We start from the raw sequence: 60,948 nt of genomic DNA on the forward strand, positions 1-60,948 counted from the left end.
TTTCCTTGATGTTCTTTAAACTTTTTGTCAGTTTAGAATAATGTTTCATTTTGCTCACTGATATTTGCAAACCAAAATTTTTTGTTGGGTTTTGACCTTTGACCCTGGTTCACCCAAGGAGAGATTCTGAATTTTTCTGAAAAATTAGTAAATTTCGAAGTGGTTTAGCAGTATCTGAAGAGGGGATTTCTCAAAATTTGACCACGTGATTTTGACGTCACTTCCTCTGTTAACTTCCACGTGGAACATCTTCACCCTACTCCAAGTGTGAGAGTCACTAATAGTAATAGTACAATAATAGTACATGCTTTTAGTGTCATTTTAGTTGATTTTACAGCCTTTTCGCTGTCAGTGTATCTATAACATATAGACCAATAAAAAATTTTAGGCACAAAAGATGATAGCCATTTTAGAGTATTTCAAGGCCCCTGATTCCGAAAATGCACTTAATTTTTTCGAATTGGCTCTAGTTTTCGAGATATTCGACAATGAAAATATTTTTGAAATCGTTACTCAAAAGTGTCAAAAGCTTTCAATTAGCAAATTACTTATTTTCAGCTCTGTTTACCATTATGATGTCATAATTTCACTTGTCTAGTTCAATTGGTTCATATTGCACGAAAGTTCAAAATGCAAGCAAAGGTTGAAATGAACTGTGTTTAACGTAAGGGAGTCATAAATATTCAATGAAAACAGTTGTGAATCAGTAGTCTCTATTCTGTGAAACACTTTGAATTATGCAATTCAATCTTATAAAGCTGTTATCGATTATTATCTGTCTATGATATTCACTTATTAGAGCGAATTACTTTTCACTTATTCAATCTTCACAAATGATGTTTGTAGTAAAATGTTATAAATTGGCAATGTGAAACTTTGTATTTCAAGAAAAATATATCCAACGAATCAACGCTGATAGAATAAAGTAAAGTCTTGTTCTCGAAAGTTTGCTTTGAATTCTTTTAGAAACTATCATTTAGTTGAAAGCTTTCACTTACCAAGGTCGGTGCGGGAGCTGCAACCACTTGAAGTACAGGCGGTTGTGAAGGGGCCTGATAGAGAGTGGGCTGGTAGACCGGGTTCACTACTGCGGGATAGTAATCTTGAACCACGGGTCTGACTTGTCTTGGGACATTTTCAACCACTCTTTGGTTAGAATTGACTCTTTGGGGTACTCTGTCATCTTCAACCATAAACTGACCAGTCTGACCGGGAAGTGACGAGTAGAAAGCCATTGCAAAGGATTCGAAATTTGTGGACTTCCTGCTCTTTCGTTCGCTTATTTCTGTCTGTGCCGTGTCATGTTGAAACCTTGTGCAATGATCTTCACAACGATCAAGCTTCACATCCAACAAAGAGACTGAAAATATGTTTCAAATAATTAAAACCAAGCTACTCGTGATGTGGTGTTGTATTTCATAATCCTCTTTGTGCCAAACAATGATGCAGCTCAGGTGGCGAATTATTTGTGAAAGCACATACATTCATACAAGTGCCGTATTTCATTTGTTTCTGTTCTTTCAATTAAAATTTTGTAACTTGTTGCAACAACGCACCTGCCAACAGTAGCTTATATATCTACATATCAGCTTCCATGCAGACAGCAAATCAATCCTTTTTTACATTGATTCAACGTCTGCAAACATTGAATCAATGTAAAAATTATTGATTTGTTGTGGGGACTATCATATCAAGCATGACTAGGCCATTATGACCACGACCAGCCAAAATTCTTGTAGCCTAGTAACCAGTGGCGTAGCCAGGAATTTTGAAAGGAGGGGGGTTTGACGGCGTGTTTGCCCAAGACGACACCCAGAGGCGGGGGGTCTGGCGGACGTCCCCAGAAAATTTTGAAAAATTAATTTGAATTTGGTGCATTCTGAGAGCATTTTCAACAAAAATGTGGGTATGAATATTCCTGTAAAATGGTGCTGTCCGGTGGAATAGCAAAAGGATAAGATCATGTTTTCTTCGGCATTTTTCGGAAATAAAGCTAAGTCTCTATGCTTTGTTGCTGCTAATTCCTGGCTGAGATATTTGAATGTTCGGTATTGGCAAAACTCGCTCTTTTAATGCAGTTTCGTTTAAAATTAGGCAAACTTTGTTTTAGAGACATAAAGAGACTGAAAGCACCATTCTCAATATCTTGACGTCACACGCGTGCCAAAGGGGGGGTTGAAACCCCCAACCTCACCCCCCCCCCCCCCTTGGCTACGCCGCTGCTAGTAATTAAAAAACTTTTCTTTCGGGCAAACTTTAACGTTTGCGTTTTGTTGCTTCTAAGGTTGTCAGACTCTTGCTACATGATGGCATGGTCGAAAATAACAATCAAGCATGATGATGGTAGGCTAAACCGAGCTTGGGCTTTCATATAACTTACAAAATTAAAAAAGGAGTTGCAGCTTATTTCAAAAAATATAAGATAATAACTCAAACGTTTTCGACACGTAGCCTACGTGTGTCCTCATCAGAAATTACTTAAATCTGCTATATACATAAAATAAATTGAATTTACTTGTAGACTACTGATTCTTGCATCACTTGTTCAGTTTGTGCTTTTCAGTCCGAAGTGTCGTTACAATTAGGCTACAGTGCATAGTCAGATTTATCTTATAATTTTCATTTTATGTAGGCTACTGTAGGCTAGATTGCAGACTTGGACATGCACATGATAAAGTAATTCCTGATGAGGACACACGTACGTGTCGAAAACGTTTGAGTTATTGTTCCGGACAATCGTTCACCAAATCAAACGTCACATAAAACCGTTATGGTCTACTTAACCTAGCTGGCGTTTTACGTCATGGAAATTGCTAAAAAATGAGCCGAGATTGCAACATACCTCGTAAGACCTGTAAAACATTGCACCTGCAGCATAACATTGCACAACCGTTTGAACACCTGTTGAGAATTGCTTCACAATCTTTATCACTGTTACGTCACGGAAGCTGGTTACGTGCGTTTGAAATATGTCAAGTCAGTTTCGTCATTTAGAATGGTCATTTTGAAAAGTTGGTCGAATACTTAACTGTGTGCTTGGTGCTTACCAACTAGACGAAATTTCCATCTTTATCTCAGTAATTTGTATTGTGGTGACAAGTTTTCTACTGCGTAGTGCATACGCGTTGCACTAATTTTCGACAGCCGGTGGCTATTTTTTGCTGAAATAAAATTCTTAAAAAAGACGTTTCAGAAGAGTAGCCTATTCCTTTTCGAGGTCATCGCATACAGACGAACGGATCCGGGAATTTTATGTTACAACTTTCCCACGAAGATATTATGGTTTACCACTGTGACCATAAAATATAAAGAGGCGTTGTTGTCGGTTGGCAGAGATGGGCAAGATCACCAGTATTGGTGATCTTGAAGATCAAGATCAAGATCACCAAGAATAGGTGATCTTGAAGATCAAGATCAAGATCACCAAACTATGTGATCTTGAAGATCAAGATCAAGATTGTGATCTTGAAGATCAAGATCACTTTTTGTGTACTTGAAAAAAAATGAAGTTTTTGATCAATGATGTAGTAAAAAATAATCACTATAAGCAACCTGGGTAAAGGTATATAGTTGGTATTGCTAACTTTTACTTTTAACTACTCGATCGCTGGCCTAAGAATTGTAATAAGTTAGTGACTGTTGCTATCAGGCCCAGGCGCGGATCTATGGGGGGGGCCCAAGGGGCCCGGGCCCCCCCCCGAAATTTTGTGAAAAATTGTTGAATGGTTTGATATGCTTCTAAACAGCTTATATTAGTCCCACAGCGGGCTTACAACCCCCCTTTTGGCACGCGTGTGACGTCACGATATTGAGAATGATGCTTTCAGTCTCTACTGTAGGCCTATGTCTCTAAACCAAAGTTTGCCTAATTTTAAGCAAAACTGCATTAAAAGAGCGAGTTTTGCCAATACCAAACATTCAAACATCTCAGCCAGGAATTAGCAACAGGAAAACGGTTATAGGCAAATTGTTCGTAAGCAATTGTTCGTAAAGCAATTGTTCGTAAGCAATTGTTCGTAAAACAATTGTTCGTAAACTGTTTTTCGTAAAATGAAATCCGTAAAACAATTCTCCGTAAAGCATTTCTTCGTATACATCAAATTTTAACTGCATGCACGAAAAAATGCTTTAGGAAGAATTGTTTTACGAAGAATTAATTTTACGAACAATTGCTTACGAACAATTTGTCGGACACCCATAGAGATCAATTAGCTTTATTACCGAAAAAATACCGAAGAAAACATGATCTTATCCTTTTGCTATGCCACCGGACAGCACCATTTTACAGGAATATTTATACCCATATTATTGTTGAAAATGCTCTCAGAATGCACCAAATTCAAAGTAATTTTTCAAAATTTTCTGGGGGAGGCCCCGCAGACCCCCCGCCGCTGGGTGTCGCCTTCGGCGAACACGCCGTCAGGCTTCGCCCGCCGGCCGTCAAAACCCCCCAATTCCTGGTTACGCCACTGATTGTTTATATCTGTTTTATCTTTTTCTTACTTTTTAATTCATTTTCAAATTTTCTGGCCCCCCCCAAAATAAAATCTTAGATCTGCGCCTGATCAGGCCTATCAATTTTTGACGTAGTTTGCGTAGAATCGCAACGTCACACCCAAGGCGAGGTTAATTACAGTAGTAAGTTACTGAAAAAGTCGCAAAATTTGAAATTGTTTGTATACTTTTTATTTATAATAAATGAAAATAAATAAACTTTAAACTGCATAATTTTTTACCAAATTTTTGTCTGGTTCATGTGAGAGTTTTTATACGTGTTAGGCTTACTAAGTAGTTTTAGCTTTCACTGTAATATGTCAATGTTTATTGCACCATTTATGCATCTTGCAACCTTGATAGTCTTGATACTGTTGTCTGCTATCAAAAAAGTTCAGAGGTTTGCGGTCAGACAAACCGCTCCATACTCAGACCGTAAACAAGTCTTGGTCTAGTTGATTTGCTGCAATAAACCACTTTGCAGGACCAAAGTCGGCTTGAGTCCACATTTTTTAACACCGCCATTCTAGACTTTTGAAGCATCTAAAATTGGGTCAAAGAAAGCAAACATTTCTTTTAATGCACACATGGAAATTGTGAACAAAGTTAAATCATTTTTTATTATACGTCAACATAAAGTACGGTACACGGAAGTTGACTTCTTTATTATGACCAACACAGAAAACTTTTTCAATTTTGAAATGGCAATACTGACCAGATTAGATGGAAACTTTAAATCGTTTTTTGTTAGACACATATCATATTAACAGTGGCTTAATGTTAGTAGTTACCACTAACTACCTTGTGCAGTACGAGTTCTAAAAAAATGCCTCTATCTACTAAGTAAACTTCAATTTTAAAGTGATCTTGATCTTATTGTTCTTCAAGATCAAGATCACACAAAAAAAAGTGATCTTAGATCAAGATCAAGATCACCAAAAAAAAAGTGATCTTCAAGATCAAGATCAAGATCACGATCTTGATCTTCAAGATCACTTGTGATCTTCAAGATCAAGATCATGCCCATCTCTGTCGGTTGGTACAGCAGAACATAGAAAATATAAAGACGGAGACTGACTAGTGTTTGTACGGAAGCACAGGCAAGAAAATATAAAGACGTTTTGTTGTCAGTTGGGACGGAAGCACATCAAGAAAGAAAAAATAAAAGATGTGTTCTTGTCAGTTGGGACCGAAGAACTTCAAGCTAAAAAGTAAAGACGTTTCTTTGTTGGTTCGTGGCAAGAAAGAAAATTAAAGACTATCGATTTGTGCTTGAAGATTCAACTGGACGAATCCAAGCAAGTTGTGTGGAACTTTCGATAGCCGAGATTGGAAGACTCCAGAAGGGGTTAGACTTCATATAGGCCTACCCCTACAACTACGGTATTGTGCATTTAAATTATTTTTCTATTTTTACGGTCATTGCAGTTAAGTTTTTATAACTACTGTAATAATTTGTGTGTTTGTGTAACTTAATTTTTTTAATTGTTAAATTAAGTCCCAATATTTAATATGTCTACACTCGGTGGCGACAAGGACTCGACCGCCGTCGACTCGATTGGGTTTAAACCTGATGATGTTCTTTGCGGTCGTGCAGGACATTCTGGGGAGGGACCCAGTAATGATGAGGCTAAGTTAATCAGGGAGGCCCGGTATCTTAGAAGGGATATTTTGACTCAAATTGGAGAACTTTCTCTAGCCCTAGGTTCTTTGAGTGATAAGCGGGAATTGTTAATTTTTAGAACTAACTTATCTACTTTGGAAGAGGATTTACGGCATTTCCATGCACTTTTGAGTAAAATTTTCAACTCTGAAAATTTGGCAGAACTTCGTGATAGGGTAGATCCCGAATTTAACTCGTTAAAAAATAACTTCGAACAAAAAGAAAGTGAGTTCTCAGATATGTTGGATGCTGACATACATCCTGAGGATAGCGCCTCAAGTGTAAGCACTAGGATGTCTAGGAGCTCGTCACGGATAGTTGCACAAATTAACCTGCAAATAAGACGAGAGGAGCTCCAGATCCAAGCCGAAGCGAGAGCTGCTGAGGCCGCCGCGAGAGCTGAGGCCATACGAGCTGAGGCAAAAGCTGCTAAGGCCGCCGCGAAAGCTGAGGCCGAAGTGAGAGCTGCTGAGGCCGCCGCAATAGCTGAGACCATACGAGCTGAGGCCGAAGCGAGAGCTGCTGAGTTCGCACTCAAAGACGCTCAGTTGAGGGCTGAACAACTTAAGGAAGTAGCTTTAGGTAAATATCGATCAGAGGTGGGATCCTGGCGTAGCTCTAAGAAGGGCTCTTCAAGCCATTCCAGAAGTGAACATCAATCGCGGTTAACTTTACATAACCTTTTCCAGACGCCTGTTCAATCTGTAAGTGGACCAGTACAATCCACATGTTTTCAAGCTGCTTCAGGATCGAGGTCTCGGGGCCGCGGCTAAGGGTCTTCTGAAGGCTCTAAAGCAAAGGCCTGCGAATTATTGTCGAACTCCTCCCCCAGAGAGTACAGGTCACGGGGCCGCTATCAGAAGTAATGTTTTTCCCCCTTCGCAGTTTTCTGCGCCGCTAGTTTTTGATCGCCCAGCTACACGTAATTTGGGTAGTTGTGAGGATCGTGATCGTGCTGTGCATGTGACTGAGCCCCCTCAACCCCTTAAGGGATATAGCTTGTCTTCTCCCGCTAAATCGAGTTCTCAACAGCAGGATTGCTTTTTTGAATACCAAAACAGTAGGACGTTTTTTGATAAAGCGGCCTTAATTGGTTACGATGGTGATAATATGCCATTTATCTTCTTTAAAAATCGTATTACGGCTTTAATGGCAGCTTCGCCCTTTAAAGGGACTTGTTTGACTTTGTTACAAGCAGCTTGTGTGAGAAAAGCTGCTCAAACGATTGCTAATTTGGTTTCCGACACTCCAGGCTTGTCAGAGGAAGACAGGATAGAAATGTCATTAGCTCGCTTGTCTCAACGTTTTGGAGTTTGTAGAGGTCTTTTCGCCGAACCGGAAATTAGGAAGTAGGCTACCGCTATGGTGACAAATTGACTTCGATCTCTTCTAGTGATTTTAAAGATTTTAAAGTTGAATTGTCGCAGTGCCTGTGTTGTAATATATTGTTTTACGTTATTTCTACGTACTTTGTTTCTGTACTGCTCCTTGTTCTAATGATTACTTCGTTGGCGTGTTTTGTCCTTCTGGCTGTTCTCTATTTTGTGTTGCTTGTTGTTGTGAGCTGCCTACCTTCATTTTTAGTATGTTTTGAGTTGGGATGGCCGCATTTTAAGTTGGTTAAAACTTTATGAATAAAATCATCTTTAGTTTCATGACAATTTAACCAACTTAAAATTTCAACTAGAAATCGCAAAGGATGGAGAGGTTGTTAAAACCTCAGCGATTAGACATTGAGCCTGGCAATGTACAAGCGGCCAGAGAATTTAGACACTGGCGACAAGTCTTTGAGAACTATATTCAGGAGCACTTACAACAGGGACCTGCCGAAAACGAAGCAGGCGAAGCCAACCGATTAAGTCTTAAATTAAAAGCATTGATCAGCATGATTTCGCCCCAAGTTTTTGAATACATTGATGAGTGCGAGACTTATAAAGGAGCCATGCAGCTTTTGGAACAAATTTATATCAAGAAACCAAACGAAATATATGCGCGACATGTGCTGGCATCTACAAAGCAGCACTCAGATCAAACCTTACATAAGTTTCGGCACCATTTAGAAAATTTAGCAAAGAACTGCAATTTTAAAGCTGTGTCTGCAGCAGAACATAAGAATATTATGCTGAGAGACGCATTTATCAATGGAATATTTTCGCGGAATATCAGGCAGCGTCTTTTGGAGAATAAAACTTTGGATTTTGAGTCGGCTTTCAGCCAAGCGTTATAGTTAACTGAAGCAGAAAAAGAAGCCAAAGATTTTGAAGTTTACGACAGCCACAAAACTGATTTCTCAGAAAGGGACGTGTTAGCGTCAGCCTCTAAGAGTGACATAAACGTTAGTGACAACAACGAAAAATCCGACAATCTATTAGCCACTTATACTCAAAATCAATGTTACTTCTGTGGGAGTAAGCGTTCTCATAACCGCAAGAACTGTGTAGCGCGTTCATCAGTTTGTTTTAAGTGCAACAAGAAAGGACATTGGGCAATAGTCTGTCAAAAGAACGGGAACAGCTCTGGCCATCAAGCAAATAACACGGCGGCAGCATCGATTGATATTCAATGTCCAGCGACCAGTACCGGTACGCCCTCTCAAGGTAATGTCTGTTCAGCAAAAACTGTGAACAATGACTTGAAACAGTCAACAATTTTTATAAACATTGCTGGTCATGAACTGTCCGCTCTAATTGACACCGGAAGTTCTAAGAGTTTTATCAACGAACGATCAGTTAAAGACTTAAACCTCAAAGTTTTTCCGGCAAGGCTCGAAGTGACGATGGCTCAAATGTCAGCCAAAAGTCGAGTTCTCGGTAAATGTGTAGTAAACCTAAACATTCTTGATCGCACGTATAACAACGTTGAACTTTATATTCTAAAGAACTCATGCTCTGATATAATTCTTGGTTTAGATTTTCAAAGCAAGCATAAAAAGCGTTTAGTTTTCGAATTGGTTGGTCCTGAAAATGACCTCATCATTTGACATAATATGTCTGGGACATGTGCCGTAGCCGCCGCCCAAGTAGAGTGTCCATCATTATTTTCAAGTGTGAAAGATAATTGCAAACCCGTAGCGACTAAATCTCGGAGGTACAGTCACAATGACTTAAAATTTATCGATTCAAAAGTTAACAAGTGGCTTGCTGAAGGAATCGTTCAGCCGAGTAATTCGCCATGGCGTGCTCAAGTAGTCGTAGTAACAAATCCTGAGTCTGGACGTAAAAGACTTTGCGTCGATTACTCGCAAACAATTAATCTATTTACTGAACTCGACGCTTACCCCATCCCCCGCATCGAGGACATCGTGAACAGTCTTGCACAGTACAATAGTTTTGCGACTTATGATCTTAAATCAGCATACCACCAGATTTCTTTGCTTGACCAAGATAAACCTTATACTGCCTTTCAAGCTGGTGGAAGATTATTTGAATTTAATCGCATGCCGTGGAACTTTACGCGCAAGCTTATGGTCAGCGTGATAAATTGGAAGGACGTTTTGTTTTGGATTTGGCTAAGCGACTCTGTTTGACGCTAAGCAGCGTTATCTTGACTTTTTAGGTGATCAGTATGGTAGCACTGATCATCCAACTTTTCAGAGTTTGTTCGATTTTGTAGTACGAGAGGAAACGCGTAAGTCGACTGATTGTAGCATTATGCTAATGGGCGATTCTGGTGAGTCGCAGCCTTTTAAAAAGTTTGGCAAAGGAAAATTGCCTTCATGTCCGGTTAGGCAGACGTCGGTAAAACCCCATGATAATGTGATGTCAGGGAGTTCGCAGTACTTGACTGCTATTGGCGCACCGCGCGGTGGTGAGGCTAGACGTAGAGACCTACCGGCATATCTTTATTGTTCGTCACGGGATCAAGTTGAACATCATTTTTTGTCTAATTGTAAGGAATTTTTGCTCTTGACACCTAAAGATCGGAGAGATGTTATCGTGAAAGCTGACAAATGCTTGAATTGTTTGCGCCAGCATATGGTTAGGGACTGTGTTCATGCAAACAACTGTCATAATTGTGGGCCTAACAATAGGAAACAATTTTTTCTCTTGCATGATTTTTTTGAAAAGTTGGTCGAATATTTAACTGTGTGCTTGGTGCTTACCAACTAGACGAAATTTCCATCTTTATCTCAGTAATTTGTATTGTGGTGACAAGTTTTCTACTGCGTAGTACATACGCGTTGCACTAATTTTCGACAGCCGGTGGCTATTTTTTGCTGAAATACAATTCTTGAAAAAGACGTTTCAGAAGAGTAGCCTTTCGGGGTTCCCTTCGTCTGTATTCTTTCGGGGTTCCCTTCGTTCCCGTTCGTCTGTATGCGAGTTCCCTTTCGGGGTCATCGCATACAGACGAACGGATCCGGGAATTTTATGTTACAACTTTCCCACGAAGATATTATGGTTTACCGCTGGGACCAGTTATTATGTTATATTTTTTTTGGTGTACGGTAATAGGCTACATTATGTTAAACCCGCTAAGGATACTTTGTTTCTTTTGTCTATGGTTCAACCAGTGATGTACGCGCATACAAAAAATATTGACGCCGTCAGCGCAAACACAAACGTTCGAAAAACCATACGCCGTATGCGTCAACGTAACTTGTAACAAAAGTTGGCGGCCTCAGTGTCAGCGTATACACTAGCGCAAACTCATTTTGTTTGCTAGGTGCCAAACATTCACACGGTATAAGCCACTCGAAACAAACAAGTTTTATTTTGATTTTCCACGAAGAAACACAAGCATCTGAAAGTGTTCATTGTTTGTTTGTTTTTGTTTTATTATCTTTATCCTGCATTGCGGGAAAGCGGACTTGAGCGCTATGCATCGGTGTACGCCTTCCGACGTACACCTGACCCACGCTGCAGCCAACTGCAATGTCTGTTTCCGGTTGTCTACTCTACTTATGACTTAAATTTGGTACTACCCATTACTCGAAATCGATCACTGGGTAGAGGCAATTATCGTAAAGTTTCTTGCCCAGAGAAACAACAGCAAGTGCGGGTGGCTGGAGTCGAACATGCAGGCCCTCGACTGCGAGCCCAACGCGCTAACCACTCGGCCACTGCTGCCGACTCATCTGACATTTTGCTGCGTTTTGGTTTCAATATGTCTTTGCCCATTGAAAACATTCTTTCAACTGCAGCGTTGGAAGGTATTGGCGTGTTGTAGCGAAAAAAGACATTAAAAAGTATGCGTTGACGCTATGCGCTAAAAAACCGCTAAAACTTTACGGCGTAGCCTCAAGCGACAACTATCCAAAAAATTGTGCCCGTAAGCGTTAGCGCAAACAAAAAGTCCACGCCGCATGTTTACGGCGTAGAGTTTGCGGCGTATACGTACATCTCTGAGTTGAACAAAGCAAACTCTCCACCAAAGCTATATTTCAAATTCTCCAGCAACAATAATCTGACAACACCAAAAAGGAAACAAGATCATGTCCTCAAATTAAATACAGTATATGAACTGGTTAGCCTACAATCCTACATAGACTACCGGTATAACCTTTTTCTGTAGTAGGTTATTCAATATTCAGGCCTTCTTTCTATCACGGCAGATTTTTAAGAGAGCTATGATGACACAACAAATTTATAATTTTGCCAAAAGTGGCAGGTGTCACGCAAGCGCGGATTCAGGAGTTTTTTTTTCGGGGGTGGGGGGGGGGGCAGAAAGTTTGAAAATCAATTAAAAAGAAAGAAAACAGATATGAACAATGATACTACGACGTATCTGATATGCTATAAAATAGACATAAAAACAGCCATTTTCATCAATTGCAAATGTTTAAAAAATAAATTTTGCTTGAATAAAAATTGCTAAACATGCAAAGTAAACTTGAAATCTGGTTTCCGATTGGATATTGATATGTTTGCAGGCATATACGTAATTGATTGAAATTATAATGAAGATTAAAAACTATAAAACAGCCATTCAAGGTTTCAGATTGTTTCAACTGATGTTATTTGGTTCAGCATTGATTTCAGCTCGCTGTTATGTCTCTGTAACGCAGTGCAGGTCGTCCTACTGAGCGTTTCCTTGTGGCAAGTTTACTGTACAGAATGTCCTCTTGGAATGCGCCCATCCTTCATTCTAGATACATGCCCCAACCAGCGTATAGACGTTGCTGGCAGAGGAGAATGTGCATGCTCAGGGAGCAAGAACGTTCCAGAACAGTGGTGTTGGGTATTCTGTCCTTCCAGGAAGTACCAAGAATGCGCCTCAAGCAACGAAGGTGAAAGCTTTCAAAGGCGGTTTGCTTGTCTGACAAAAGCAGTGGTGCCACAGCTTGTGTTTTAGCACAAGATTTTGTGTTTTTAATTTTGATCTTGTGCTCTTGTGCTTTCCGATCGATTTTTGGCTAAATCTTGTGCTTTTTGATCAAAGTCAAATTAATCGTTGCTACCATGGTTTGAGTTTGGTAGAGAGTTAAGGGCTGAAACTAAAAGGTTTTGATAACTAGGTTTCTGGTACAGTACGTATAGGCATATTGACCAATTTTACTAATTGATTTATCAAGCCTGACAAGGTTAGCTAAAAACTTGCTCTAAAGAGAGTACGGTATGTGCTCGTCGTCAGACTCAGAGGTTGTGTTGCTCGATACTAGATAACAAGAGCAGCGAAAGCCGAAAAAAGTACCGTACATCAGCATCAAATAATGACAATCATTTACCAAGTCCCAAAACAAAAAAGTGGCATAAACAGCCTTTCAATTGTCAATGTTTGAATGACCCTGATTTTAAAAGTTCGTTACAAGAAGACAAAACTGATCGATATGTAGCCTTTTGTGAGATTTGTGATATTAAATTAAAGACAACGAATCGAAAAAGAACAGTGATGAGTAAGCATGTATCTTCTCAAACTGTTCATTTCAGAGTCATGTTATTCTTCAAATTGGCACAAAATGGGTCGCAAAGGTTCAATTTTGCAATCTTGTGCTTTTTGTATCTAAATCTTGTGCTTTTTTTTCTTAAATTTTGTGTTTTTTCCAAATTTGCTGTGGCAACATTGGACATAAGTGGTCCAGGACGGAAAAACCTAGAACATCACATAACTCAGGCGAAAGAGAAAATTGAAAAAAGAAAACTAATCGGGAAAAAATGATGGTTTGCAAAAATGAGAGAATTGAAAGTAATTGCTTTTAGCGCCAAAAAACTCTCTTTCGCAAACCATCATTTTTTCCCAATTAGTTTTCTTTTTTCAATTTTCTCTTTCTCCTTAGTTGTGTGATGTTCTAGTTCAGGGGTTCTTAAACTTTTTGAGCTGCGCCTCCCTTTGACGTGCCATCCAAACTTGCGCCCCACCAAACTACAAAATTAGCAAACATTAAAGTGTAATGACTACAGGAATTTATATTTAGCCTTCATCAATGTGAGGGATGTAATTGTTTTTCGGAAACCAAAAGTTTAATTCGAGGCTTTGTAGCTGATAATGCACACCTCAGATCAGCTTCAGAATCAATAAGTTTGTTTCGATGTTTTTTTTTTTATGTTCAAAAGTGTAGAAAAGCCACTTTCGCACAGATAAGTGGACGAAAATGAAAGAAGTGTGCGTATCGCCATGCTACCCACTCCCTTGTATATGTGCAAATATTTAACCCAAAAATCAGTTAGTGGCATTGCTTCATAATCGTCTTTTGCAGTGGAGTTACACTTTATTTCCAAGAATTCCTCTTGCAAACCGTCGGGAAGAATGTCCTCGTTAACACGAAAGGGATTTCTTGTCATCTTCCATTCTGGAAGGTCGGTGTCACCCAAGTCTGGGAAATAGCGTTCGAATTCTTGTTTCAAAAGCTGAAGGTGAGCCTCCACTTCAGCCTTAAGCTCACCTTTCAGTTCAAGTTGCTTTTTGTCAAGTGCAGTATCTAGGTTGGGAAATGAAGCTGCATTTCCTATTTGTATTCGGCGGTGCCAAAACCCCAGCTTTGCCACAAATGCTCGAATGGAATCATAGCTATTAATCCGGTTAGTATTTTTGCCCTGCAAGAGCAGATTTAGTTTAGTCACGTTTAGTCACATAGTTTGACATCGCTCTCGCCCCCCTTGTGAACCTTTCGCGCCCCCCATGGGGGGCGCGCCCCCAGTTTAAGAACCGCTGTTCTAGTTGTTACCGTCCAGGAGGAAGGCACTTTAACATGCAGTTATCCAATCCATGGACATCTGTCCAATCCAACCACGAATCAATGAGATGCTACGTTATCTGTCCAATTGTGACCATATCAGCATTCAGCCAGAGAATTACATGAAATTATTACTTTGAACTTTGTTTGGTATTTACAGAAGAAAAAAGAGCTATAGTAGAGGTGGGAATCAAACCCACGTCATTGTAATGACTACCACCGCCCTAAGCCAATGCGCTAAGCCAACCGATGGCAAAGCATTAATTTAATTTAGCTAGAATTTGCGTTTTTCCTTTATTCTTTCTAGACGCAACCTTGAAGACGTCATGAACAGCGTAGCTTCTGATTGGTTCGTGGTTTATTAGAAATCTGCTTGTTAAAGTGCCTACCTTCTGATTGGTTTGTGGTTTATTAGAAATCTGCTTTTTAAAGTGCCTACCCGTCCAGGACTCACTACCGTTAGGGTTGCCAGATTGGGCGTTTTTACGCCCAATTGGGCTACTTTTAATTTCTCCAGGCGCCAAAAATTTGCGTTGGGCGCGCTTTTTTAGCTGGCGCCCAATTGAGGTACTTTAAAAAAATATATATATATAACTTTTTATTTAAAAATTGTATTTGATTGTAAATTTGAGGTTGGAAATTCATTTCAAAAAACTCCAAAGAAACTCCATCCCGTTCCGATACCGAAGTCACCCGCATGCCATCTAGACCATTTTCATATCATTTTCACTACATTTTTCATCATTCATGATCATCAATTTAATATCATGCTCAAATAATAAGTTAATTAATCTAGATTCCTGTACTCATCAGTTATCAATTCCTATTCAAGATCACATCACTGTCGTTGCTGCGAACACTCCATTTTACTTAAAACGATGCACTGTAGGCTACATAGTATTTTGTATATGTAATATGTTTAATAAAACAATGAAAACTATCAATACTACAAAAAAAGTGCTCAATGCTAAGCAAAAAAGCAAAGCAGAGCAAATTAAATCAAATATAGTTATTACTATCTGAAGCCTTTACAAATTGTTTCACCTAACGGATCATCAGAAGGTCTTATTCAAATAGAATAATTATTCAAATAGAATAATTCAAATAGATTCTATTTGAATAAGACCTTCTGATGATCCGTTAGGTGAAACAATTTGTAAAGGCTTCAGATAGTAATAACTATATTTGATTTAATATGTTTAATATGTAAATAATATGTTTAGTATGTAAATAATATGTAATATGTTTAATATGTAATAATATGCCGTATGTTCATTGTTTATTCTTAAATGCTCTTGTTGTTGATTTTTCTTTTTTATGTTGGTTGTAAGGTTCAATCGTCCCCGCATGGTTTCATCAACTGGCACACCTCCAGTAGCTTTAGGTATGTGGAGCCAACTGGTTCTTCCAACTAATTCATCTACTTTAAACTGTTAGGTTTGGTGGCCGTGCTTAATTTACTTTCGTGTACGTAACCTTTAAACTTGCATCGCATGCACGTTTTAAACTTTTGTAGTTTTGCCACCTTTTCCTTTTGTTGGTTTTGTTCCCGTTCACTATTTGTAACTTTATCATTGCTGTTGTTTTCCGACAAAGAAAAATAAATTGAATCGAATTGTATCATGTTTAGGATTTTTACCTGATTCGTAGTTGTTTCATTGAGGAGCAGCGTGTTTGGAGGCCTCGGTCAGGCAGGGTTACCATTTACCAATTTGGCATAAAGATGCCAATTTTAAACATGTGAATGTTTAGGCTTTAATATCTGGCAACAACATCAAGCGTGGAGTACGCCAAGGATGTGTACTCTCTCCATGTCTTTTTAATTTGTGTACAGAAATGGTTTTTCGACGCATTGATGATATAGAAGGGGTAAATGTTGGCGGATTGAACATAACAAATTTACGCTATGCTGATAGGCCTACTGTTCTTTTGGCTGAATCACAAGAAGATCTTCAAGAAATATTGGACAATGTTAACTCAATTGGAAAAGAATTTAATATGAAACTTAATGCTAAAAGGACCGCCCCGAGCGGCACGTCTGGGGGGCGGCACTTTCAGAGAGGACGTTTTTTTTTTTTGATAATGCAAAAGTACACGAAAAATAAAAGCAAACAGAATGGCAACGTTCAAAACACAGGGCCCGATTTAGCCTAAGCGCTGCCCTAGGCAGATACGAAAAGTGCCGCCCCCCAAAAAAATTTAAAAATTTTTTCGATGGTGCGCTACGATTTATATTTTCAATTCTTTACAAAAAAGTTATTTGCACTGTTTATTTGAATACATCAATGAATGTCATTGTATAATGAACTAATTGTTTAAAATCGCTTGCGGCGGGCTTTTGCTCTTGCAAACAAATCAATAATTTCTTCAAAGTCTGTAGAAACAAGTAAAAATGAGTTAATGCTCAAAAATGTGAGATCATTCATGCAATCATTCATGGTTTACATACTTTAAGCATCAATGCAAGTACACAAAATAGCCAGCAACTTTTCCATCAACCTAACACTGACTAAAAACATTTTTTCTAGGCTCCTTTAAATTTACTAACAGTGAAACAAACCGAACAAAGATTAATAAAAATTGCACAAACAAACCCTATAGTCCTCCATACTAAGCGAGACAGAAAAATAAAACAAGCGCTAAGCAGCACATATCGTTGAAAATAACCAATCAAACGTGAAGTACTCTAGGGGCGATGACTTGCCATACATGACTTGCCGCACTGTTTCTAAATGTGTGTGATGTGATAACATATTTATTAATAATATATATCTGTTGTGAATTATTATATTCACGTACAGTATTATCATTTATCAATGTAATATATTCGTATATTTTGCCGCCCCCAATAATTTGCCGCCCTAGGCAACTGCCTACTCTGCCTACTGCTAAATCCGGCCCTGTCAAAACATCTTAAATATCTAAAAACGTTTCAAATTTTCATGAATTTTTCTGCCGTTATGTTTTTAATACGTTACAAAATTCCTACTAGCCTTTATTAAGCAGAGGCGGAAACATACTCTTCAAATTTGGGTAGCCATGTAAAAGGTTACAAATTGATTATTTTAATTCTACAGCAGTTTTTGTGCTTTTGCATTTAGTATATTACTAAATTATAGTGGTCAGTGGCGTAGCCAAAGAGGGGGGTTGGGGGTTTCAACCCCCCCTTTTGAGAAAAACTAAATGGAGAAAACTGAATCACTTTTTGAATTTTACGAAGCAGATCTGCCGTGTATAAACGTCCTTGCTATTATATCTGAACTGCGTATATGTGGTATCGATGTCTTTTCAATTCTTCCCAAACCAGCTTGCCAAAAAGTGCTGTAAGTGCATTGCCATTTTTCCCGCAGTCAACGTTTCCAAACATTAATATTTTACTCCGCATTCTGGCTACTCTTCCAGTTAGCCTACCACTTGCACCAATGAAAGATCTTTTTCTGCTCTTCGAAGACTTAAACTTATTTAAGAAATTCAACCTCTGAAAACCCGATTAAATGGTTTGGCTTTGGTTAATCTGTATAGAAAATTGGTCCCAACTGTTGAGGATGTCATTAACAAGATGTGTGAAAAGGTTCGTCGACTTCCTTTTTCCCTTTAGTTTCATCAGTATCAATGATTTTTTGCATTCTTATTGCTTGTGTTGATGAATTTTTCAGAGCTGTTAGCTGTATTATGAACTTGTGTGTCATATTATGCTTTATAATTCGAATGACCTTTCATAATTCATATAGCAGGGTGTGACCGCTCTACAACTGTTCAGTATCCATGGTATCCAGCTAACTCGTGCAGTCGATGGAAACACCGCAATATCTACAGCTGTGAAAAATTGCACTAACCTTTTATAGCCTATACCCGATTCCAGTGATTCGTTATACAAAACTTGAATATATCAGAAATAAAGTAACTTCTTTGTCTCAAAGCTTTTTGTCTGACACTCATTAAGATGTATGACGTCTATAACGTTACATTTTTTTAAACTTCGGGTTAACTTTAAAACATAAAAGTTAGTGACTTACCGGAATAAGATCGTTTTTTGGATCAACTAAGGAGAAAATTGATAAATAATAAAACTGTAATAATCTCGCAAAAAAAAGCAATCAACCTATGTTTCTAAAAAAAAGTTTGCCTAATTTTAAACGAAACTGCATTAAAAGAGCTAGTTTTTCCAATACCAAACATTCAAATATCTCAGTTAGGAATTAGCAACAAGAAAACATAAAGACTTCAGCTTTATTTTCGAAAAATGCCGAAGAAAACATGATCTTATTCTTTTGCTATGCCACCGGACAGCACCATTTTACAGGAATATTCATACCCATATTTTTGTTGAAAATGCTCTCAGAATGCACCAAATTCAAAGTAATTTTTCAAAATTTTTTGGGGGAGGCCCCCCAAACCCCCCGCCGATAAGTGTCGTCTTCGGCGAGTACGCCGTCGGGCTTCGCCCGCCGGCCGTCAAAACCTCTCCCTTTCACAATTCCTGACTACGCTACTGATAATGGTACGTTCGTCTGACTTTACACCGCAAATTGAAAATAGCACGTTGCGTATTGCAGTGCTGATAAAAAAAAACGCATTTCATTTTCACATGCTTTTTCTTGAAGGGGCGGCAAAATCAGAATCCGCCCTGGGCGGCACATTCCCTAGCTACGCCACTGATTCGAGAGCCTGCATGTTCGACTCCAGCCACCCGCACTTGCTGTTGTTTTTCTGGGCAAGAAACTTTACGATAATTGCCTCTACCCAGTGATCGATTTCGAGTAATGGGGAGTACTAAATTTAAGTCATAAGTAGAGTAGACAACAGGAAACAGACATTACCGTCGGCTGCAGCGTGGGTCAAGTGTACGTCGGAAGGCGTACACCGATGCATAGCGCTCAAGTCCGCTTTCCCGCAATGCAGGATAAAGATATGAATAACAAACAAATAACAAACCCTTTTATACAACTCTGAAACTTGGACAGTGTCACAAAAAATGGAAAAACGGATCGATGCCTTCGAGCTCTGGTCATACAGACAAATGTTAAAAATTTCATGGAAACAAAAGATCACTAACGATGAAGTATTATCCAAATTTAATTCAAGCAAAATTCTATTACAAATATTCAAATGAAGAAAATTAAAGCATTTTGGACACACAATAAGGCAAAACTCGTTACAAAGATCATTAATAGAAGGGAAGATAAACAGTAAAAGAAACAAAGGTAGACCAAGAATGATTTGGACATCAAACATCACTAAATGGACAAAATTAAGTTATGAAAATGCAGTACGAACAGCTCATGGTCGAGAACAATGCCGCATTGTATCCAACCCTCAATACGAGGAAGGAACGTAATGATGATGATCTGGCAACCTAACTACCTAAGTGATCCGCTAGGTAGGCACCAGTGGTGCCACGGATTGTGTTTTAGCACAAGATCTTGGGTTTTTAATTTTGATCTTGTGTTCTTGTGCTTTGCGATCGATTTTTGGCTAAATCTTGTGTTTTTTAATCAAAGTTATTAACCTTTGCTACCATGGTTTGGTAGAGAATTAAGGACTGGGTCTAAAAGGTTTTGGCAACTAGGTTCTGGTACCGTACTTAGGCATATTGACCAATTTTACACATTGAGTTATTAAGCCTGACAAGATTAGCTAAAAATTTGATCTGAAGAGAGTACGATATGTGCTCGTCGCCAGACTCAGAGGTTGTGTTGCTATATAACAAGAGCAGTGAAAAGAGTGTAATCAGCATTCAGCATCAAATAATGACAATCATTCACCAAGTCCCAAAACAAAAAAACTGATATAAACAGCATTTTAATCGTCAATGGCTGAATGATCCTGATTTTAAAAGTTCGATACAAGAAGACAAAACTGATCGATATGTCACCTTTTGTAAGACTTGTGAGTGATATTAAATTAAAGACCACGAATTGAAAGCAGAACAGTGATTTAGTCAGTGATGTACGCGCATACAAAAAACATTGACGCCGTCAGCGTAAACGCAAACGTTCGCAGAAACATACGCCGTATGCGTCAACGCAACTTGTAAAAAAAGTTGGCGGCGTCAACGTCAGCGCATACACTAGCGTAAACTAATTTTGTTTGCTAGGTGCCAAACATTCACACGGTATAAACCACTCGAAACAAACAAGTTTTATTTTGAATTTCCACGAAGAAACACAAGCATCTGAAAGTGTTCATCTGACATTTTGCTGTGTTTTGGTTCTAATATGTCTTTGCCCATTGAAAACATTCTTTCAACTGCAGCGTTGGAAGGTTATGGCGTGTTGTAGAGAAAAAAAGACATTAAAAAGTATGCGTTGACGCTATGCGCTAAAAAACCGCTAAAACTTTACGGCGTAGCCTCAAGCGCAAACTATCCAAAACAATGTGGCCGCAAGCGTTAGCGCAAACAAAAAGTCTACGCCGCAGGAATGCGGCGTAGAATTTGCGGCGTATACGTACATCTCTGGATTTAGTAAGCATCTATCTTCTCTAAACTGTTGATTTCAGAGTCATGTTTTTCTTCAAATTGGCACAAAATTGTTCGCAAAGGTTCAATTTTGCAATCTTGTGCTTTTGTATCCAAACCTTGTACTTTTTTTTTCTTAAATCAAATCTGTGCTTTTTTCAAATTTGCTGTAGCAGCATTGGTAGGCACTTTTCTTTAACATTATTCACTCGACATCAGTTCAGTTTGTTTGTTTCTGACCATGGCTAAAAATGGCCATTTTAGCCATTACAACGAAAAAAAATATATGTCAATCATAGCAGAGGTCTAGAAAAAGGTAGAAGCGACAAAACACGGACTCTATAACGTGCATGATGCCAAATCAGGACAATCAGTTTAATGTAGGCTATGGCATGGCCGCAACACTTTAATAAAGTTTTACAAATTTGGAAAGATGAGAAATAACAGGCTAGTGATTTTTTTAAACAATTTATTTGAGTAAAAAAAAGACAAAAAGATAGTTGCAATGTTGATCAACCTTGGTGGGTTATCAAAACTGTTGATGGTCTTGAGGGGAACACTCTTGATGCGTAAAAAACTCATCACGATAAGAAAAATGGCTAAAAATGGCCGAGAATTTGGAGCCTGGTCAACTTGTAGTGGTAGGTTCTCTCCAGGACATTGGTAAACGTGGGAAGTATCAACTTGGGAGGGTGCATGAGGTAGTTCCACAAATTAGGAAAGGGAAGCCTGTGGTTCGTAGAGCTAAAGTTGCCGTCTGCAACTATGATGAGAGTACGGGGAAAGTGAAAGTAGACTATGTGTTGAGGGATATTTCGTGCCTCGCCCCCGTAAAGAACACCTAAGTGTTAGGGTTTGAGCCTGGTTTTGTCTGCGGTGGCCGACACTTGTCTGAGCCCAGAACAGTCGATTATTATCGCAACCATTGTATATAGCGTCATTTTTTGCGTGTACCTACTACCTATGGTACCAATTTCATGTATCGTCGTGTTTATTCTTATTGCTGTTCATTCTTTGCATGCCCTTTGTATTTACATATTAACTTAAACGTGAGTGATTCAAACAATTTGTGTATCGTGTGTTTTATTCATTGGCTCACAATTGTCGTCAATTCTTTTTTAGTTATGCCATGTCAGACTGTCTTAACTAGGAACCGCTATGTTCCCGACAATTGTTCACCTCGTCGTCGTCGTCTGAGCTTCTGGGGCCGAGGGTCTATCCTTTTACCACCCCAGATTCACGATGTTCCCGGACTACACTGGAAGGCTGCTAGAGAGCAGCCAGTCTTTAGTTTCATCATCCATGACGCGCAGACCTTCCACTCCGTTAGGTGGCTTGAAGATGGTACAGTCATTGATGATGTGGTCTGCGGTCTGTTCCTCGGCACCACATTCACCTAATCAAACGTCATATAAAAACCGTTCAGGTCTACTGAATCTTACGTCATGGAAATTCCTAAAACATGAGCCAAAATTGCACCATCGTTCGTAAGACTTGTGTCAAACCTGTTTAAACCTGTTTAAACCTGTTTCAGTTTGAAACCTGTTTAAACATGAAATATTGCGTCACACAACTGCTGACGTGCCTTTAAGTTATCACAAATTTTTCTGATTCATTCTTGAAGTTGTTTGTTGGAAGTCGGTCGCACATTTAACTGGTTTATTTGGTGCTTGCTAGCTGGACAAATTCTCCGTCTTTTATCCAAGTAATCTGTATCGTAGTGACAGTTTTTAGAGGTGTAAGGCGTTGCATCTAAATTTCGATAGCCGCGGGCTAATTTTACAGGAATACACTTATTGAATAGACGTTTCAAGGAGTGTTTCTTTTTCGGTCACTACATGCAGACAAACGGATCCGGGAACTTTATGTTACAATTTTCCCACGAAGAGATTATGGTTTACCGTTGTGACCAATAGTACACCTGCCTATAGTAGGCCTATACAGCACATCTTGAGTAGTGCAAGAAAATTGTACAGAATAGTTAATGCTTTATCAATATTGAACTTTTCAGAATTTGACAAAATGATGTGTAAATTGAAGAGATCTTAATTTGAAAACTTAAATTTCTCTAGAAAGCGATTATAGGCTATACATTTCGAATGGGTATTTTTTTAAGTTTTAACCCTTATTAGCACAGGGATTTTAGGTAACTTAATCGGCACAGATGTTGACAAATTGTCAATATGGCATTTTCTTGTGTTTTTCGATACAAATGCGCTGGTCTCAAAGTGAATTTGTTATTTTAGATGATTTGATGTTGATAAAACCTCAACAAAACAATCATTAATCCTAATTGGGAGGTCTATCTTCTATCCAGGACATAGTTTTAGATTACTAGCTGTCAGATAAAATGCAAAGAAATCTTAACAAGCGAAGTTTTGCCACGTATATTTCAAACACAAAAACGAAGGAATTTGGAGCACTACAACAAATTGTTCAGCATTCCAAGCAATATTGGTTCTTCTGAAGTTTTCAGTGTGGTGGGCAAACCCGTCGGCTACAAGTGACACATTTAGAACGAGTATGCTTTGCACATCTGTAGCATCTTCCCCGTTTGATAGTTTGAACTGTGCGATTGAAAGTGCTTGAAGTAGCAACATCGATGAACCTCGACTTTTCGGCAAGTAGTTTAGTTTCTTTCGCCAATTTTCTTTTGTTGACATACGTTTGAGCAAGCTGAAAGCTAAGTTGTTTGAGAAAATCTGTTTTTTTGTTACTTTCCCCATTGCCTCTCATTATGAGAAATGTGTTGTTGCTGGCAACATTTATCAAATTGTAATTTATACCCATTGGCCAATGATTTTTTTCCTCAAGCAATTGAATTCTTCACAGTTTTCATCAAGAGTGTCAACTCCACCTTTGTGCTTGTGATAATCCATGATAACTGTAGGTTTCCTGTGAGAGTCAGTGACGGAAACAGAAGAGTGTGAAGAAGACATCATGAGGACATTCCTGTTTCGTTTTGGTATATATGACAATAGCAGAATCTTGTTCAAATGGTCATACAACCCTTTAGTACTTTCCACCTCTCTTCCCCTTGCTGATTTGCGTTGCGATGGAACTTTACGACGATTAGCCATTACTGTTCCTACCAATGTAAGATTTTGAAGCAAAAGATAGCAAACCACACCATAAGATGTAAAATAACTGTTAACGTATACCGTATATCCCGACCACTACCAAAGTAAACAGAACACAGGTTCATCACTATATCATCTGCAAGATGTCTGTGAGAAGCCAAGCCGGATTCTCTTCCGGAATAAAGAATGCCACTTAGAGCAAAACCTGATGTGGATTCACACAGCCAAAAGAACTTTACACCAAATTTCCTTGGTTTCGATGGCATGTACCGTATGTTCTTCCAAGAATTTTGCCTCGATATCCGATCAGTTGTTCATCCACAGTCAATGCTTCCTTAGGGATGTAGACGTTGCGCAGACTACTGTTGAATGCTTCCCACACCTCTCGAATAGCAGCTAACATGTCGTTCCTTTGTCTTTCTGGTCGATTGCGATAGTTATCAAAACGCATGCATCGTATCAGAAATTTGAATCGATTTTGTGCCATAGCTACACTATAAAATGGCCTACTATCAAGAGGATCCCACAATCGACGTAAATCGGTGAAGTTATCTCTGTTCAAGCCAGCACGTATCATAATTGCGAGACCTGCCTTAACTTCTTCGATTGTGAATTTTTTTTGTACAGAATTAGGCAACAGCTTATACATTCGTGCCTCACGTTTCTTGCTTTTCTGTTTGTCTCACGTAGCCTACTATCTGAAGTATAATTTCAGGCCAATAAAATAATTTGAAGGCATCCGCTTCAAGTTCAGGAGCAGCATCAATCCGAGGCTGTTGCATCAATATATTTCTTCTTCTGAGCCTGCCTGGAAAAAGATTTGCATAATAGGTTGCGTTGCCAGCTGTTATTGGTACTTGATCTTCATCTTCTGAGGAACCGTCATTAGATTCTTGATCTGCATCACTACCAGTCTCGTCATTTTCACTTTCTTCCTCAAAGATATCTATATCGGACAGTTCCTCCTCTTCCAAAGGCAGTTCATCAACATCTGGTATGGACTCACATTCACTACTACTTGTAGCCTCAGCATTAGAGTTGCTATCAACATCATCAGAAGTTATTTGCAGGTGTATTTGGGCCTTTTAAAATGAAAATCTTCTCTGTCTGTCCATCAGTAAATTTGACCCTTACTGTAATTGGCCGAAACAACCATTGAATTTCAAATAGTTAGTATTTCATGCCAAGTATCTTGTAAGAGCTAGTTAGAGCTAAGGCAAACGTTTCCGACACAACTTCTTAGACTGTATTTTTCTTCTGAGTTATATCAACTGGCAATCTAACTCCTCCTAGTGACTAGGAGGAGCTCTCCACTAAGACCTAGTCAGACAGCGATTCACTAAATACACGTGCAACTTTCCTGTAAGTCGCCTGTTATCACTTTGTGATAATAGCTAGCTACTGCATAGTGGCTTTAAATTCCAAACTCCTATTGTTTCTGATTGTTGACATTTTGTCAACAGATGTGCCGATTAAGTTAAAACGCAAATAACTCATTGTGGAAACAATTTAACGTTTTGAAGTCGCTACAGCAGTAAGCTACTCAGAAGTTCTCCTTCGTCACTGAATGTTGTTGAGCTAGTGCATAAGGGGCGAGAGCAATCTCACACAAAACAGTCGATGTTGACAAAATGTCAACGCATGTGCTGATAAGGGTTAATAGATTACTGCATCTACAATGATTTGATTTAGAAATCACTAGGATTGTTTGTCGTATCCAGGCTTACACCTGGTGGTTGAAGATTTGGATTAAGTGAACACGAAGGCAATGAAGCCAATCTTCGTGTCCACTTTCAGGCATGCCTTTAAGTGTCCTGCCAAAGACACAGCCGCATGCTATTGAGCGGTGTCGAGGCAATGAAGAACGATTCGCTAAAAAACTCGGCAGGGTCATGTTGCAAATCCAGTGGAAGTTTACTTCTTATATCATTCAACGTGTTTTTAAGTAGTTTTTCTTCTACGTTTCTGTTAACAATAAGATTATGCATTATAAGAAATAAATTTCTGTCCAGTTTTGCAGTACCTTTGTCGTTTTCCAGCCACGATATTGGCACATCCAAATTCCTTTGGTTAAGCTTTTCATCGCTGTTGTTGCAAAGAATATCCGCTGTCATGCAAACGGCCACTCCACAAGTATTGTTGTCTGGTTGCATCAAGATGTGTTTAGTGTCTACGACACAATGGTTAAGCTTTTCATCGCTGTTGTTGCAAAGAATATCCGCTGTCATACAAACGGCCACTCCACAAGTATTGTTGTCTGGTTGCATCAAGATGTGCTTAGTGTCTACGGCACAATCGTCCTTACATAGCCCGTAATCAACCAAGACATTTAATAAACAATCTACGCCGTCACGAAAGAACTTTGAAACATCACTATGGACATGCCATTGTTTAATGAATCATAGCAATGTAACAACTCCTTTTGGATGGAAAAATGTAACAAACGAAAATGACCATTGCACAAGAAAGGCAGAAGAACGACGGGTCGCAGTTTGTCCTCGTTTTCTATCATGGCCGTTTTGAAAATTTTTATTGACTTTACGGGTGTCCCTTGAAGAAGTTTTCTTGTGGAATCGCAGTCTAAAGCCCCTATGGCGTTAATGTTGCTCGGTTCATTGACTTTTAGCAAAATGTAAGCGTCTACCAGACGTTTGCTTAGCCAACCAACGGCCGATGGATTTGTATAGTGCTTTTCCAATTCGCTCTTGATTTTCCTACAGGGGTTATTACACGCCGTAAGTAAATCTAGCCAAGACAATTCGTGGTTTTTGTCTATTACGAAAGCGGTATCACATAAACAGTTACGATTTATTGCCAAATCGTGCCACACCTTTGTTGAAAATTCCTTCATGTACCCGAAATCTTTTTTTATAGCAGTCCAAAAGTTATTTATCCGTTTGTCATCACCAAAAGTGGGCAAAGTTACTTTCAAAAGTAACTGAGTTACAGTTACAGTTACTTGGCCAAAATAGTAACTGAGTTACCGTTACAGTTACCGATTTTAAAAAGTAACTAGTTACCGTTACTAGTTACAGTTACTAGTTACTTTCAGTTACTCACAAATCTAAACCTAAAATTCTGCACCTGGCCAACTCTGCATGCAGTCCAGTTTAACCGCAATGTTTGATATATTGTGTTAGAGCCACCCATGCTATAACATAACAGCACAAGTACAAAACCAACAAGGTTTTATTTAAAAAAAATACTCAGTGGCTTAGGCTATATGTTTATTTTCTTTGAGAAATACGAGCATTGCAAAGTGCTCGTCACTCAGGCCTGCCCTTTTGGGCTTTAAAATGTCCTTTCCCAATCGTCGTTGTCGTGTGAGCCTCTGGGGCCGAGAGTCTATTCTTTTACCGCCCCAGATTCACGATGTTCCCGGACTACACTGGAAGGCTACTAGAGAGCAGCCGGTCTTTGATTTCATCATTCATGACACGCAGACCTTCCACTTCGTTAGGTGGCTTGAAGATGTTACAGTCATTGATGATGTCCGCCCCGATAGTTCAATTGGTTAGCGCTTCACTTCTGGAACGAAGAAGCTTCAAGATCAAGCTGCACTAGTTCGACTCTCAGGGCATGCTCTTGAGCAGCGCACGTTAAGGACTGCTCTTCATTTAGCGGCATCTAATAGATGGAATAATTTCCCGGCAACAAGGCTTCAACAATTAGAAACTTCACTCTGTCAATCTCGGTGACCGGGCCTGCGTCAGTGATTTAAAGCCTTTAGTCTGCAAGTATGCGAAACTGCCAGGATTAAGTTCTGAAGAAGCTTTCCCAGTCCGAGGATGTTATACATCCAATTTTTTGAGTATCTATTGCAAAGCTTACCTTCACTTTTTATATTTCTCAAAACAGACTAGGCAGGAGCAAAGTTATACGCTCCGTAAAATAGTTCATCTTCAGTTAAGTCATCTACCAACATTCTGCCAACTTCGCTAGGATGTTTACATTGTAATTGTTCCATAAATAAGTTACGTTGTTCTCCTGCGACCGGCCTTCGTTTAACGCAATGCGATTCATGGCTACGCTTCCCCTTCACACTTACGACTATTTCAACTTTATTAACGTACGAAAATATACGAATGGTCCCAATTACTGAGCATTCACAACAACGCGAGTGCTTGCAATACATGTTAGCATGGCCATTGTAAAATTTTGTATCGCCGCTACTTAGAGATTCAACTGCTGCTAGAAGCTTAATTGAAGGCGTCCCTATAAACGTTAAAATCTCTATTTATTTTTAAATACGTAAGACATTTACCCCATTTTTAAACCATTCTGCTCGCGTTTCCTTCGTCTGCCCCACCACGAGCTTGCCACCCCTGGAAAGGAAATTTAATTCTGAACACGATTTAAAAATAAAATTCCGAAAATATTTCGGGAAAATATTTTTATAGACGCTTAATTGAAGGCCTCCTATAAACGTTAAAATCTCTATTTATTTTTAAATACGTAAGACATTTACCCCATTTTTAAACCATTCTGCTCGCGTTTCCTTCGTCTGCCCCATCACGAGCTTGCCACCCCTGGAAAGGAAATTTAATTCTGAACACGATTCAAAATAAAATTCCGAAAAATATTTCGGGAAAATATTTTTATAGACGCCTAATTGAAGGCGTCTATAAACGTTAAAATCTCTATTTATTTTTAAATACGTACGACATTTACCCCATTTTTAAACCATTTTGCTCGCGTTTCCTTCGTCTGCCCCACCACGAGCTTGCCACCCCTGGAAAGGAAATTTAATTTTGAACACGATTCAAAAATAAAATTCCGAAAATATTTCGGGAAAATAGTTTTATAGTCGTTTTAGTGATGCTTATTTTTCTTGCCATATCACATATCGCAGTCTTAATAGATACGATTTTATGTCTGACTTTTCGCAATTGCAGTTGCTTTATCTTTGACAAGTTCAAAAGTGAGAAAAACTAACTGGTAAAGGTGATCAGGTACTATGACACTTCCTCAAATGGGCGATCAACCTAACACAGAAAGCAATCATTAAGAAAATAAATCAATAGTTTTTTTTCAAGTCTAAACCTTAAACCATTTGACCAGGTTAACACTCACAATAGTATTTCAAAAATTTTCTGATGAATTGATGAATGAATTGATGATGAAATTGATGAATCCTATAGGAAGAAAACCGGTTCCACAACATAAATTATACTAAGAAAATTTTTGAAATACTATTGTGAGTGTTAACCTGGTCAAATGGTTTAAGGTTTAGACTTGAAAAAAAACTATTGATTTATTTTCTTTGACAAGTTGAGTTTTTTATTTAAATTTCTGTGTTCACTGTTCATTTGGCTATGGAAAAAATATAAGATTTGCTTTGATGTGGTAAGGAGAAGTGATTTTATCAGCTTCCGAATGTTGCTGCTTTCATCGCATTGTTAACCGCGCAATTTTTTACGGATCATTTTTTTAGGAGGATCACGCAAAATTATTCTGCCAGAATGACGGTGGTGAACTCATTTGCTGAATTCTGAAAAGCGGTTTTTGTTTCATTTTTAGTGCAGAATAGCAATCTTCTTGCCTGTGCCATTTCAGTTTTTGAGTTTAAACAAACATTAGCCTGTTTTATTTGAAATTCGTGCTTCGGGTTATTTTACCAAAAATTTGTGTTTAGGGGAATCACTATATAAATTATGCAGTAATGGCACATAGTGCTTAGAAGATAGGCCAAATTATTCTACAAAAAATATAATTGGACAACAGTGATTTTATAAATGAGAGTAAAGAAACATCATATACGGTACACAAATTGCACATGAAAAGACCAAATATATAATGTTGCAATTATTTTCTTCAGTAGACTTATTTTACTTGGTTGAACCATAGAGATTCTCTAATTGCTTTGATTCTCTTAAATTGCTTTGTTGAACCATAGAGATTCTCTATGGTTCAACAAAGCAAACTTTCTACCAAAGCTTTATTATTTTACTTGATTAAATGATTATCATACTTTTATATTCAACTTTTCATTGGAGCTAAGAATGTCAACGACACAAGAATCTGTAGATGGAGCGGTGCTCATTCAAAATCTCTGTTTTTTGTTGAGCAGAAGTCATGATAAAGGTTAGTAATCAAGCCATGCAAAAATGATATATTGAAAGAAAGGTATAATATGATTTGTTGAAAGAAAGGTATGCACAGAAGTTGATTTCTTTCTGAAGCATATAAGGGATATTCTATTGAATTTTAATAATTTGAACCTGTATTGGACTCACTGTCTGCAGTCGCAGGACAACTGACTGCGGCCGACCTGTCGCAAGGACTATTTACCTCAAGACTATTTGCTGCAGGAACACAATGAAATTATTTGATACAATAGTTTCCAGTATTAAAACTCAATTTTGTGATGTAGTAATGAAATGATAAATGTATGAAATATACCCTATACAGGAATGAAATAATGCTTCAAATATTTGAAAGCTTTTCTAACAACAACTCAGAAATTATTTGGACGTCAAAGATTCGGAGGTCACTAATATTTTTAATCAATATATGTTAAATAGTTTTCTTCAATAGTACCATACTAGATGTCTTTGCGACAGGTTGGCTGTTGTCAGTTGTCCTGCGACAAGTTGGCGTGACAAGATGATGGGTACCATACTGACTGCAAGCCTTAAAGCAGCCGGCGGCCATCGTGGCCATGGCCGCTAAGTAGAGCTTGAATGACCGCCGGTGCTACCTCCTCAGTCGGCCAAGTTTGGCCGCCGGTTTCTTCTAGCCCAGGGGTGTGTAACCTTAATTACAGGAGGGCCAGATATGAATAACTGGGTGAAACCGCGGGCCGCACGTTTATTTAACATATGATTTTTAGTAGTTGCAGGCACAAAAGAGTATTTTTTTTGTTATTCATATTATTCTTATATTAGGGGTTATCTCCTTCCAGAAATAATAAGTTAGGACGCATACATTTCTGAAGAAAACTGCTATTCAAATTTATTGTCACACCGTCTTTAAACGAGCTCAGTGAGAAGTTTGCAGCTGGCTTCTTTTCCCGACTGCTTTTTCCAAATTTACTTTAATGAAAGTGATCGCAATTCGAAGTCCATTTTCCAAGTGTTCGTCTGTCAGAACCGATCAATAGGGAGATTTCATGACGCCCGTTTTAGAAAAAAATGTTCGCACAAATACGTTGAGCCAAAAAGTGCCATTTTTGAAGCCATGGATTTTTCAAATGTGGAAAGTCATCTTAGTTGAAATGCTTTCGGTAAAAATCGCCAAGATTCATTTCTAAATACTTTGCTTTCAAATCCGTTTTCTCTTGAAGATCAATCAGTTCAAGTTATATCTTCTGGTGCTTTGTTAATGTCTGTGTTGAATGGTGAAGCGAATATACCAAACAAATGTTCATGAGATTTGAAGTCCTTGAAACGAGCCAAAAATTCATACAACAATTTTTCAAGTTGGTCAGCAAATTCAGTTTTCTTCTCAGGATGCATTCCATAGTCTCTTAAAGTTGGAAAGTGGAAAAAATTTCCTGTCTGTACGTGAGCTTTCCAAAGTGGTAGCCACTTTAACAAGTCGAAATTCTGCCACTGAAATTGATTAGAATGAAACCGCCAACCAATCACAAGCTACGGTTTAAGTGACGTAAAAAATGGCGAAAAGAAGATAATAGAAAGCAAATTAAGTGATGGATTTTTTGTCAGCTGGTTGGCTTAGGGGTTAGGGTTAGGGCTAGAAAGTAGTCATTTCATTGACGCGGGTTCAATTCCCACTACTGCTATTGCTCTTTTTCCTCTGTAAGTACCAAATAAAGTTCAAAACAAGCATTAACTCTCTGGATGAGTGCGAGAAGGATCACAATTGGACGGTAGCCTCTTATAACATGTTCTGATTGGTTGGCGGTTGCATTCTAATCAATTTCAGTGGCAGAATTTCGACTTGTTAAAGTGGCTACCTTCCAAAGTCGTACTTTGTTCATAATGCCTTTTATGTGACCATACATTTTTATGTTCCAAATAATTAAATACAATGGATTAGCGGTGGCCGATGGGAGACTTCTAAAATGGTTAACAGAAGGTGCGAAATCTGCAATAATCCACTCCACAATGAATTGTTCACACGTACCAGACTAAACTAAATTATAAACACGTTTCGCGGGCAGCACACAATTCAGAATTGGCACATCTTCGCGGGCCGCATTTGGCCCGCGGGCCGCACGTTGCACACCCCTGTTTTAGCCAATTATTTAATTTTGCAATAGAATGATCGTGGATTAACTGTCGAAAATATGGGAGCAAATCTTTTTGGCGCAGACAGTTAGGGGCCGGTCAAATAGGCGCGCACACTGTGGCGTCTGGATATTTAGGTGCAGAGCACCGTGGCGCCCGTTCATTTAGGTGCTATTCCTAGTAAAGTCTGCAGATTGTATCAGCTTTAGCAAAACCTAGTCGGGGTTTTGACAGAAAACTAAGTTACTCTTCACTCAAGCCTACCATCCGCTTGAATATAGGCTACAATATATTTTTTACTGATGCTTAGTGTAGTTATTATTTGACTTTACTAAAAGTGAACTCAGTCATGTTCGGAAACTTGAATAATTTATTGATAAAGCTTTCACCGACGCAAACCTGAACTAACAACAAATAATTGCCGAACACGTGCATTAAAAAAACAATATATTTTTCTGTTCAATATATCATTTTGTCTGAAGAGCATTGCCAGATAAAGCAGCTTCACTCACTGAAGCCATGACTAACAACAAATAAATGCACGCGCATTAACAAAACAACATATTTTTCTGTTCAATGTAACATTTTGTGTGAAAAGCAATGCCCTACCTGCCAAGCTGATACAATCTGCAGACTTTACTAGGAATATCACCTAAATGAACGGGCGCCACAGTGCTCTGCACCTAAATATCCAGACGCCACAGTGTGCGCGCCTATTTGACCGGCCACAGTGTGCGCGCCTATTTGACCGGCGCCTAACTGTCTGCGCCTAAAAGACGTGGACCCGTAAATATGTAGTATCGAAGAGTGACGCAAAATTAGGTCAGCCCGTTATAATCACCACTGTTGTATTGTGCGGCAACATTTACTATTGTATGGAGTATATCCAGCTGCGATCCTCAGCTGTACGTTTTGTTTGTAATTCCCGACGTTTATTGTTACAGCCAAGTGTTAATCCGAAGTGCTAATTTACATCGGCTGATAATATTGTCATTTTTATGTCGCTTCAATGTTGTCGGACATTGAATCGTTGTTAAAAAGGAGAACTAGGCTAGTTGACATCCGAGGGGAAAACACCTGTCTTCATAGTTAAGAAATTTTCCCCGTGTGGGTTAGTGACTTTACAGTTACACCCTCAATGGTGACATCATAACGGTATAAACGGTCAGGTTTTATGAAAGGCGATATCCAGTTAAAACAATTTACTGAGCAGCGAGCAGTTAAAACAATTCAGTGTCGTTAGATGGTCCCGCAATACCGGATTACAATCCCGATAAAGCAGTTATTGCGTGGTACAACGATTCTATTGCAGGACGTCGCTCAGACTTCAACAACGCTAAGTGATCATTTTAGCATTGTTGCAAGTTTAATTCTATTTCCGTGTGCTATCGTTATTTGTATTTTGGCCTTCAAGCATGCAGATTTGGCCGCTGAGAAGGAGCTCTCGGTAGGCCACGATGGCTGCCGGAAAAAAACATGAGTTTTAAGGCCTGTGACTGTATCCGCCAGATAGTACTGCTCCCAAGTCTGTGGAACTGGCTTTCCATTAGGCTACTGTCAATAACATTGTTTTTAATGTTGTATTTTGGATTGAAGTTACAAGTGCTGTGGTTGTGATCAAAAAGAGAGACATTTTTCAATATTCAAATGAAGCTTTTGAGTGTTAGATTATTTTGAGAATCTATACAAATCTTGTCGAAAATGTGATTGTGTTTTTAACATTTAAGACTGATCCATAAATTTTAGCATCATCTGCATATAAGAGGATTGGGGGCTTGTAGGTTTTAAGCCACCCGCGATTTCATTTTTTCTCCTTTTTTTTTTAAACGTGACGGTACGGTAACGTATATGTCTCTTGCTTGACGTTGCCGACTGTCGGAACGTAATCTCTTACTCTCGTTTTTAAAACAAAAAGCATCATTTTTATTCTAACAACACTGTAAGTTGGTTTATGCCGCTCTTCCATTTATTATGTACAATTTCTAAGAACTGCTGTGTTTTAATGTTATGTTTGTAAGTTGGTAGAAGCTGTCAGTTGTCTCCACTGTAAATAGTTTTCAAATCAAGCAGCACCATTTTAACTGACCACAGTGTAAGTCAGTTTCCGTCGCCCTTCGATTTATCACAATTTAAACTTTAAAGTAATGCTGTGTTTTAAACTTTTGTTTGGAATCGGTACTCCGTAGAAGCTGTCACCACTGTGAATAGATTTCAATTCAAACAGCACCATTTATACTGACCACACTGTAGTGTAAAGTAAGTCGGTTTACGCCGCCTTACTAAGCGGGAGATTCGCCATGTTTAAGGAAAATTGCGGGCGCTGGGCGGTTTGGCGCATGTGTGGCTTGTAACACGTTTTTCAAAAAGTTAAAAGTATATTTAAAGTAATTTACGTTCTTCTGGTGACTATTTACTAGGTTACCTCCTGATGTTAAAGATGATAACTAGCTTTTTGTATTTCCGACGTTTTGTCAGTCAGCATGACTGACTTTATCAAGGTGGCTAAAACAAGTTAAAAAAAATTTTCTATATTTTTAACTGCCTTTATTTTGTTAAAGATCATCTTTAAAATTAAATTTCATCCAGATTTGTTGTGATGTTTAAACTGCTAGGGCTATGTAAATTAAATAAGAAGTCGCTTTCATTCAAATGAGCATTGCATGTTAAGACTTGTGATATTATTGCTATTTATAGATGCCGTTTCACAGCTAACCCAATATTCAATACGTATGTTATCGTCATGTGGAAGGAATTCTGTTCCAAGCATCGATGAATCCACACTGGTTGAGAAACTGAAGTTGCAATGTATGTTTTCATAGGATTTTTAGTCCTCTTTCTTTTGCTTGTTATATGTTTTTTTACTGTTTTTGCTAATTTACTATCACAGTAGCCTAGTTTTCAATAATCATTTTGAAGAACTGTGAAATAAACAAAAAACTGCAAAAGTAGATTAGCTTTACCTTAGGTGGACAAAAGAAGCAGTATAATGACTCACTGAAGAGTAATCTTAAAAAGTGCGATATCATTTGTTTTTCATATGTTTATCCTGCATTGCGGGAAAGCCGACTTTAGCGCTATGCATCGGTGTACGCCTTCCGACGTACACCTGACCCACGCTGCAGCCGACGGCAATGTCTGTTTTCGGTTGTCTACTCTAATGACTTAAATTTGGTACTCCCCATTACTCGAAATCGATCACTGGGTAGAGGCAATTATCGTAAAGTTTCTTGCCCAGAGTGACCATTATTATATGATCCGGTTGAATGTCTGAATTCCTCAGGATTGAGCGTTGTATGGCATGCTATGTCGATTCCAATGTTTTGAGTGTATTACGTTTCTCCACGATTGTGCGCGGTTTGATGGTTGAGTCGCAAGTCTCGGTCCATGTTCAATTGTTCATGTCATTCTTCAACTTTTTCTCCTGGCCTCTTCGGACGTCCGGACGTGGAACTTCGTGAAACATAATATTCTTGGTCAATACTTAAAGTAGGCATGCATTTCAAGTCCAAACTATCTCAAGCGATTTGAACGCTGCATATTTATCAGATCAATAATGTTTTGTACCTACTTAAGTCTAGCTTTTTTACAAACATAGAGTTTCGTGAAAGCTGATAGAAACTTATGAAAAGATTCTACTTTTTTGACAGTATCCAAAAGTAATAGAATGGATGATGCTGTAAAAATGTCAGTCCTGCATAGACGGTTAAAGCAAGGAAATTACTTGAAGAATCGCTGGTCGCTCTTATACCTCCTTTATGCTCTTTCTGATGACGAAGAATCAAAAGTAAGTATTCATATATCCTGGACTTTCTGTTTACAGGAAATTTTTGGTTAATCAGATATCCGTTTGATTGCAAATATGTTGTCAATTCCAAACAAGTAAACCACGTCCAATTATTTGCCGAAAATGTGGTTCAACTCGTAAAGCAACTTTGGAAATTCTTTATGCAATTTATCAGACATGTATTTTTTTATAGGTTGTCACCAATTAAAGCTGCCATTTTGTCAAAGACAATTTTATGTTAAAGTTTCTAAACTAGTTATTGTCCAATGTTTGAAAACTTAAATTAAGTTCCAAACCTTCAGTGCTGCTGCGTTATTACTTCTTTCTGAAAGTTATACTATATTACTACTTGTTTCCGTAATACAGTACGTCTGAATATATTTTCTAAACCCTTCAAAATATTTGCTGCTCTCATCAACTTGAAACACTTTCCACAGATATCTGCGGGTTCAATTTTGTTTCGTCAAGGCCTTGCCTCTTCTTCTACTCCGATTAACGACATGTCCAATGCCACCAGATTGGCTTCTCACTCTATGACGTCAAGTAGTGGTTTTGGCACGGCAGCTCCACCTAGTTCAAGACCAAGTGAGTTTATGTTAACAGCTTTTCTAACTGAGGCGCGTTTACTCGTGTTAGGCTTTATGGATGAGCTTGACTTTTTGATCAATGTTTTTACCAAGTTGTGTCTTGCTGATACAATCATTTTGTGAGCAGATAATACAGGAAAAGAGCGATTTGATATGTACAATGTACATTGCCCAATCACTCAGGAGCTATAGATTAGCCCCACGGCCACACAGTTGGTTGATCTTTAGACTTACAGTTTATTTCTAGCAGTAGTTGCAACGTTCACCTAGTGAATGCTAAAGTAAAATCAAAAACATACAAGTTGTTAAAGAAAACAACTTGTATGTTTCTGCTTTTAATTTCGCATTCCTCAGATGAACGTTGCAACTACTGCTAGAAGCGATATTATTCCTGATGAACACCCAAACTTTTACTTTTAGTGTTCAGACTTACAATTGTTGGTGATACGCATATGACCGAAGCTGCACATAACAGAAAGCAATAGAATTAGAAGCTGACGAACTATTTGCTTTCAATACTTGGATTGCGACGTGCTTCCATGTAACTCTTTTGACGTTACACTCAGCGTTTGAAACCGATCTGTTGAGCTTACGTCATCACTCTTTGCAGCTTTGGAAACTCCTTCGTTGTTACCAAGCGACATATCAACACCAGGAGGCGTAAGCCACCAGCAATCCACCGGTCTCTCCTCCCGGTTGGGCTGGAGTCTCACCCCATCTGCCAACTCAACGAGGCAGAGTCACTCTCAAACGAAGCAGGAACCTATCACAGGTAAAGTCATGTTATGTAACCGAGTTCTAAACAAAAGAATCGTGGTCACTATTACTGCCGTGCACGTTTCAAGAAGCCCTGGGAAGTTCCAGGCCCTTCATCTGAAAATTGAAATGTTAATTTGCCTAGTTCACAATCCCTCCATGTATTGCAGGCCACAAAGCCAGCTTCCCTTCCAGTGCCTCAGGAAATGTTTCCAAGCAGTCCACTAACAAACAACAGGTCAGTGAATAGTTCGTGGTTAATTCTTTCCAGGGTTGTTGGTATTTTACCCGACCCAAAAAAAACGGGTGTTTTTTTAAAAAAAAATCGTATTTGTCCAATTTTTATTAGAAAATTAAAAAAATGAACAAAAACACCACTAGGCACTTAAAACAAATTTTAAATTAGGACTTAAGGATGTGATTATGAAGTAAATTTTCAAGAATAAACTGAAAACGCAGTGGATATTGTACAGTACACAAAAATCAAGTAATGCCACTTTGTGTATACTACACTAAAACTCATTTATGCAAGAAGGCCTTATAGTTAAACTGGTGGAAGTACTACTCTACTGTAGTCTGTATATATGATGTGAAATGCAATTGAGGATGCTACCGTATTTTTAAAAAGTAGGCTATTTACCAACTACAGATTCTGGATTCTAACGCATGGCTGTTCTAACGCCACGCAATCGCTCAATTGCTCATCCATTTCTTTATAATATATATAAATGATAAAAAATATTTAAACATGATGGCATAAATGCTCCTTGCCTCCAAATCTAAAGCAAATGATGCAATAATGTGATTTCTAGAAGGTAGCATCAACTTGGTATAGAAATCAGTGGATGATACAGCATCCAACTTGATCTTGAAATTAATGGATGATGCAACATTCAAGCAACAACAGCCCTAGTGCATTATTTTTTAGAGTTATGCAAGCATGTACTGTGAATGAGAGGTACTTCATTGCTAAAATGTAGTTTTGAGGTGAAATAAGCACGAATCTACCTTTTTTGCATCTTTTTTAAAAAAAAACAATAAAACCCAAAAAAACCCGGGTTTTTCTCAACCCTGATTCTTTCAGAAGTGTGGATTGAACGTTCTTTTTATGTCTAATGCTGCAGGTTTTCTGTATCGTTTTTTTCACAGACTTTCGAAACACAGTTCCCTAAGTCATTCCTCAGCATTAGGCTAAAAAAGTTGCGACTGTTGCTTTCAGGTGGCCGAGTCGGGATTGGTTCGTCAACTGATCTACGTGTTTCAAGGAATTCCCACTCAAAACATCAAGTTCAGTATCAGGGAGATGTCTTTTCGTTTGGACCCGGATGTAAGTTGGAGACTTGTGAAGGGTGTAACATTTCTTGCTAGAATTTTAAGGCTTTCAGAGCAAAAAGTATTTTGTGCGCAATTCGTGCTTATTCATTTTTATGTTTATTCCTGATCTGTTGTCAGAGTTGCCACTAATGCGTGCCTGGTAATCTCACCCTGCTAACTAATGAAAGCATATTAGATATCTGTGGACAAGCGACATCGTGGTACCACCAATAAGCTGTGCGAGTTAGGTTGGCTACATAACCGAATCAAGGGATACATGGACGACCACAGCAAGGATAAAGCCTTCGGTTTGGTCGGTCAGGTTGGTGTCACGTCACATCTATGAAAGTAATGTTGCAAAAGCAAAACGCGTTTCAAGTCAACCAAAGTTTCCACATCGATCTGCAGGCGTTCTGCGCGGCGTTGGAACAGGAGCTCGTAGAGTATTATCGCTTGATATCAGTCATCCAATCACAAGCCCACCAGATCGATGCCGGCTTCGAGGATGAATCAGCGTTGACTCTTGCCAAGCTCGCCATGTGGGCGTATGGTCCTCTGGAAAGACTCAAGTGGCTTTCTACTCTTGTAGAGAACTGCAAAAGTAAGAAAAAAAATGTGAAACTCGCTTATAACACGCAACCTTGTAATCTTAAACGTCATCTTAGTCCAACTAAGTGGTTTCCAACGTAGGGCGAGTCCAACGAAATTTCAATGGAGTTTGTGAATTCATTGCTAAAATTTAAACATTAAAATTCATATACGAATAATTTTAGAGTAAGTTGACAAGATTTTGCCCAGAATTTAGATTAAGACTCCTCAGAATCAGGCCCTTGAAAGAAATTTGTAACACACAAGGTTGGAAACCACCAGCGTCTGAATGATCATTCTTCAAGCACTACTCGGCTTATGATCGCTTATAGGGTGATGCAATCTGTTCAAGGTTAACCAAGTTATAGCCGGTCATACGACCAGTGACTTGTCTAGCTAATTGTCTAACTCGTCTAAGCTAGTAATAAATTGTCAACATTTCTGTGACTTCACACAAAGCTGCTCGACATTTCCATGAATATGATAAAAAAACAAATGGATTATTCTATGTGTTATAGTCGTCATTTACGTTGAATATATGTAACTCGTGACCAGCGTCACTACATAATCACAGTTCAGCGTTTTCTGGTACAGACGTTGGAATTGATTACCACCGCACTGCGCGTGTAATCAATTGAGCGTTCTGTACCACGTTCCTCAGTTGATTGTTTTGCGTTTCTTTCTTACTATATATTGCGTTGATTTTATACACTGAATCAGTAAGTAACAAGAGGTAAATGGTTTTCTCACTTGGTTGGCTATCGCTACAATTATTATAGTTTATTTTATATTAAACGTCTGGAAATACAACAGACATTTAACTGGCGTCGTCGGCAGGATTCTTTACAGAATTTCTACAGGATTTTAGAAACATGGAGAAACTGATCGAAGTCCTGCAACAACAAATTGCCAACCAAGAACGCCAGACGAAGGAGCAAATTGCCAGGCAAGAAGAACGTCACCAAGAACAAGTACAACGTCACCAAGAACAAGTACAACGTCACCAAGAACAAGAACAACGTCATCAAGATCAAATTGCCAACCAAGAAAAGCGCCACCTTGAACAACTACGAGAAATACGAGCCCAAACTTCAAGACCACAACCAACAACAATACAACAACAGGTATCTTTACCTAAGTTCGTAACGTTCGATGCCACCACTGAACTGTGGGCAGACTATTGGAAGAGGTTTAACACCTTTGTAGCAGCACATTCAGTCGCACAAGACAAAATGCCGCAGGTTTTTCTCACCAATCAATCACCTACAATCTACAAAATGTTAACAAATTTGGCTGCGCAGGAAACAAACCCAAAAGAAGTCAACGATCTCACCATGACGGAAATTACAAATTACATGGCTCAACAATTCGACCCAAAACGCTTCATCGTGAGGGAGCGATTCCGTTTCTGGAGCGAAATGAAGCGCAAGCCCGGTGAAACAACTCAAGAACTAGCCATCCGCATACGCCAGGCAGCTGCCACCTGTGACTTCTCGTCCATTTCAAATCCATTGGACGAAGCTTTACGTACTCGTTTTATTTGTTCAATAGGTAACGAGGCGGTGCTTAAGGCGTTATTCAAAATCAGAGCTGATGAACTTACTTTCAAACGTGCGGTGGAGGTTGCATCAGAAACCGAAGAGGCAGCCAAGGTGGCCAAAGAAACTGTTTACGGCACTCCACCAGTACCAGTTGCGAAAGTAAGGACCATCAGCAAACCTCCAAAAACTAGGCAACTTACAGGTACTTTCTTTTCTTCTAAAAATAAAGAATGCTATCGCTGTGGTAATTCCAACCACAACGCCAATGACTGTAGGTTTAAGAAAGCCACTTGCCATTTCTGCAATATTACGGGACACTTACAGAGTGTTTGTCGAAAGAAAGCTAGACAGTTCAAACCTTCTAAGGTAATTTGTATCGAGGAAATTAACATGCTTTCTAGTTCTTGCAGAAAACCTCGAAATTCAAAATTGGAAGTACCGATCTCCATTAATTCGGTAACCACACACTTAGAACTGGACACTGCTACAAATGGAAATTTCCTTTCCAGCGACGTCTGGACTCGGGTAGGCGCACCTCAATTGCAAGCACCAGTGTCGCAGTTCCAATCTGCTACCAAGCATCTAGTACCAATCACGGGTTCTTTCACGGCCCAGGTAACTTGTCCTTCTACGGGAAGGTCAGATAATATTTCTTTTGTAGTCACGACAGTCAAAGGACTAAACTTGCTAGGTCGTGATGCAATCTCGTCTTTAGGAATTTCTATCGATAAATTCCTTCTGTCTAACTGTTCTACTTTACAGAGTATCCAGTCATACGACAAGCCTGATAAGAGTCTGGAGAAAGCATGCTCCCTCTTATGTGACGAGTTCAAAGATGTTTTTAAGCCTGAACTCGGGTGCTTGCGAGATTATGAACTAGACATAGATTTTAAGTCTGATGCTAAACCTGTTTTTCTCAAACCTAGGCCTGTACCTTTCGCGCTAAAGGAGGACTTAGCACAAGCCTATGATTCGGGCATTGCACGTGGTGTATGGACACCAGTTCAGTTTTGCGATTGGGGCACACCGGTTGTTCCAGTCCGTAAGCGTTCAAATTCTTCAGAAGCGAAGGCCAAGTTACGCATTTGTGGCGATTATTCAGTCACGGTGAACCCTTCCCTGGAAACCCATCGTCACCCGTTACCCTTACCAGAAGACTTAATGCAAAAGTTGGGTGGTGGGTACGGTTTCAGCAAGATAGACTTGGCTGATGCCTACAATCAGATTCGACTTGGTCCTGACAGTCGAAAACGACTCGCATTAAGCACTCACCGTGGCGTACTTTTACAAAATGTTTTACCTTTTGGCATATCTTCTGCTCCAGGTTATTTTCAGAAGATCATGGACGACCTTACAGCCGACCTTCCAGGGGTCGCAGTCTACCTAGACGACATTCTTGTCAGTGGCACTACTGCTGAGGAGCATCTCCAGAATCTTAGACGGCTCCTCGATCGACTTCACTCAAAAGGCCTGAGGTGTAGGAAAGACAAGTGTAAGTTTGCACAACCTCAGGTAGAGTATCTCGGACACATTTTGTCCAGGCAGGGCATCTCCAAAGGTCCCAAGGTAAACGCCGTACTGGAGATGTCTGCCCCCACTGACGTATCTTCTCTTCGTTCGTTTTTAGGTTCCTTACAATATTACTCGAAGTTTCTACCGTTGAACGCTTCTACTGTAGCAGAACCACTATACCATCTCACGAAAAAGGACATTCCTTGGAGATGGGGAAAACAAGAGGAAAACTCTTTTGCTCAGCTGAAGCATCATCTATCTACTGATGAGGTTCTTACACATTTCAATGCGTCACTTCCGGTAGGTATCGCATGTGATGCTTCTAGTGTGGGCATCGGTGCTACTTTGTTTCACCGTTACCCAGATGGCACAGAACGGCCTATAGCAAACGTTTCAAAAGTATTAACAGCCTCGCAGAGAAACTATAGTCAAATTCAGAAAGAGGCTTTGTCGATAATTTTTGCGCTAAAGAAGTCCTATCAATATCTTTTTGGTAGATCATTCATTTTGGTCACAGATCATAAACCATTGCTTAGTCTTTTTGGCCCGACCAAATCGACACCTTCTTTGGCAGCAAATCGTTTGGCTCGTTGGGCACTCTTTTTGTCGCAATTTACATACACTATTGAGTACAGGAAGACGAAGGATCATCAAAACGCTGATGCTTTGAGTCGCTTACCAGCAGGAGGGGATAAAGTCTTCGATGAAGAGGAAAGTGCGGATGACATTGATATCGTCTGTGCTATCGATGCTTTGGATTTACAGGTCCAGACCCCAAATGCTGCCTCACTGCGTAAAGAATCTTCTAAAGATCCTACCATTTCCACGGTAATGCGTTTCATTCATGAAGGATGGCCGGCCAAGTCTTCTCCACAAGACCCGGTCGAACCGTTTCGTAAGTACGCAGACTCTCTTTCTACTTGTTACGGATGTCTACTTTACGGTTCCAGAGTGGTCATCCCGTCCAAACTTCGTCCTTCCGTCCTTCAATTGCTTCATGAAGGACATTTCGGCATTGAGAGAATGAAGCAGTTGGCAAGAACGTCCGTCTACTGGCCAAACATTGACCGAGACATAGCGGAACTTTGTCACAAGTGCAGTACCTGTGGCGAATATCAACCGCAATCTAAAACCCAGGTCCAATCATGGACGGTTCCAGAAGCACCGTGGAGTCGCTTGCACATAGATCATGCGGTAGAATTCATGGGTTACCATTGGTTACTCAGCATTGATGCTTTTTCTAAATACCCATGTATTCATGCTACTACTTCTTTATCTTCAACAGCTACTATCAACCTGCTAGAAGAAGATTTTGCTCATTTCGGCTATCCCCATACTATAGTTACCGATAATGCTACTACTTTTAAATCCACAGAATTTCAAACTTTCTGTAAGGAGAGGGGTATGGTACACATCACGGGTGCACCTTACCATCCGGAAACCAATGGAGCGGCGGAGCGCCTCGTACGTACGTTCAAGCAAGCACTTCGCAAATCTTCCCTACCCCCGAAGCAGGCCGTCTTGGAATTCCAACAGCAATATCGACGCACGCCCACTCCGAGTGGCTACTCTCCAAGCCAATTACTCAACAATCGTCAGATTCGAACCAAGATCGACACGCTTCTCCCCACACCGTCTCAAGTGGTACCCCGACAAAACCCTCACAACACCGACGCCTCCGAAGGTACCAAACGACATTTCAAACCGGGAGATCCCTGTTACGCGCTATCATTCACTCCACGACGGAGCCAGGATCCTCGTTGGGTTCCAGCCGAGGTGATTAAGCGACAGGGTAGCCGAATCTTCCTGGTACGTCTGCTGCCACATGGTCCGACGTGGAGGCGCCATATGGACCAACTGCAACCTCGCTATGCATCATCGGAGGACCAGGAGCCGGGAGATACTCCTGCACCAACAATCGACTCTTCCGCTGTCTCCACCTCAGCCCGAACGAATTCGGACGACACACCGACTGTACCGGAATTCGGGCCACACAACCCACGAAGGTCGAGCCGTCGCCGCAGACCTCCGGCTCGTTTCGGACTTTGAGTTTTATTGTTAATTCGGTGTCTTGTTCATTTTTTATGTTTGTGTATAAAAATTATCGGGGAGGTGTTATAGTCGTCATTTACGTTGAATATATGTAACTCGTGACCAGCGTCACTACATAATCACAGTTCAGCGTTTTCTGGTACAGACGTTGGAATTGATTACCACCGCACTGCGCGTGTAATCAATTGAGCGTTCTGTACCACGTTCCTCAGTTGATTGTTTTGCGTTTCTTTCTTACTATATATTGCGTTGATTTTATACACTGAATCAGTAAGTAACAAGAGGTAAATGGTTTTCTCACTTGGTTGGCTATCGCTACAATTATTATAGTTTATTTTATATTAAACGTCTGGAAATACAACACTATGCATCAATTTAAAATGCAAGGACTGATGCAGTTGATTGGATTGTTGCAATACGGATAGACAGATGGGAGTGTTGTCTGATAACTGCGTTGCCACACGGAGCCTGCTCTGTTGTACTCAATTTTTGTGGCCTTCGTACAAACCCCGCACATGCTCAGTGCAAACGCTTTGTGCATAGATAAGAAAGGTGGCGCTCTTGCATCGATGGTCCATTCATTCACACAGACTGGTGACAGCGAGGCCAGGTCTATCACACGTCGTATTCTTCAAACGGTGTCACAACCTCTCTTCTACGTCATCAACCGATGGATATACGATGGAGAACTGCACGATCCCTTCCAAGAGGTGCGAGCTACGTCGTGTAAATTATGACGTTACATTAACGTTCAAATAACAAGGTGCTTGCTGATAAACATAATGGAGTGACATCTATTTTTATTTTGTTAGTTCTTCATAGCTGCGAACTTGGCAGTGGGGAGTGAAAAACTTTGGTACGACAAGTATCGAATGCGGCCATCCATGGTGCCATCCTTCATCAAAGCGGAGCAGGCCCAAAAGATTCTCTTGGTCGGAAAGTCGATCAACTTTCTCCGGCTCGTGTGCAGGGACAGGACTCCCATCCAGATCGGAGAGAGGTCGAAGATGTTTGAGAAAGAATTTCTTGACGACCGTGGTGAGTTGCCGGCACAATCAATCAGTGGTGCACTGCAACAGGTTTCTACGATATGTCTACAATGTTGGTTTGGAAGATGTATATTGTGGGATGATCTCCTGTATATGTGATTCATCCCTGACATCAGGGAGTTGTTTATTCTCTACTCTACAGTGCTTACTACATTACCAATAATATGTTGGTAAAGCAAAATTTCGAACGCGCCCCTGCTGATGGCAATCCAAGTGATATCTTAGGTTGACTGCCTTGTGCTTGTTGCGAATCCTCACAACAAATCTTGTGGTAGCTGCATCAATATCAAGGAAACCTGAAGCTGTTGTTTCTGCTTGGTGACTCTTGCCACAACCTTGTCGTCGGTCACCGGGGTTTAGCAGTTAAATGCTAGCTTATTTGGCAACTGTTTATGAACTAGCCTATTTCTCACCACTACTTGTGCTTCGACATTTCAGCATACAGCACCGACTTCGCTTCAGAATTGAAGACCCATGTTGACCTTGCTTATGACGTGACAAGTACCCATCTACTCGATGTGCTGAATAACCGTTACAAAATGCTGACTCATCTTCATGGGTTGAGGAAGTTCTTGTTGCTCGGCCAGGGCGATTTCATACGTCACCTGTTAGATTTACTGCAGTGAGTATGGTCTGTGGTCGATGGCATGGAGCGTTTAATTTACTTTATGGCGCTAGTTCATTTGCAACTTTCTCCTCAAGGGTGGTTGAAATATTACTTTAACTGATCGTTTACAAACATTAAAAACCTCCCAGGCGAACGATCGTGCTTTGCCTGTCATAGAACTATCAAATGTGTCGAAAGTTATTGCTAAATCTTACGACTAAACATAGCATTAAATTGCATGCACAGCGCTGCATGATCAGTCCCTGGTTGGGTTGGCATTGTGGAATAGATTTCCCACTGAAAGAAAGTCATCAATGGTGGTACTTCATTTCAGGGAGGAACTGGGCAAGCCGGCCAGCCAACTGTACCGGCACAACCTGAGCGGTCCCGTTGAGGCCGCCGTCAGGGCTTCCAACGCTCAATTTGAAGATTCTGATGTACTTGCACGACTTGACTTCCGTCTTCTGGAGATCAACCCTGGCGACTGCGGTTGGGATGTCTTCAGCTTGGACTACCATGTGGATCCTCCTCTTGACACGGTGATGATCGTATCTGCTTCTAATGTTGAGGTTGAACACGTGTTTATTGCGATTTGCTTAATAAATTTTCTAAGTAGCACGTTAAAGTACTGACTGAAACACAGACTGCAAACTCCAATATGGAATCAAAATAATCGATGTCATTTTCTTGTCACTTGTAGCGTCACTTTGCTGTGAATTAATGTTGCATTTTGTCTTCTAGTTGATAACTCCGGACGTAATGCTGGTGTACCTCCGCATATTTATGTTTCTATGGCGGGCCAAGCGAATGGAGTATAATCTCGCCTTGATATGGACCGGTACCATGGAACAAAGTAGAAAGTTGTCGCCTGTCTTGCCTCAGCTTCAAGGTGCGGTAGGACACGTTGTTTCGATGCTCGTCTAACAATTTAATTGATTTGAAAATTGCTTGTGGTAGCTTGCATGAGCAATTTTGGAACTTCTGTGTGATGTCATTTACACAATAATAAATATCGTTTAAAACACCACAGGCTTACACCCGGTGGTTGAAGATTTAGATTAAGTGGACCGGAAGGCAAGGAAGCCAATCTTCGTGTCCATCTTCAGGCATGGCTTTAAGTGTCCTGCCAAAGCTTTAAGTGTCCTGCCAAAGAGGCGAAGACACAGCCGCATGCTCTTGAGCGGTGTCGAACCGGCGCCCTGTCGATTGCCGTTCTAGGGCTCTCACCACTTGGCTATGCAGCCGACCTATGTGTTGAAGCTCCGTTTATGTTGTCTTTCTTTAATCTTTATCGTGTCAATTTAATGGACTTTTATTATGACAACAAAATTGACCAAATGTCTTCGTGTGCTGTTAGTTAGGAAGTTCTTTGTTAATGCCGAAATACTTCCAGGTGTTCTACACAAGGGACATACCCTGGCTGCAGAGATGGTTCATTTTGTGCATCAGATGCAATATTACGTCGCATTTGAGGTAACTTGCTTGTTGCAATGCAATTTTTATGTATACTGGAACATATTTGTTCACTGATATACCACAGTACGTAATATTTCACAAGCTCTGTACAGCTCGGCTTGGCTGAGCGTTCTCCTTATTAAGTTATTGGTCAGGACTCAGGATACACCTAGCTGCGTCCGACAATATCTGCAACCTCCACCTTGTGTCAACGCGAGTCTTCTCACTATCCAACAACAGCAGTCACAAACCAGTTGCTTGGAGAAATAGCGGTTTTCTATTAAAGAACGAAATAGATATAAATGAAAAGACCAGGCAATGGCACATAATATCAAAAGGACAGCAAGATGAATTGGTTCAGTTTTGGTTGTCGTCGTCGTGATGTCGTCATCGTACGGCACAAGTGAAAATGTTTAAAATATTTTCCAACCACAGTGCCTGATGATAAGGCAATGTTTATTAGCTCATCCGACACAGCGTACATCGCAATGGTGGCTATGCGTTTCATTGTTCCTGTGAATTTTTACACCAACCAATATCTTCGATCGAAGTTGTTAATTTGATTTAATCCTACCACAGTGGCTGTAAAGTCTGAATACTGAAAGTATCCAAAAATTGACGAGTTGGTTGATTTCTTTGAAATTATATAATCAAATCTTTACGGAATAATGAGCATTGTCCAAGCTTTCTCAGGAGGCCGTGAACACTACTTTCGTTTGCTTCTGATGTGCTTGTAAATCTATAAACAACACGACGCCATTTGGTTTCCACGCAGGTGTTGGAGTGTTCGTGGGCGGATCTCCAGTTGAAGCTGGAGGAATCCAAGGACCTAGATGAGGTTATTCTGGCTCATCACGACTTCCTCCAGTCTTTACTGAAGCGGTGCTTGCTTGATAATTCATTTAGGTGAGTTTCGTTGAGATAAACCCACATTAGGGGGAGTTATGGGTCATGGAGAGGGTGGGTGTGGCCCTTTAGTCTGTCACCGATTTGTAGTTTATGTAGTCTGTCACCGATTGTGCGCGTGCCCTCCCCTCCTACAAGACCATGCATGGGTCTTCTATAGCGTTCGTCTGTGTCTGATCATGTTTGCCTTTCTTGGAGATGTAGGTGAGCTTGGACAAAATGTAACATCTCACTTAGCTGTCATTTTAGCAACACGTTTTTTAGTGAATGACCACTGAGCTATGTTATCATGATTTTTCAGTCACCTCCTGATGCAGCTGCGGACCATATTCGACCAGATCGTGAAGTTTGAGTATTTGCAACGGGACATCTATCAACAGGCGACCTTTGAACTCGAAGCGCGTGAGAGATACGACGCTGAAATCGCTAGAGCGCAAACGGAGGTAAGGGTTGATCACTGATCAGCGATTAGATGGAAGGAAAGTTTATTTAATTTGTTGTTGACGATTGTTCATCTTTAAATGTTGCAGGGTGTATGGGGCGCTGACAGCGAGAAGGAAGGGGCAGAAATGGCCAGAAGGAGAGAGTTTCGTAAAGTTGTTGTGCCCGAGATGAGGGCGAAACTTAAAGTGTGCGCATGCGCGTACCAGGTGACGAGTTGGTTTGTCCGTTTTCGATAGTTGTCAACACAACGACACTCATAATAGTCCGATAGCTTATCTTGAGCTACTGGCTGACACCATTAGATGGTCGGTAATTTTTAGTTGGAAAATGTTCTAAATCTTGTATTTAAGGCATAGCCTTCCTGGCCATACTTCAATCAGAAGTTGCACTTCGAACGGTCAACTTGCTTTTCTATGTCTGACTTGCCAATCATGCTTCTCCAGGATATGGTCGTTATGTTCTTGCGCCAACTTGCCAAGGAAAGTGATTCAAATTTAAGGAACCTGAGCTGGAGATTGGACTTCAACGAGCACTACCGGGTCAGGGACAGCACTCTGCGCACTCCAAAGGCGTTCAAGAAGCAACCTGTTGGCTTCCGTTGATTTGTTCGGAAGGTTCGCGGAGTTTCTGCTGATATGATTCTGTTGCACTGCGCATGCGTGATGCAAATCCTCAAGCCAACCACAACGCCAACAACATGTTTGTCATGTGAACATTTTCCCCCTTCTTATGTTGCTAGACATTGTTTGGACGTTTTGTAGCGAATTTGAATGCATGCTGAAGTAATGCTTGGCCGAGCTGAGATGGTCGGTGCCTTGGGAACGTACAGAAGTAAATATTTTTGTAGAATCGAGTGTTCTCAATGAAGAGGTTCATGACAGTGACAGTCCACAAGTTTGCAACATAGGCTACACGCTTTCATTTTGAATTGGACTAGGCCTACAGCGCAAGTGGAACTACCCAAGTACCCAATAGGCCTACCATATTTTTTGGTTAGGTTACTACAATTTTATTAAATTATTAGCCTACTGACTATTGTCTAAATTTTTAGTAAACTTTTCAACATTATAAAACTTTAATTGACTACAAACAATTAATAGTAATGATAGCAACTGCATGGTTGAATGATGCGAACGTTTGCGCGACGTTCGAAAGGACATGGGTTCGACACCGCTCCAGAGTTTGCGGCTGTGTCTCGGCAAAGACACTTAATGTCATTCTAAAATAAGGGTAACAGCTTACTAGACGACTAAGCTATAGAATATATCTCTTCGTGGCTTCCTGTTGTGTTGCATTTTGTGATCGCAGTGAAGACTACGTAGCCTACTTTATATGTTGTCATAATGAAACTTACAAAATGTGATTAGGTTATAGCCTATCTATAAGATAACTGAACCTTATGTCAACTTTACTGGGTAGCTTATATAGGGTTGGGACCCCGCAGAATCCCGGGATTTTAACCCATTTTTCTGATCCCGATCCAAAATGTTACAATAATAATGTGGAGTCCACATTAGTGTGATGCTGTAATAATATCAACTATGGCAAAACAATGAACCACGCAATCGCTTCAGTCGCAGCATTAGTGCAACTGGATATCGTAGCGTTAGAAAGACGGTTGGGGAACGTTCAAATATTACGTAACGCCTTCGAGGGGGAGGGGGGGGTTATGCAAAACGTTAGCGTCACATCGGGGGGGGAGGGGGTTCAAGCAAAACGTTACGTAACGCTTTCGAGTACGGAATAGTAGTTTTTTGTGCTGAATTCGTAGTGAAAAAGCGTTACATGGGGGAGGGGGGGATTGAAAAAAGCGTTACGTTGGCGTTACATGGGGGAGGGGGGGGTCAAAAATTCGGAAAAAAAGCGTTACGTAATATTTGAACGTTCCCTTGTGCTGTCAGTACAGTTTCTGCATTAGCTTTTTGCAAAGGAAAATTAAAATTTTGCTCTAAATGGCAAATTTTGCAGATGTAGCCAAAGAGATAATCCGAGGTGTGGCAAAACTTTTCAGATTGTAAATCTACGCAAAATGTAAATTAGCAAGGACTTGACGAAAGCTTTAGGTTTCGAATCGACGAGAGTAGTATAGAATGGTCCGATCAATATCTGCTGGCGGTGCTCCGGCGCTGCCCTGACAGTCTTGGCAGAGTCAAAAAGCAGTGTTCTGGTCTTGTTTATGAGAAAAACTCTGGCACTATCCTGGCAGAACCAAAAAGCAGTGTTCTGGTCTTGTTTATGAGAAAAGCTCTGGCAGTAATTTCTTGTTTGTTTATAAAAGCAGTGCTCTAGCACTGTTCTGATGGTGGTCTTGTGCAAAGCTTACCACGATGTCGCAACCATTGCGTCTGATGTTTTATTTTAATACATAGCCTACACGATCAACAAATACAATATCAACGTCATCACGTTTGTGAAGAAAATAGCGATCATGCTGATAAAAGCGAAACTCGATCAATTACGTATAAACTGATCACAATTAAATGCGAAGTGGACTTGTAGTTAGGCTATACCGTCTGGATGAACTTGGCGCTTAGGGTAAAAGTAGGTGAGACCGTTTTTTGTATGTGTTGATTACAAAACATGTTTACAGCTAGGACAATCAATTGGATTGTTGATCTAAAATAGACATAGGCTACACTTACTTTTTGCATCGTTTGGCATGCAGAGATCGACTGTAAGTTTTGGAAAACGATTGTTGGCATAACTCACAGGTCCATCGAATATTTAAATGTTTTTTCCTATGCCTCTCTAAGCTTCTTTTTTGAGTAGCTTATAAGACTGACCACAAATCTCGAAAGTAAACATGTTGAATGAAATATCACTGACTCAAACGCGCGATTTTTTATAGACCTAACCTTTTTTCCCCTATATTCAATTTAAATGTCATGGTGCAATCGAGTTGAAAGACCACAGATTTCCATGGGATGGTGCAATCCTCACTGCTTAAATTAGCGTAGCCTATGTCGTCATACCGAATTGTCAATGCGACCTCGCTATTTCTGAAGTGTTCGGTGTAAGTAGGCTAGGCTACCTTATTGATTGATTATAATATTAGATGTTGCTGAGAGGCAGCCTACTACTGTCACGTTGTTTATCTGCCTCAAAATTGTTCTTTGAACAAAACCACACACACAAAACAATTCTTCACATGTTTTTTTAATATTTAAATTTTTAATAATTTTTTTATTGAGAAGTTGCTTCAAGACGCCTCCTCCGTCTTCTTAATTTTTGATGCTGAAAAGACAAAAATTATTGTAATTTTGGTAGAATATTATCAATTTTTTATTCTTTCATAACTGAAACAAAGATGAACAAAACGTGACACTGATTGAACCGAACGTTTAAAAGATTTAGTTATTTAGACAAAACAGAAAACTTACTTTTTTTTATTTTTAAGAGGCATATCTTTCCGTCCATATGATCAATCAACTGTCGTATCATGATTTCTGCAGATGGGTTCTGAAAAACAAAAAAGAAGCTTAAATAATCATATTGCAATCTATAGTCAAAGCAGATATAGTAGGCCTACCAACACATTATTATTCCTTTTGCTAGCAGAAACATAAATCACTATTATAAATATTAATAACAACCTATTTGAATAAGCTGAAGATGTTATTACCATAGCGAAATCGATTCTTAATAAATTACATTAAGAGGTTAGATTGTTGTGTAAATGCCAACATTTGATGAATGCAAAATAGAAGTGCTCCTGAACATAACGATGGTGATCAAATAAGAAACTTTGAAAACAAAAGTAGAAAAACTCACATTTGAGGGATGGTTCATCGCCCTGTGGTGAATCAGCTCGTCAAAGATTGCCTTCATCATATCTATATTCATCTTAAATTGTTGAAAGCGAGGTTCCGCAAGACGCACATGCAGTTTTAATTTTAGAAATGAACCGTATGTTGAGTGCTTCCATAATATAAGCCGACTTTTCCCTCTAAATCTGACCAGCGCGCGTTTCAAATGGTAATGTCATGCTCGATTGAATTCTTTCGAAAACATTGCATTCAATATAAGTCACAATCCATGAAAGTGACTAGTTAAAAAGACATATCAGTCATTGGACTTATACCCCATATAACAGCATAAACAAACTGCAAAACTTTGATACAGCAAAAACCTCATTCGTTTTTTTTTTATCACAATTGAGTCGGCACGAGTTTCTGCAAGATGCAATCATTTCAAAGGCGCGAAATTTAAAATCTATCATGCGGTAACAAACTTTTCAACCAAGTAGGCTACTTTTCAACCAAGTACTCTTCAACCTTTTCAATCAAGTAGGCCTACTTCAACGGTTAGATTACATTTGATACCTTGGGGACGGACATTGACGGAATTGTTTCAATGCTTGAAAATTTTGACCAATGCTGGTGCAACAACACTCAAATGTTATTTTGTCTTGTGTGGCTTTGTGTGTTGCAACCATAGACACCTCAAATAGATAGAAAAATAGAAAAATCTATTTAAGGTGTCTATGGTTGTAACACTTAAATGTAATCTTGTGTCGATACATATCTTCTTCACCTGTTACTAGGAAATGACGTCTTTGCGTTTTTGCCTTAATAGAAGATTTTCTGTCTATCGGTTTCAAATATGTAATCTTATAGTTCAGTAGCTGTCCAACTGAGAAAACAAGCTGAAGTCGCGATAGACCACATGCCCAAACTACCTCACAACAGTTGTTACGAAGGACTGGTCGAGTCTGAAAAGTTGAACGCAGAGGCCAGACAAATGCAAAAAATCTCCGACGAAATGAGGTTAAAGTTTTCAGAAATCGCCGAACAAGGAGATTTATTACCGCAAGGTGGAGGTTTGTTATGGATAGGGATATTGAAAGTTAAACAAGAATCTTACACTTTTCAACAGAACAGCTAAAGCAAGTGGCGGCATTGCTTTTTCAAGAGGATCCGTAGCCTACATCTTATTCGTTCCAAAAACAAAGGCCTAACTATCAATATTATTTTGGGCCACTGCAGAGGACGACGAAAACTGTTCTCGTTTGAATCATATCGAAGCAGTCAAAAAAGAAATTTGTCCGGATGAATTTCGTCTTTCTTTTTCAACGGACAAGGTCTTCGCCCCTCGACACTACGTTCGTTTTATGTATCAGCGGTGTGAGGAATTTTACATGGCCTGCAAGGGGAAACATCGTCTGACAGAAGAAGGCCAACAGCAGTTGGAATTTTTTTCAAAACTTTTCATCACACCCGAACAAACTGAAGAACCTCCGTTTAAACGTACTCGTGTATAATTCACTTTCAATAAAAGACATTCAATTCAATTCAATTCAATTCAATTTATTTTTCTTTGTCGGAAAACAACAGCAATGATAAAGTTACAAATAGTGAACGAGAACAAAACCAACAAAAGGAAAAGGTGGCAAAACTACAAAAGTTTAAAACGTGCATGCGATGCAAATTTAAAGGTTACGTACACGAAAGTAAATTAAGCACGGCCACCAAACCTAACAGTTTAAAGTAGATGAATTAGTTGGAAGAACCAGTTGGCTCCACATACCTAAAGCAACTGGAGGTGTGCCAGTTAATGAAACCATGAGGGAACGACTGAACCTTACAACCAATATAAAAAAGAAAAATCAACAACACGAGCATTCAAGAATAAACAATGAACATACGGCATATTATTACATATTAAATATATTACATATTATTTACATATTAAACATATTACATATACAAAATACTATGTACAGTGCATCGTTTTAAGTAAATGGTCTAGATGGCATGCGGGTGACTTCGGTATCGGAGCGGGATGGAGTTTCTTTGGAGTTTCTTGAAATGAATTTCCAACCAAACATCTGGAAAGTGATAGGCCTACAGCTTCATTGTTGAAGTACTTTTGCCAAATAAATCTACACAACAAAGCAACAGAGAGTTATAAGGTTCTGTGAACAAGTATATTATACGTAGTTCGGCTAATTAAAGGCGTATTGCATTGGTAACATATTAGCATCTAATAGCAGCCTATTGAAACTGAACAGTTTAAGGTGGTGATGGCAGATGTACGACACTGACAGTTGTAATAAGCTAAGCAGATACTAGGTGTCAAACAGTAGTACTTGAAAGATTAAATGTACAAAAGTGGTATCTATTACACAATGGACGTATGCTAATCGGTTTGAGTTTTTGTTTGCAGATGGGTTTTCAGCTTGCTGCTGATTAATGAAAAGGTTTCGATTTCAGTAATGTGTTTAGGGAGATCGTTCCAGACTTTAACTCCACTAAATTGGATGGATTGTTGGGTTAACTTTTTCGAGTAATAGGGGAGAAAAAATCGATTGCTACTTCTAGTTGATATGTGATGCAAGTTGCTATTAAGTTGAAATAGTGAGTTAAAGTTTTTAGGCAGTTGATTATGTTTTAGTTTAAACATGAATTTGCCAGTTTCGATGGTATAAAGGTGAAACATGAAATGAAATGTTGAAAATGTTTCATTGGTGTTTTATTGTGTATGGATAAGGTATATATACATAAGGTGGTACACAACAATGAAAACTATTAATACTACAAAAAGTGCTCAATGCCAAGCAAAAAGGCAAAGCAGAGCGAATTAAATCAAATATAGTTATTACTATCTGAAGCCTTTACAAATTGTTTCACCTAACGGATCATCAGAAGGTCTGAAAAAAAAACATGCAAACAGTAAAGAATCGATAATTCTGAAAAGATATTAAATATTACAACTGTAATTTAATCTTCCAAAAAAATCTCTAAACCTGTACTTCCTGAGAAGATATTAAATATTACAGCTGTAATTTAATCTGCAAAAAAAACCTCTAAACCTGAATTCCTGAAAAGATATTAAATATTATAACCGTAATCCAATCTGCAGAAAAAAAAACTTCAGAATTACTAAGGACAACCTCCATCCGCCACGACAAAGTTTCAATCAATTTGTCCAATGGAAACCAAGCAACATGATGGCAACATTTATGACATCACAAAGAAGCAAAATGCATGTGTGATGATCAGCGCAACCTGTAGTAATCTGAACAAAATGAATAAAAATTGTTTTTTAAAACCTGTAAAAATTAAATGAGATTTATAATCTGTAAAAATCAAATGAAATTTAATTTTTTCAAAATTATAACCTGTGAAAATGCCAAGGAATTGTGATGATGTAACCTGTAGTGACCTGAACAAATGAAATAAAATCTGTTTATAAACCTGTAAAAATTAAATGAGATGTATAGCCTGTAAAAATCAAATGAAATTTTTTTAAAAAAAAACCCTGTGTAAATCAAAAGGAATTTATTTTATTTTGAAGTATTTGAGTTTAAATTTGTTTCTATGACGACATTTGCCGACCAGTTCCGAACGCTTGTTCAAAAGGTGGCCACTATCAGCCTTCAGAATGGCCAGCTTTTCAGCCAAACATAGGCCACAATTGTTACGACCACCTCCACCATAAGGCCGAGCACAGCTGTGGATGGACCAAGTTATTTTAGGATCAACACCCTTATCCTTAAGGTCCCAAACTGCCTTAGATAGTTCGGTGCTGTTTCGTTTAGACCTATCCATGAAGGTACATGTATGGTTGGAACAGGGATACCTAGACACTAACGGGATGCGAAACTCAAAATTCGTCCGTCCAACTGAAGGGCTAACCATGTTGCCTACAATGAATGGCACAATGCGGTGTTACTACATGAGAAAATGTTTGTTTTGCACTGGCTGTTTTATTCGTCGCTTCACAAAAGTTGTATCTGTACATTATTGTCAATCTTATGTTGATGAAAAAATTATTAATATTGTAAGTTATAACCAATTCATTAAGCTACCTGTAGAATCTACCGGAATGGCCCGTTTCGGTGAGTCCGATTCGGTGAGATGTTTATAATGATTATAATATTCTGTTTATAATTATTAAGTCTGTTTATAATGATGCCCTTTTGAAAAGTGGTTTTGCGGAGAGAGTTTGCTACAACCCTGCTAATAACTTACGAACATCTAGGAAAAGGAGCCGGAAAATTTTATGGTTTAACCCTCCTTTCAGCTTGCAGGTTGATAGCAATATTGGTAAGGAATTTTTCAAACTTGTTTCTATACACTTTCCACCCCATCATAGATTGCACAAAATAATCAACCGTAATACTATTACGCTGAGCTACAGTTGTACTCCGAATGTTGCAAGTGTCATATCCTCCCACAATAAAGCAATATTGCAGGCTGATAATGTACCATCGCAGCCTGGTTGCAATTGTAGGGTGAGGCCAGATTGTCCTTTGAATGGGCAATGCTTGCAGAAGGCCGTTGTTTACAAAACCACCATTGATAACAGCCCGAAGGTTCTTAATTACATTGGTTGTTGTGAAACTATTTTTAAAAAACGTTTTTCCAACCATAAATGTACCTTCATGGATAGGTCTAAACGAAACAGCACCGAACTATCTAAGGCAGTTTGGGACCTTAAGGATAAGGGTGTTGATCCTAAAATAACTTGGTCCATCCACAGCTGTGCTCGGCCTTATAGTGGAGGTGCTCGTAACAATTGTGGCCTATGTTTGGCTGAAAAGCTGGCCATTCTGAAGGCTGATAGTGGCCACCTTTTGAACAAGCGTTCGGAACTGGTCGGCAAATGTCGTCATAGAAACAAATTTAAACTCAAATACTTCAAAATAAAATAAATTCCTTTTGATTTACACAGGGTTTTTTAAAAAAAAATTTCATTTGATTTTTACAGGCTATACATCTCATTTAATTTTTACAGGTTTATAAACAGACTTTATTTCATTTGTTCAGGTCACTGCAGGTTACATCATCACAATTCCTTGGGATTTTCACAGGTTATAATTTTGAAAAAATTAAATTTCATTTGATTTTTACAGGTTATAAATCTCATTTAATTTTTACAGGTTTTAAAAAACAATTTTTATTCATTTTGTTCAGGTTACTACAGGTTGCGCTGATCATCACACATAGGCTACATTTTGCTTCTTTGTGATGTCATAGATGTTGCCATCATGTTGCTTGGTTTCCATTGGACAAATTGATTGAAACTTTGTCGTGGCGGATGGAGGTTGTCCTTAGTAATTCTGAAGTTTTTTTTTTCTGCAGATTGGATTACGGTTATAATATTTAATATCTTTTCAGGAATTCAGGTTTAGAGGGTTTTTTTGCAGATTAAATTACAGCTGTAATATTTAATATCTTCTCAGGAAGTACAGGTTTAGAGATTTTTTTGGAAGATTAAATTACAGTTGTAATATTTAATATCTTTTCAGAATTATCGATTCTTTACTGTTTGCATGTTTTTTTTCAGACCTTCTGATGATCCGTTAGGTGAAACAATTTGTAAAGGCTTCAGATAGTAATAACTATATTTGATTTAAGGTGGTACACATATATAATATACAGTATAGGCCTACTATAAATATTATATACATAAAATATATATAGATTCTAATTGAATAAGAACTTCTGATGATCCGTATAGGTGAAACAGGCTGTTAAGGATTCAGATAGTAATAACTATATTTGATATAGGCCTACATAATATATATAGCCTAGCCTACATAATATAAATATTATACAAGCAATCAAATTTTAATTTTATATGTATGGCGCACAAAGTCGTCAACAGCACGGTCGTTCGCAGTCAGATTAGAATGAAACTTTGCCACAATAGACCTCATTGATAGTCCGCGACAACGTTTTAATAAAAAATAAACACAATATTGCCCACAAACGAAAGACAATGGTCCTTGGATCGTGGTCGAGTTGTAGACCCACTCGATCGAGTGTAAGTTCATAAAGTCGACAAGTTCATCATGCAAAGGTGGAAAACCGTAGGAGACAAAATATTCACTTTCATGATCTTCACTCAGGAAAACAGCCACTCAATGCTCACCAGGTTGATCGCTTTCGTCAGTGTTAAAAACGTAGGCGGCAGGAGGGGACACATCTCGAGGTAGCATGTCTCTCGCGTGAACTCCTTGAAACACACGCTTTAGACAGGGGTCGTTGTGTAAAATTCTAGAAATCTGGTCCGAGTTCATGCTGAATAATCGAAAATGACGCTTTTGTTCCGATCAATTTCTAAAAGATTGTCATGCTCCGTGTAAACAATCACGTTAATGTTGTGTGTCAAGGCTGTCGCGAAATGAATTTCCAATCTCAAGTTACCATGCTTTATCAGTTCAAAATGGTTTGCTCCAGACCCAAGGTCACGTGTCAAATCAAATGCAAACAGCGTGTAATTACCCGGATATTCCGATCTAGAAATGTCATTTCCTTCATCCGCATAATATTGGCTAGTCCCAGTAAACAAGGAAAGATAGCTGCAAATAAATTTTCCATTTGCGAAATCGGATTGTAAACGGTCGTGAGGGGATCTGTTTACCATCGCGGTGCAAAGCTAAAAAGTTGGTAGAGTTGTGCTTGAAATCGAATGGATTCCTATTGGCCGAACCATTGAATGACGCATTATCCACCCAGTGGCGTAGCCAAGGGGGAGGGGGGGTTTGGGGGTTACAATTCTCTCTTTGGCACGCGTGTGACGTCACGGTATTGAGAATGATGCTTTCAGTCTAAAAAAAATTGCCTAATTTTATACAATTAAGCTGCATTAAAAGAGCGAGTTTTGCCAATATAAACATTTCAGCCAGGAATTATCTCAGCCAGGCAATTCAAACATCTCAGCCAAGAATTAGCAACAAGAAAACATAGAGACTTAGCTTTATTTCAGAAAAATGCCGAGGAAAACATGATCTTATCCTTTTGCTATGCCACCGGACAACACCATTTAACAGGAATATTCCTACCCACATTTTTGTTGAAAATGCTCTCAGAATGCATCAAATTCAAAGCAATTTTTCAAAATTTTCCTTGAGGTAGCCTACAGTAAAAGCCTTTGTTTCAACACGTCGTATCGGATACTTGGCTGTTCCAGATTGGAGGGCCTTGATGTGGGCGATCCTGATTGCCTCGCCTGGTTTAATTTTTCTACAGAAAAGAACCACTTCTTCCAGTTTGACCTTTCCTTCTCCCGTGAGACAAAACGCGTCAGAGGCTCTAGTCAGCTTAAGCTTCATCTCAAGCAAAGTATTTGCAATCATGTCCAATGATCGGCTTTCCGTTGTCAATAGCCTACGTTGGTTAAATCCGCGATTTGCAGCAACGAGTATATCAAACTTTCCATGGGAGTCTTTGTAGCCTACCACAGATTGGCCGATAGCTGTGACGTCTTTGCTGGACTTCCAAAACTGACAAGTGTCTCGAAATAGGCACGAAACGGATACGTGTGATTAGACTGAGAAATCTGGGTGTTATTGAGGCTCAAGTCGACTTGAGACCATAGGTTATGCAACGAATTGCAAACCGGAGCCACGGCTTGATCTGCATTCAAATTTGCCCCATCGTCCTTGATCACTTTGGCTCGAACGTAAAGTAGGGTGTTGGTCAAATCAATATAGTAGTCGCCTTCTTCCATAAGTAAAAACTCCACAGGGCCACTGTCGGTAAGAGTAGATTGGGGACGATGTTCGACATAATGTCCCTGTTTTAAACTGGTTTGTGTTGGCGGAACAGAAAACAAATCTAGTTCACTTTTCAATCCCTCACAAGACTTTTCATGCATCAAACTACCCATTGAAGATGTCCTTAGGAGCGACTGCTTTTCGTTTGCACTGTTTCCAACTAGTAGCCTTTTTGCTTTTTCTCGGCCTTTTAGTAGAAGGAGATGAGAAGAAGGCTTCTTGTGGTGGGGGTATCACTGCCTATCATTATTACGTCATAGTAACTGCTTACGTGCGTTTGAAATATCGTAATTTATTCTCGTCATTTTAAAATTGTTGCTTGAACAAGTTGGTCGCATAAAATTTAACTGTTTTGCTTAGTGCTTGCCGGCTGGACAAAATTTCCGTCTTTTAACCAAGTAATTTGCATTGTAGTGACAAGTTTAGTGGTGTATCGCGTTGCACCTCAATTTCGACAGCTTTGAGGCTATTTTTACAGAAATACAATTCTTGAATAGACGTTTCCAGAAGAGTGTTTCTTTCGGTCATTGCATAGGCTACAGACGAACGGATCCGGGAATTTTATGTTACAATTTTCCCACGAAGAGATTATGGTTTACCGCTGTGACCAGGGTGGTGACCAGGATCCAAGATCACGATTGTCACATCAATCCGATTAATATAGACTACTGCACGTCTGCACTCAATGGTTGAGTGAATTCTTAACATTCCTCCAGGAGTGAGGGTATTGAACTTTGGCGATGCCAACCTCCCAATCCCCTTCTAAATTGATTTCTTTTGGTAGTCTGACCACATAATCCGTCAATGTGTTGGTTGGGAAGAATTTCATAGAGCTGTTACTCGGA

General features: G+C 39.3%; 4 protein-coding genes across 4 annotated transcripts in view; 2 read left to right on the plus strand and 2 right to left on the minus strand.

Annotated features, from left to right (window-relative positions):
- The window catches only part of LOC145775755 (uncharacterized), a 3,834-nt gene extending 2,496 nt beyond the window's left edge, over positions 1–1,338 (minus strand). The window contains exon 1 of the mRNA XM_082587117.1: positions 999–1,338. Coding sequence (XP_082443243.1) covers positions 999–1,235 — 237 coding nt within the window. The 5' untranslated portion in view covers positions 1,236–1,338. The remainder of the gene's footprint in view (positions 1–998) is intronic.
- A 6,518-nt stretch (positions 1,339–7,856) lies between these two features.
- On the plus strand, positions 7,857–8,384 carry LOC145775441 (uncharacterized). The gene has a single exon (XM_082586737.1). The coding sequence runs from the start codon at positions 7,857–7,859 to the stop codon at positions 8,382–8,384; it is 528 nt and encodes a 175-aa protein (XP_082442863.1).
- Positions 8,385–29,752: 21,368 nt separating this feature from the next.
- Positions 29,753–49,448, plus strand: LOC145775583 (gamma-tubulin complex component 3 homolog). The gene is made up of 19 exons (XM_082586890.1): positions 29,753–29,894; positions 34,697–34,807; positions 35,650–35,786; positions 36,224–36,371; positions 36,984–37,145; positions 37,300–37,367; positions 38,349–38,456; positions 38,640–38,765; positions 38,852–39,044; positions 44,680–44,846; positions 44,949–45,174; positions 45,624–45,807; positions 46,127–46,331; positions 46,534–46,681; positions 47,186–47,265; positions 48,023–48,153; positions 48,455–48,596; positions 48,684–48,803; positions 49,041–49,448. Exons 1-19 carry the CDS (start codon positions 29,813–29,815, stop codon positions 49,197–49,199), a joined length of 2,697 nt encoding a protein of 898 aa, XP_082443016.1. The 5' UTR covers positions 29,753–29,812; the 3' UTR covers positions 49,200–49,448.
- A 10,333-nt stretch (positions 49,449–59,781) lies between these two features.
- Positions 59,782–60,216, minus strand: LOC145775442 (uncharacterized protein F54H12.2-like). The gene has a single exon (XM_082586738.1). It carries the CDS (start codon positions 60,214–60,216, stop codon positions 59,782–59,784), a length of 435 nt encoding a protein of 144 aa, XP_082442864.1.
- Between the last annotated feature and the right edge of the window lie 732 nt (positions 60,217–60,948).

This window comes from Aplidium turbinatum, chromosome 8 (assembly GCF_918807975.1).
Source record: "Aplidium turbinatum chromosome 8, kaAplTurb1.1, whole genome shotgun sequence".
Taxonomy (NCBI): Eukaryota; Metazoa; Chordata; class Ascidiacea; order Aplousobranchia; family Polyclinidae; genus Aplidium; species Aplidium turbinatum.

Bases quoted from the DNA above. Each gene is read 5' to 3' on its own strand.
- LOC145775441 (XM_082586737.1), top strand. From the start codon at position 7,857: ATGGAGAGGTTGTTAAAACCTCAGCGATTAGACATTGAGCCTGGCAAT.
- LOC145775583 (XM_082586890.1), top strand. From the start codon at position 29,813: ATGTCAACGACACAAGAATCTGTAGATGGAGCGGTGCTCATTCAAAAT. The intron at 45,175-45,623 runs GTGAGTTGCCGG...TCGACATTTCAG, and splicing joins AGAATTTCTTGACGACCGTG to CATACAGCACCGACTTCGCT. The intron at 46,682-47,185 runs GTGCGGTAGGAC...AAATACTTCCAG, and splicing joins TGTCTTGCCTCAGCTTCAAG to GTGTTCTACACAAGGGACAT.
- LOC145775442 (XM_082586738.1), bottom strand. From the start codon at position 60,216: ATGGGTAGTTTGATGCATGAAAAGTCTTGTGAGGGATTGAAAAGTGAA.